Source organism: Amia ocellicauda, chromosome 6 (genome assembly GCF_036373705.1).
Source record: "Amia ocellicauda isolate fAmiCal2 chromosome 6, fAmiCal2.hap1, whole genome shotgun sequence".
NCBI classification, from domain to species: Eukaryota; Metazoa; Chordata; class Actinopteri; order Amiiformes; family Amiidae; genus Amia; species Amia ocellicauda.
In genome coordinates, this window is record NC_089855.1 from 11,616,580 (window position 1) to 11,677,756 (window position 61,177).

Genomic DNA, 61,177 nt, shown 5'->3' on the forward strand with positions numbered 1-61,177 from the left:
GTTGTTGATTTGGGGCTGTTAGAAGCAAAGCTCGTGTATAAAAGCAGAATGTTTTTTGTTTTTATTAATAGTCATATGACCATGTGGAAGTTAATAGATTATAATACACAAAGAGGTGATAGAAGGTTTGGATTTACTTTAAACTGATTAATTTATTGAAGACGTGTAATAATTCCTCTTTTGCAAGTTTGTAAATTCAAATTCCATTTTAATCTATCCGTGACCCACGCGTGAGTGCAGAGGAGTACAGATCAAGACTCTTCTGATTCCATTACCTTCTTGTCCACTTATACAATGGAGTTTTGTCTAGCCATGGAGTCCCATCAAATTAACTTTTATATAAAAGAGAAGCCTTAAATAACATTGTTAAAAAGACTGTTGCACTGAGAGTATTTTCACTGTATACTAATGAATCCAATATCCACACTGAGAGAATCAGAAACACTATTTGTCTCTTTGATTGTTCTTTTCATAACAATTCTTATAGGAGATTACCAATAAACAAACATATTTAAACTCCACCTACTATAAGAAGAGTTAAGGAAAGCCTGCCATTGGTGATTTGGTTTGTTAATATTAATAGGTAGCAGATGCTTTTATTTCAGTCATATTGAGAGCAACTGAATACAAAGTGGACAGACATTGGTGATTTAAACATCTAAAATCCAGTTGAAGTATTCTTGATCTTTTTATGTGCTCTTCTATAAGGGAAGTGACTCATTTAATCAAGGATGGAATCTTACTGATGTGCCAGTGACAGGACTATCACAATATAAAGACACATTGGATGGCTGTTCTTCAGATCAAACTCTGTGTTTTGTTTAGTATCCAAATTTGAGCCTGGCCCAGCATTAGGTGCTGGTGATAGCCCTGTGCTAAAGAGCATATTGGTCCACTAAGCCTTCCAGTGGCATTTACTGTATTGCACAGCTCTCTACCTAAAAGTACAAATAGCTCCACATGGCAGTCTGATATTGTGCCAGGAAATTGTGCAGGGCTGTGCCAAGGAGCGTTGTCAGGTTCCTCTCCACTGCTGCGAGTGTGCTGCTGGAACTAACTTCAAACTGGTTAATTACCATAATGCCAGCCAGGCATGAGAAGTGCGGCCAAAAGACACTTCCATAGCTTAAAAACCTTGCTGAATTCTCAATAAATTAATAATAAAAAAATAAATGAATGGATAGATGGATGAATGAATGAATGAATGAATGAATTAATTAATGGATTAATTAATGAGTGGATTAATAAATAAGTAAATAAATACAAAACCATTCATATTTCCAATTTTTGCCAAGTAAAATCAATTACAATTGAAAGGGATGGTTGTGAGGAAAGCACTATTGTGCTTGAACAGAAAAAATTACACCTTTGTGTTAATTAGAGCACATTGGTGTGGCTGTCAAAGCTTTATAACTACACCAGTAGTGATCCTGTCATCATTGTGAGAATGGCTGTCACCGAGTCAACCATTATTCCACTCGCTCACAGCCACAGTATCAAAGGGTCGGTCAAAGACTGGCAGGGACGTACTGTACGCAGCTGTCTTCCAGGTAGACAGACCTGCAGTAGCCATTTTGAACAGCTGGCTCCAGGGTTTCTGATGAGCACACACTGGCTGGGTATCACAATGGGGGAAGCCGTTATCTTCACAGAAGTGTCGTGATGGGGGTGGAATGAGGAATGCACTGTGGAAGAGTAACCGCAATCACACAGAAATAGGACCAACTGAACGCTCTGTGCTGCTGTGTTAAAGATCTCATAGCCTGAAGCCACGCTGTTCATTGGGTAACATCCAGGACTTTATTACAAGACCAGCGCCACTCTGTCTCTTTTTTTGGCAGAGCTTTGTCATTTATTAATACAAGTTTACTCAATTTATGCAAACACTTCCCATGAATTCTAAACTGCTCCTCCAAGTACAACAGGACTATAGTGATCCTGGCTATAAACCAGCACACACAAACAGGGCCCTCTAAAAAAAAAAAGAATTGTTTGAGTTGCTTTAATGGCCCATTTTTAATAATTATTATATTTCTTAGAAGACCCCCTTATCCAGGGCAACTTACAATATATCACATTATTTTTACATACAATTACCCATTTATCCAGCTTGTTTTTTTGACCAGAGCAATCTAGGTTAAGCACTTTCCTCAAGGGTACAACAGCAGGGGGTTTGAACCCACAACCCTTTGCTCCAGAGTCCAAAAAGGTCGATGGAAAAAAGATGCGGGATTCCACAAGTCTACACTGCAAACAGTTACATTGTTATGATTTGTTGAAGTCCTACCCTCCTTCAAAAGAACACAGACCTATAACTACTATGTAAATACAACAAAATACAGCACACACACAGATATCTTATATGCAGTTGCATGGTTAGTGTTTTATGAAACCGGAATGCAAAATTATCTTTGCTAAATCAATGACAGAGACAATTCATTATAAGTGTAGTTTTGTGGCTGAAGTCACCAATATAGAAACTGGAAGTAGGCATCTTGATAAAAGGGGTAGCTGACATCAAGGAATCAAACATGTAGGGTATGGTAAACAATGAATGCTGATGAATGGCTGAAACATACATTTATTAATGGCTGTAAGTATACATATACAAACATGTATAGCTCAAGACTGTGCCAATGCATGGTGAGGCAGTATATGATCGCTATTCTCTTAATCTTAATCTAAAACTGTGAAACAAATTCTTATGCTTTGCACAGGCTTAGCCATTCCTTGTCTCTCTGCAGCAGTGAACACTATTTTTAGCCTCTCTGAATGAGTTTTGATGAAAAAACGATTACAATATTGAAATTACGCTTACCTTTTTAGTAAGTGCTCGTGTGTTGTGGCCATATTTAGCTCTTTCTGTTATGCTATAAACATCACAGTAGGCATTATTGTAGATTTCTTTTTAAATCCAGTAATCCATCTCTACTACAATGGTCTGATTATCAAGTAATCTGCCCAGAATTTTGCAATAAATTCCAGCTTTTATAGACTTTTCTGGGACAGGTAAAAGCTAATGCCATAGAAATTGATTATTTGTGGTGCTCTTATCACAGCTTAATACACCTAATTGCTTTCTCTCTGTAGGTTTGGTTTCGGCCTGCTTGACGCTGGACGATTGATTAAGGAGGCCCTTAACTGGACAAATGCAGGCCCTCAGAGACGCTGTGAGTTTGATTACAGCTCTAATCTGAATGAATTGAGTCTGAAATAATATAAAAATGTACAGAAAGTAGGCAAAACTGCTAATGTATTCAAGAAAACATTTGTTCCATTTTTAAAGAGGCTTGGGATTTTACCACTCTCGGATGCTGATGTTTCATTTGTTAGGATTATTTGTACAAGATAAAAGATAATACTTCCAAACGTATTTCATTAAGAAAGTATGACAGCATCCAATCTAACATATTTTAAGACATTTTAATCTTCTCTCCGCATCTATGTAAAAGTGAGTGTGGTTTTTCTTCTCCTCTATCACTGCTTTACTAATATCTTGGCACCTTTGAACATCAATGGTTGCTTTTTGAAAATTCACTATAGAGACATCGATGAAGATGTTCTATAATTATTGTTTTTTAAATTAATTTCATTGCAGATGTCTTATATTTGAAACAAAATTAAATGAAAACATGTTCACTTCCAAAATCATGTTAGTTGTAAGGATGATGAACTGTAGCCAAAAAATGATCAAAGTACCATGGATTGTCTATCTAAGTGTGTGGATATCATGTTTGCTAAATCCAGAACAGCTCACTTTCACAGCACACGACTGCATTAGAAAAGTGCCAGAAAGTTGCATAGTGCAAAATTGACATAGCGGAAAAAAAAACACAATGACTGCGCAGTGTTTCCTGTATGACTGGAGAGGGAGTGTGTTGCATTATAAATCACTGTGCTGTGATTTATTCATTAAATGTTTAATTATTTTTTACTAGATAAACATTTCCTCCTTCAAGTGATGTAAAATAAAGGAAGTGTTCCACCCATTCATTATTCAATGGCAGTAAAAAAGATGAAATTTCAGATCTGCTTTACAATTAATCTGTTCACACTGTTCAGTAACTGATCATGAACTGATAAATCCAACATATACCCTTCCTAGTTCTTCCCTTGAAGTAAAAAATCACATTGATCTACCATTACACTTATGAGACAACATCCTCATCAATGTCTGTAGCATATTTTTCAAGAGAAGACAGTTGCCTGCTCAGAGATGCCAAGACATAACTAAGATATCGACACTTCGAGTTTGATGATTAGCTTCTGTATTTCCTCTGGGTTATTAATGCACACTATCCATGTATATGCATGTCTATGATCCTGGATGTAAGAATTTGTGACTGAATCCTGCCTGTTCCTCCCAGGAACTCAACATAGGCTGAACATCATCAATTATTTATTCCTAAAACAGCTTACGACTTTAAATGTTATGCTTCACGTCTAATTACTGATAAATAATTATTTAATTAATCTGCTGTTTCTGTGAACAAAGACAATTTGTAAACTCCCAGCCCCCCAGAATATTGAAACAACTACAAAGACTAGAGAAATGTCAAATTGAATTGGAAGTTTACTGCCTCGCAAGTAAGTAAAAAGAAGTCAACATAACTTGAACACAAAGCTTAATAGTTAAAAAGTAGTAGTTTAGAAGTAGTAGTAGCAGCAGTAGCAGTATTGCTAACATTAGAGATAATTGATTGCAACAGCTTAATTTCATATATTTAGTAGGTTACTTAGCTTATTATGAAGGTACCAAGTGTATGATTTGGATGAGCTGAGTTGTGCTGATAAATTGTGCTCCTGCATCAGATCAAGCAGAATAAAACTATTTAAAATTCAGTTAGGGGCACTTTGTCTTGTTCACTGAGGTGGCAGCATGGGTAGAGCGGAGTGGGGAGACTCACATTTTCAGTTCAAGATTTCAGGTTTTAATATTGATACATGGGCAACAGAAATCAATTCTCCATGTTAATCACCTGGCAACTTTTCAAAAATCAAGCATTGAAGTTGCAAGGATAAAGAGCAGAGATAAAACTGTGATGTGGAAGAATGCAACGTGAAAATCTTAAATTATAGAGCACCTGACTAATTTAATAATAATATTGATTTGAAGGTTTTTAGAGATGGATGTTCAGAGTGTTTAGTCTTAGCTTTTACCTGATTAAAAATCCTCTGACTGAAGCACTCATTTCACATCTTGATTGTTTTGTGTTATTCATTACGTGTTCTGGTTATTCTTATATTGAACGTCACTCATACAAATCCTTTCTAAAAAAATGTCTACAGGGAACTATTTTAAACTGCACTTATTTGATAATTCAGAAATAAGGCACAAACTGTGGTTGTTTCAGACATTATAATATTCAATGTGTCTGCTATATCTAAATATATACACTTTTGCTAGTGTATATAGTGTTATTCAATGGAATTCTGTTTTCGGGCAGAACAGCTATGACCATGACGTATGTTGTGAAAAAAAAGTCAATATCATCAGACAGATGATTCTTTCGGGGTGTGGTAGAAATTATAACAAATCTACTGTCTACAAAGGCAGAGATACCTAAAAACTATTTTTTCCCACCCAAACAATGTAATTAGGAAATGTTGTTTTCTTCACGACAAAATATTGACAGAAATCACTTTTTTTCTCCCTCTTCCTGAGGCAAGCCAAGTAAATGCTGAAGTGAACTTTCTTTCTGATCGTCCAAACAGTCCTGTCAGAGCTGGATCCTAGCAGTACCAAAAGCAAGGTTGCATTTAGCCGCCAAAGAAATATATAAATAAGTGATGTATATAAAAGGACTGGAATGAAAAGGAAGGGGCGAGTACCTTGGGATATGAGATCAGAAATTCTCACAAGTGACCATGGGGTGCTAAATAATTAATCAGCAGCAGCACAGTGGCAGTTTGAAATGTAAATGTGATGGATGAAGGTGTGATGCTGTCATCAGCAGAAAGTGATGTGACTGGAATGGGTAACGCAGTGTCCCTGAAGGCTGGAAAAGGCCTGGACACAAAAGTAGAGAAAGAGCCAGAAGACAGCCACCTCTTATTATAGCCTTGACCTGCAACTCGCTTTCAAGTCCATGAAGAGATAAAAAAAATGTTAGGGAGATTCTAAGACAGAGAAAAAATGTAAAGGAGTTCCTGGGCAAGGCTGCAGGCTACATACTTTAGAAGACCATCCTTTTACTAGTCCTTCTTTCTTTTTCTTCTCATATGTTGTCTTTTTCTTTTTCTATTTCTAATTCATGCATCACAACTCCCCCCCTTCCTTCCATCTCAATTCTCAAGGGCCATCCCTAAAAGAGGCTCTGTGACACTGAACCTGACAACAGATGCATGCAGAGACACAACAGAGGAGATTGACACTTTGGAGCATGTGCAGGTGAGGGCGGGGGGGGGGGAGACAGGCAGAGGAGTGCGCTGAACACAACAGCATTGCTGAACCTTGCATCTCTCATAGAAACCTGTTAAGCAGCTATGAATTGTCTTGATTACCAACCACCCTTTGTTACTAAAATAGAAATATGTATCCTGTAAACATGCAAATGCATTTAGAATTTAGAACTGAATCTCAAAAAAACAAAAAATTAAACCGTACATTCATTGTTCTCTCTTTATACTTAAATAAAACATCAAAATAAACTTGACTCTAGTCTCCTAGCCACCTGCAGTTAATGTGCATTCAACACGCAATATCAGTTTTCTCATAACTTCAGGAATATTTATTCAGAGTTGCCTTCATAACACACAGTCCGATGCTGTTTTAGACACACACAATCATTTCACAGTTCAAGGGATTGTAGTATAACTATTCTAGGATACAACACAAATAAGTCACTAAACTGTATTTAAAAATATATAATAATAATAATAATAATAATAATAATAATAATAATAATAATAATAATAATAATAATTGTACATAGAATGTAAGCAAGCAGCCAAGAGACGCATAGAAACTACCCAGCTTGCGTCTGTTTTGTGTATTGTATTGCTGAACAATGTGGTCCTCAGGAAAGTCAGAGCTGAATTCATTACAAGAATAATTGTATTATAACTGGTGTTAAATACATCTAATCTAATTTCAAAACAATATTTCAGTTGCATTTTATGTAATTTCCAAGCAAGTAGACACAACAGCAAAGCTAAGATATGGAATAATACCATAATTGCTAGAGTGTTGCTCTACGCCCAGTTTTAAATACAACAGGATATGTATGGGAGCTTATAATATTCAGCCTGCTTTTGAAGAATGTGTATGTATGGGCATGCACAAAGAATAGCACAATGTATGTTAAAAGGTGAAGGAGAATTGACAAAGTACTTGTGAGCAGATGTATCACAAATAGTGCTATGTATTGTTTATGTGCTTAAGACTTAATTTCTCTCTTTTCATTTAAAGTTCTGTCCTGAGTTACTGTAAATCAACACACCTGTAGTCAATTCCTAAACCATAAGTGTCCAGATTTAATCATCTTTGAAGGACAGCAGGCCCCTGTTCTGCGTGTGAAAAATAAAGACCTGCTTCTGTAAGCACAATAATGTCGACAATTTTCGAGCTCTGAGACGTCCAAACATCAAGAATGGACCTGCAGGGCTGTTTCGAATGCTTTTTATTACAATCTTTTATCTACTCCTAATTTTAAAAAGAAGCAAAACACCTTGGGCCAGCCTTGTCAAGGACACCAAAGTGCAGTTTTAAGCAACTGTGGTTAAAGGAAAATCAAATCTGTTGATGTTACAAAAGTGCCAACACTCAAGAAAAGCAAGTATTTGAGTTCATATATAACCAGCTTGCTTTTCCTTTTTTAGGTAAAAGGCTTGCAAAAGGTGCTTACCACACAGGAAAATAAACAATTAGTAGAATTGTGTCCCACACAGGTGGTAATAATACCCACATCTCAATAGCAGAGGATGGTGTTGCAGCTCTCTGTTAGATCCCTTAGATCTTGAACAGCTTGATAAAGGTGAAAAAACTAGGTAACAAAATATAAAAATATATATATACACCTTCTGTTGTAAACCTGAGCAACAACATGAACAGTTAATTGATTAGTGTGTTACATTTCCTTGCGTGTGTGATGATATATGACATGTATGAAGCACATGTAATTTCTCATTTATATTTATTTAGTGCAATGACACCTTCTATTAACTGCACATACAGTTAATAGATTACTTTACATAACTTCATTCAATGTTTTTTTTAAATGTAGTGATTGATCCTGAATACTGAACACAGTGCTCCCCAAATATATTCATAATAATTAAATATTATATATAGATCTACATTCCTCTTCCAAAATGGGTGTGAAATAACAAAATAGCAAAAAATGTGATTCTGTACTGTACATGTTAATATTATTACAAGCTTTAATCTGATTTGCTAAACAATATGAATAATCTACATTAATGAGCTTAATACATGTATATTTGAATTGGTGTCTAATTTGAATTTAAATAGTAGTCCTTGCTCCTTGTATTTGAGTAAAACATGGGAAGTGTGATATTTATAATGTTCTTTAATCACTTTTTTTAAGATTCAGTAAATTGAAAGTGTAAAACAAATGTATAAGTGTGTCACACACACACAATCATGACTCTTCCACCTAAATCAAAGTTAAAAACAAGGATTTTCAGTTTTCTCAATATCATGAAAGTATTCCTTAACATCCAAATTACCAGTGAAAGAAAGGTAATTCTAATATAGAATAAAATATTCTGTATCTATTTTCTGAACTGTGAAACTACATTTGCAGTGCTGAATGGATAAAAACACAACTGTATTACATTAGTAGCTTACCAAACCACTTCAAAGCTTAACAATAGCTTCAACCTCAACCCTAGCCAAAACCAACATTTCAAACTATTTTGGATTTTTTCCTTTTTGTTATTACATTTTTCTTTCTTAACAATCCATATATTCCTTCCATAAATATATGGTTAATAATTCACCTAACACCTAATAATTTGTAATAGTCTGTACTGTGAAGGCAGAGATTTATAATTATAACCCATTGCATTACTTCAATAGGTTACTTGCCCCATTTTAAACCCTAACAGGAACATAGTCCAATATTATTGTATCCATGATCCACTGAATCCAACATTGGTTTCCAGCTGTATCTCTTATTTTCTCTACGATGTGTCAGTTGTCTGGACTAAGTGCTAAATTCAGTCCACATTATGCCTGGTTACAGTTAAAGAGATTTATGATTTTTTGTGGCCAAGGCTCAGACCACAACACAACAAGTCCCTCATTCAGACATACAGCCAACATCCACTGCTGATTGGAAATCCTGCTTATTTACCAATCTGTGAAAACTGTTTACAAGTAATTAAGTAATCAAGTCCTTCCTTAAGTGTGCAGGTGTGGTGTAAAGTATCTGCATATTCGGTTCTATTTCTGTAATGTCTCTCCTAGGATTTGAGAAGGATCTAGTAGATCTTGTGTTATGGGTAAGGCTTCCATTACCAATTGGGATGGTGCCATTCGCTACCAGCTGAATTTGGAGAGGGCACTGTAGTACACAGACACATTTAGGGACACAGTACCGAATCCTACAGAGGCCTCTGCCAACTCTCTGTAGATAGAGGGAATACTCCGTGACTGGATAGCAACTGTCAGCACCAAACTGGCCAAAAGCTGCTCAAAATACATTCTGTCTTTCTGCCAGCTTCTTCTAAGCAAGGGTATAGCCAATGCTGCCCTTAAGAGATATTTGGAACTTTGTAAACATGATGTTCCTTTAAAGGGGGATCATATTCTAAATACCTTAATTAAGGCAATGAAGGCTCATTGCTGCTCTCAAGAAATTAATTTGGCCCCTACTGAGTTTCTGGCCCATTTCAATTTGACAACAGTTGGCGATTGAATCTGTTAATCATATCAATTCCATCCACAGGAAAACCGAGTCTTTCTTTGATGATAGAAGTCTGATGTTCAAGTGTGCATAAGCTTTGCCCTCTCTCCTTAGAGTCTCCTTTCATCTTCATTTTTCTTTCCAAATTGTACTGTGTATTTCCACACTGTTTCGTATAGGTTTGTGTTCCCAACCCAGATCTTTAGCCATTGATTATGTAACAACATTTATAAAATCTGAAGGATTGGGTCTGTTGGATCCAGGAATCTTATGAAAGCTGGTTCTTGTAAGTAATCGAGAAAGGAACCTCTTAAGAAAGTTACTTTGTTCTGGTGGTGATTATAGAGGGAATGGCTGTCTATGAGATATCATTTGGATTGTTTGGATTAGCGTGTACACCTGCACTGTCTACAATCTGTAACCTACACATTCAGCATCCCCTGGTGCCAGAGAAAGTGTTGTGGCGAAATCCAATTGAAAGGTTCTAAAGTTTGAGCTGCCAGAAATACCCCTCTCTTAATTGGGTTTAAAGCTTGCTTCTTGCTCTAATCCACTTTAAAGCTTTTCAGACCTCTTTACTGTGTTAGAGATGTGCCACTTTCTATTCAAATACAGGCTGTACTCGTGTCAGTATGCTTTGTGTTCAGCTGGGAATATTTTTGTGAAATCCTTTTAAGATTGGTAACTTTAAATGTTGTGAGCTGCAAAATATATATATATGGTTTACTGACAAAACTAGCATATATTTATTACAACATGGTGCCTCTGGAGCAGTGGAGCCCAAGACCAGCAGTTACCAAATACATCAGTGTGAGGAATCATCGAGTGGTTTGTCGCACCAAAGGTAAATTTCAACAGTATTTCCATGGTATATTTCAAGCAGCAACCAAGAAAACCCTCAACATTTGACCTATTTTACGAAAGATACATTTTGCGATATGAATAGTATGATACAACATAAATTCCAGAACTGCCCATATCTGAATTAAGAACGACCCAAATCAAATACAGAACTGCCCGTTACGAGTCAAAACCTGTGAAAATAGTCTCATTCTTCAATGTGCACAAATTCAATGGGCCGGTAGGTGGGGCCATACTTTTTGGAAAACCCTTAACTCTGAATGTGTCGAGTCATTAGAAAGTTAATGCCTGTTTGTTAAAGGAACAAGACATATTTTGACGTGTTAGACATAGTGCAGGTGAAAGTGCAGTAAACTGTTGAGCCTTTTACCTATACTGGCTTGGGCCAGGCCAAATTTCAGCACAGTTTGACTTTGAAGACTCGAGCGTTATTGATGTGAAGATTGGTGTTCTCATAAACCAGAAGGTACAGTGATCTGCTGAACAGAGTAATGATCTGTCTTTTCATGAGCATGAAAAAAAAAAACATTAGCAAACATTCAAAACAGGTGTATATATTTGAAAGTGGCAACATCAATTATGAGAGACCGGTTTCAGAATACTTTTTTGTTTTAATTCCTGGATGATCAGTGTGCCATTGGTATTCCTCAACTAGTAATGCCCAGGATATTAGGCATCAGTCGAGATTGCCAGCAAGTGTCTGGCAGTAATGAGAGCCACACACAGATGTACTTTCCAGACCAGTGAGTTATCCCCTGTAATGTCATGTGTAAAGTCCTTCTTGAAATCAGTTCCATACATTCACTGACTATACAAATTTTGGTTGATGAACCAATATAATAAATTACCTTTATTTTCTTCTTCATTAGATTTTCATTTTATTTTTATTAAAACAAACAAACAAAAATATATATATATATATATATATATATATATATATATATATATATATATATATATATATATATATATATAAATAATAAATGCATGGTACAGTTGCCAGGAAAACTGCATAGAATACTTCCAATTCTAGGTGTAATTATGGTAGCAACACTGAAAAATCTAAGATTTCCCAGCAGAAACTGAGCTCTCTTTTCCCACTTTTTTGCACATAAGATTACTACAGTATATTTCAGTATATACATATTTTAAGAAATACTAAATGTCTCCATAGGGAAGACCTTCTGGGGTACAACTGGAAATGTATTTTCTAAATAAAAATATTTTAACAGACATGCAGATTTGTTATTCTTTTCCGAATACTATGCTTTTTCTTTCTCTCGAGTTTGTGAGGTAGAAAAATGGGTTTGGCAGGGAGTTAATTTTTTTTTCCCACAGTCAACATATTTTGACAGAAGAATGAGAACAAAGACTGAAGACACAGGCTTTCTACTCCAGGCGTGCAGCAGCAGCAGCAGCCCCACTGACAACTGTGTAAGGCCTTGAAGTTATATTCTCTCCCGAAGGCCATCCCTTGGACTCTCCTCAACAGGCCAGATCTCCAAGAGAATCTCACGATGAAGAAAGGCTTCTGCAGAGCCCACACACTTATGTTCAGCTCCTTCCCTACTATATCATATATGTGTGTGCCTTAAACCATCCAGACTGCCGCACTTGTTGTATTGCAGCTCCTGTGTGGTCATATTGTGCAAGTTATCCCTTTAAAAAATACCTTAAATGACATTACATTATTGGTGAATTTGTAGGAAGGTTTTATTTTAAAACTGTCCACACCATAATTCTTAAAAGGTTGTTTATTTTATGTTGCATCCCCTTTGATTTTTTCACTAATCCATTTTTGTAAAGAATACAAAGCAAATGACCATACTTGACATGCAATTCATGTTGCTTTAACAAAATATGATGAAATCTAAATGTTATATGAGATGTTGACGGATAAAGGAGTAGTGCATTTATATTGGGTTGCTTTATAATGTAAGATGAATGATCCTGTGGAAATGACTGAAGTGTAGGGTGATAACACAAAGTACATGCAAGGTAGGACTGAAGGAAGAAAGCTGCATTTATAGAAGACATTTGGAAAATAAGATTCAAAAGTACAATTAAGACCAGTTACTATGATAACATTGCCATTGGTTTTGTATTAAGTATTTATAGCTCTGATTTCATTACATTTACACTGTTACATTTTTAAATGACGTAAATATTATTAAATATTTAATATATGATGGTTAAATTGCTCTAGAGTGTTGATCATGCAAAAAGTATAAAAGGAATTTTGCCTTGTATTCATGATAATTAATATTTATTATATCAGCAATAAAGTATTCAGTAATGTACTTTGTATCGTTTTACATTATGGTCAATAAATGCTGACCAAAATTCAGCCTCTTTGTTCTGAACAAAATACTGCTCTGACCAATACAAACCACAGTTTTGGAAAATACCTGTTTCCAATTTCATTCCATTCCAGTATACACAAATAATTTGCAGGGGGTTGATATAATAATTATTATTATTATTATTATTATTATTATTATTATTATGATCATGGTCATCATGCTGTACATACTGTATATATATATACAGTTTGTTAAGCAAACCATATTACAGTCAGGTTTCCTCTTATGGATATATATATACAATTATGTTCATATTTTGTGCTCAAATATTTGTATTTGTTTCCCAGGTGACAGACAGCTTGTCCAGTGCATGCAGAGGGGCTCTCAGTATTTACCTCACCTCTCCATTCGGGACCTCGTCACAGCTGCTTTCCAGTCGATCATCTGACCTGAGCCAGGAGGGGCTGTCAGACTGGACCTTCATGACGGTGCATTCCTGGGGGGAGCACTCTGGGGGGGTCTGGCAGCTTACTGTAAGTGACAATAGCCTATGACATTACTGTCAGAGATGTACCTGAGCTGTTTTCCTTCTTTATCCTGTAAGTGCATTTTATTTCTTTGCTTTCTTTGTAGGTCTACGACAATGCATGTCTAGGTGATGTGAAAATCACATATCTCATCATAAATGGTTACTGTGGAAAGATACAAACTTCCAACCTCCTTCATCATACCAGAGCTTTAAAATGTATGAAGACTTGTGCCATGATGCCTTCCATACTGTGTGTTGTACTACAAGCAAGTCTTGTACATTTTCTTTCCTTTTGCATTGCCGTTCTTCTACATTTAATTCAACAGAAAGGGGATAAACAGGTTTTCTCTGAGGGGAATACCCAGCATCAGGTTGTGTTGCAGGCCTCTTGTTTTAGGTTAACATAATGTTTCAGGTATTAAGTGCAATGCGCTCCATTGGTTTGTGACAACTGACAAGTACTTTTCAATTCCCCAAATAAAATGTAAAAAATAGTATCGACTTTATACAGTAAGTAGATACTGTAGGCTAAATAAATCATCTGTGCAGAATATGAATTACACTTGTGAAACCTTAGCTACAACAGTAATCGTTTGTTTTTCGATAACAAGCCAGAGTGAGCCCTAAACACTGTGTAAGGTGTCATACTAAGATTTCCTTTAACTGAGATAGTACATCTCAAATTAATATGACATTGAATGAAGGACTGGCTTCTAAAGTAAACCTTTTCAAGTAACCCTTGTGATATCTACCATAAGATATTCCTCAAATGAAAACAAAAATCTGAGACACTGTAAACAGCAGAGTAAGATTTATTTCCATCACGTTTCTTTGGCTTATGAAAAATTAATACACCAGGACTGTTGTGGAAGCATTATAAAATAGTGGACGAAAAATATATTCTGCTTTGCATCCAGGTAGTCTTAAAAAGTTGTCAGTTTTTACACTATAATATATGGTAATTCTAACCTGTGCAGAATATTTACCAACCATTGCAATTTAAACATATTCCTTATATACACTCTTGATGTGTTGTTCTTAATAATTCTTGTAATTATTTTTTAAAACATAGATATACATAGGATTCATTAAGTTTTTCCTTTCCTAGGTGAAATCCGAACCTGGTCCAGCATGTGAAACAGCTGAGACTGACAATTTGACTGGCTATATCACCAGATTCGGGCTCAAGCTCCTGGGGACATTTGAATCAGAGCAGTTTAAAAGGGAAGATGGTGATACAATAATTGAATGATTATTTTTTAAGTTTAATTTGTTCATCTCCTTAATTAAAAGAGACATGGAGGCAATAAATTAATGTGCTTTTTTATTAAATCGAAATGAATTCAAGCATAGAATACAGCCATAATGGATTAGCAGTGAACATGGCCTATATCTTTGTCCGTCCAGTCCTGGGGAAATTGGCTTACTCTCTTTATTGCACAGATACTGCCTGAGATATAGTGTGATGAACTGCTGAATGAAAAGGTAGTAGCCCCTGCAGCTCACCGAGTGGAGAAAGATAACTGCATCATGATTCGCATGGTGGGGAACAGGTCTTATAAAATGAAAAGACCAGTATATTAAAGTTGTCTGTGTCTATATACATTTTTGGAGCATGTTGAGAGCAGAGCATGCCTAAGTGAATTTTAGTTATCTTCCAAGTCGAGAATGCTACCCAAAAGGGGTGGGACACTGTCGTTTCAATGGGAACTCAGTGAACGCAATTGTCTAACAAAGGTTCCTCTATTTGCATCTTGATCGTCTTTTAGGCAGACCCCTCCCCTACTGCCTGCTTGATCTGCTGACACTCTTAGACGCTTAGCCTATTTTTTGCGTTCACTCTTCACTCTGGATTTGTGAGCAAAAATCCTTTTCTCATTACGTATATACTGTATATACTGTGTTTATTCCAAATAACTGCAAGAAGCCCCGGCATCAATTGGAGAACGGTGATTGTATTAAACATTCATAAATAAAAAGATATCGCAGACTCATGCAGGGTAAGAAGAGCCTAGAAACATTGCTTAATTGTAGAAGTAGGCTAATAGGCCATGCTTTTATTATTATTATTATTTTTTCCCATTATTATTTTTTTTTAATAATTTGCTTCCAAAGATGCAAACAAATCACATTCAATGTATGGTGAATGATACACTGGACAAGATACCGGTAATTCTGTTATCAGTCTAAGATTCGATCTACTGTGAACTCTGACTAAATAAACAAAAAACACTTCAACAAAACTGTTGCAATACACTTTAAACCAAACCATCAGCATTATACTTAATTAATGCATTGTTTATGTCACAACTGACAATTAGTTCAATCACTACAATTACAGCAATACAAATATACAGCTATATACACTCACCTAAAGGATTATTAGGAACACCTGTTCAATTTCTCATTAATGCAATTATCTAACCAACCAATCACATGGCAGTTGCTTCAATGCATTTAGGGGTGTGGTCCTGGTCAAGACAATCTCCTGAACTCCAAACTGAATGTCTGAATGGGAAAGAAAGGTGATTTAAGCAATTTTGAGCGTGGCATGGTTGTTGGTGCCAGACGGGCCAGTCTGAGTATTTCACAATCTGCTCAGTTACTGGGATTTTCACGCACAACCATTTCTAGGGTTTACAAAGAATGGTGTGAAAAGAGAAAAACATCCAGTATGCGGCAGCCCTGTGGGCGAAAATGCCTTGTTGATGCTAGAGGTCAGAGGAGAATGGGCCGACTGATTCAAGCTGATAGAAGAGCAACTTTGACTGAAATAACCACTCGTTACAACCGAGGTATGCAGCAAAGCATTTGTGAAGCCACAACACGTACAACCTTGAGGCGGATGGGCTACAACAGCAGAAGACCGCACCGGGTACCACTCATCTCCACTACAAATAGGAAAAAGAGGCTACAATTTGCACAAGCTCACCAAAATTGGACAGTTGAAGACTGGAAAAATGTTGCCTGGTCTGATGAGTCTCGATTTCTGTTGAGACATTCAGATGGTAGAGTCAGAATTTGGCGTAAACAGAATGAGAACATGGATCCATCATGCCTTGTTACCACTGTGCAGGCTGGTGGTGGTGGTGTAATGGTGTGGGGGATGTTTTCTTGGCACACTTCAGGCCCCTTAGTGCCAATTGGGCATCGTTTAAATGCCACGGCCTACCTGAGCATTGTTTCTGACCATGTCCATCCCTTTATGACCACCATGTACCCATCCTCTAATGGCTACTTCCAGCAGGATAATGCACCATGTCACAAAGGTCGAATCATTTCAAATTGGTTTCTTGAACATGACAATGAGTTCACTGTACTAAACTGGCCCCCACAGTCACCAGATCTCAACCCAATAGAGCATCCTTGGGATGTGGTGGAACGGGAGCTTCGTGCCCTGGATGTGCATCCCACAAATCTCCATCAACTGCAAGATGCTATCCTATCAATATGGGCCAACATTTCTAAAGAATGCTTTCAGCACCTTGTTGAATCAATGCCACGTAGAATTAAGGCAGTTCTGAAGGCGAAAGGGGGTCAAACACAGTATTAGTATGGTGTTCCTAATAATCTTTTAGGTGAGTGTATGTGTGTGTATATATATATATATATATATATATATATATATATATATATACTCAGCCAAAAAAGAAACGTCCCTTTTTCAGGACACTGTATTTTAAAGATAATTTTGTAAAAATACAAATACCTTTACAGATCTTTATTGTAAAGGGTTTAAACAATGTTTTCCATGCTTGTTCAATGAACCATAAACAATTAATGAACATGCACCTGTGGAACGGTCGTTAAGACACTAACAGCTTACAGACGGTAGGCAATTAAAGTCACAGTTATAAAAAGTTAGGACACTAAAGAGACCTTTCTACTGACTCTGAAAAACACTCAAAGAAAGATGCCCAGGGTCCCTGCTCATCTGCGTGAACGTGCCTTAGGCATGCTGCAAGGAGGCATGAAGACTGCAGATGTGGCCAGGTTAATAAACTGCAATGTCCGTACTGTGAGACACCTACGACAGCACTACAGAGAGACAGGAAGGACAGCTGGTCGTCCTCGCAGTGGCTGACCATGTGTAACAACACCTGCACAGGATCGGTACATCCGAATATCACACCTGCGGGACAGGTACAGGATGGCAACAACAACTGCCCGAGTTACACCAGGAACGTACAATCCCTCCATCAGTGCTCAGACTGTCCGCAATAGGCTGAGAGAGGCTGGACTGAGGGCTTGTAGGCCTGTTGTAAGGCAGGTCCTTACCAGACATCACCGGCAACAACGTCGCCTATGGGCACAAACCCACCTTCGCTGGACGTGATTTCCTGCAAGACGGGAATGCCAGTGTTCTGCCATGGCCAGCGAAGAGCCCGGATCTCAATCCCACTGAGCACGTCTGGGACCTGTTGGATTGGAGGGTGAGGGCTAGGGCCATTCCCCCCAGAAATGTCTGGAAACTTGTAAGTGCCTTGGTGGAAGAGTGGGGTAACATCTCACAGCAAGAACTAGCAAATCTGGTGCAGTCCATGAGGAGGAGATGCACTGCAGTAGTTAATGCAGCTGGTGGCCACACCTGATACTGACTGTTATATTTGATTTTGACCCCCCCCTTTGTTCAGGGACACATTATTCCATTTCTGTGATGTCATATGTCTGTGAAACTTGTTCAGTTTATGTCTTGTTGAATCTTTTTATGTTCATACAAATATTTACACATTAAGTTTGCTGTAAATAAAAGCAGTTCAAAGTAAGAGGATGTTTATTTTTTTGCTGAGTATATATATATATATATATATATATATAGTTAAAGTGAGAAATAAATTAATAAAAACACACGTGATGGTGTTTTTTTTTATTAATATACGGTTTATATATTTACTGAAAACAAGAAAGATGCATAACCCAATGTTTATTAGAGACTGGCTTTTGTTTACACGATTATGCAAATCAACCCGGCTGCTATCTGAGACCCGGCGAGTATTGGAAGTTTTACAGTATATATATATATATATATATATATATACAGTGAGGGAAAAAAGTATTTGATCTCCTGCTGATTTTGTACGTTTGCCCACTGTCAAAAAAATGATCAGTCTATAATTTTAATGGTAGGTGTATTTTAACAGTGAGAGACAGAATAACAGCAAATAAATCCAGAAATACGCATTTCAAAAGAGTTATACATTGATTTGCATGTTAATGAGGGAAATAAGTATTTGATCCCCTATCAATCAGCAAGATTTCTGGCTCCCAGGTGTCTTTTATACAGGTAACGAGCTGAGATTAGGAGCACTCTCTTAAAGGGAATGCTCCTAATCTCAGCTCGTTACCTGTATAAAAGACACCTGTCCACAGAAGCAATCCATCAATCAGATTCCAAACTCTCCACCATGGCCAAGACCAAAGAGCTGTCCAAGGATGTCAGGGACAAGATTGTAGACCTACACAAGGCTGGAATGGGCTACAAGACCATCATCAAGCAGCTTGGCGAGAAGGTGACAACAGTTGGTGCGATTATTCGCAAAATGGAAGAAACACAAAATAACTGTCAGTCTCCCTCGGTCTGGGGCTCCATGCAAGATCTCACCTCGTGGAGTTTCAATGATCATGAGAACGGTGAGGAATCAGCCCAGAACTACACGGGAGGCAGCTGGGACCATAGTCACCAAGAAAACAATTGGTAACACACTACGCCGTGAAGCACTGAAATCCTGCAGCGCCCGCAAGGCCCCCCTGCTCAAGAAAGCACATGTATAGGCCCGTGTGAAGTTTGCCAATGAACATCTGAATGATTCAGAGGAGAACTGGGTGAAAGTGTTGTGGTCAGATGAGACCAAAATCGAGCTCTTTGGCATCAACTCAACTCACCGTGTTTGGAGGAGGAGGAATGACCCCAAGAACACCATCCCCACAGTCAAACATGGAGGTGGGAACATTATGCTTTGGGGGTGTTTTTCTGCTAAGGGGACAGGACAACTGCACCGCATCAAAGGGACGATGGACGGGGCCATGTACCGTCAAATCTTGGCTGAGAACCTCCTTCCCTCAGCCAGGGCATTGAAAATGGGTCGTGGATGGGTATTCCAGCATGACAATAACCCAAAACACACAGCCAAGGCAACAAAGGAGTGGCTCAACAAGAAGCACATTAAGGTCCTGGAGTGGCCTAGCCAGTCTCCAGACCTTAATCCCATAGAAAATCTGTGGAGGGAGCTGAAGGTTCGAGTTGCCAAACGTCAGCCTCGAAACCTTAATGACTTGGAGAGGATCTGCAAAAAGGAGTGGGACAAAATCCCAATCCCAATTACCATTGTTGTCTTTCATTTTCTCTCTTGTTCTTCTCACTTGCTACACCAGCACAATACACTCTCCAACACCAGGCCATCGAACACCAGGAAGCCAGTTTCTACCCAGTTTTATAAAGGGTCAGGGGAGGCACAGCGCAGTTTAGGCTCCCCACTGTGGCGTAGCATATGATATTCAGCCTCTGCATGAAATAAAACTCCTAGGTACCGGCACTGGTGTCTTTTTTACTTTGGCACGGCCCCAAGTCAAGTTTACAGCAGTGTGCTTCAGTACTGATACCACTTGGTACCGCAGTGCACCTGAGAGTGCATCTCGATGCACTTCAGTGCACAAAGCACTCTGTTTTAGAAGAAACCTATAGGCAGCTTTGTTAGACAATTGCATTCAGAGTTCCCACAGAAATGACAATGTCCCGCCCCCTTTGGGTAGTATTCTCTGTTTCAGATAGCCAGGGGTTACATTGACAACCTATCGTTCTTAGCCATTGAAAACATGCACAACTATAAAATGTTTTGTTGGATTTGAAGAGGAGGGGGGTACATTTTCCTGCATAATGTATTTGAGACTTGTAGTGGTTGAGTTTGATAAGTGCTTATAATGATAAAACTGCATATTAGACTGAGCAGTCCATGTCTACAAAAAAGTTTGTCACAGAAAATACTTTTAAGACCTTAACTATTAAACCTGTTTTCCCTGGTCCTTGATACCACTGAGATAAAACATCCTTTAGGTTTTTCATTTTGGTGGCACTTGAACTGGCTACTCTACACAGCAAGTGAAAATAGTACCTCATTGCCAGTCAGAACTAGAGTCTCAACTCGAGTCAGCCCACAGCTTGAGAGCCACTTAAGCTGCCAGTTAACCTGAGCTGATTTTAAAAAAATAAAAAAGTTGTTTTTCTTTGGAAGAGCAGGGCTTTCATCTCTGCTTTACTGGATGTGAAACAAAATCAGATGGCAGACATGCAGAATCGCCCCCAGTCTCCATTCATCCCATAGTGTGTGGGCACTGTCCTAGTTGGATGTCAGGTGTGGGTATTCAGAATTGATGTCACTGTGAATTTATACCATATATACTTTATACATTAAGTTATAACTCAGTATCAGTGTGTTGACTAAGTCATTAAAATTATTTGTATTTTCCAGTCCAGTCCAATTTTTAACATGTTGTGTATCCAATTTTCCATTCCTTGCATTGTGTATATATCTGCTGATTTTCTTTTAACGTTATTTAACAGACTTCTTTCCTTCAGCTGTAAAGTCTTTTGACTTTTCCTATTTTTTATTGGTGAACAGTAGACAGTTACTTGAGAATGTATGCTCTGTAGAAAAGAGTCTATGTTGTGTTTTTTAGCCTGAGACGTCCTAAAATGCAGTGAACACTGTGGTGTGAAAAATGCCTCCCCCTAACTGCTTGTGGAAGTACAACCCATGCCAGGAAAAGGGAGAACAGATGAAGAGCACATTTGTTTCCCAATCACCTTTGCTCAGAAAGTCAAGTTATACGTACAGTTGACAGCTACATGGTGCTGCTTTCCCCAGCCTGAACTGTGCTGTAAAAGCGAGCGCTGAGCTTCTCCTGACAGAGTATTTACCAAGCCGCTACCACTCGCACCGCAGAGTGCTTAAGAGTTATTCCTGGAGACAGGAAACACGTGTTGATGGAAGCAGGATAGACACAATACTGCTTCCTAAAACAGATCGACTTTTTGTGCTGTCTGAAGTAAATGTAGTTTGCAGTAGGAGACTGACAGAATCCCTCTGCTGCCTCAGGCATCTAGCAGGCCTGTAAGCTGTTTAATGTGCAGTCAGTCTGAGATTGCTTTTGAAAGGCTTGTGAACGGAGCGCCGAGCACAGAGTCGGATTGACTGCAGCCTTGAAGGATGCGCTGACTGGTTTCATCAGAAGAGTACTGTCAGGTTGTGGGTGAACTCAAAACGCAAGCCTAAGTTGAAGGTCCCTTAATATGATTGTTCTTGCTGGGCTTATTGTTTTTACCAAATGGGTTATAGATAAATCCCTGACGAAAAGAAAAATGTTCTAAAAAATTGCTTTAAACCTTTCTTAGGGAGCAGTCCTGAGTCACCTTTCAAAGGCCATGTGTCATTGAATATGCTGCTAGTTTAGATATTTTCCTATGAAGGAACAAACGTACTCACAATAGAGTTACATCACTATTCACTAAATATTGTATAGTGGGACTTAAGGGAAGACTTCTTCTCATCAGCAATGAATCTGTGATTATAACTGGTATTACAACCGTAGGATTTTGAAAAAATACTCATAGATTTTGTGTCATACGTCTTTGCAAAATAATATACCTTTAAATCAGTACAAACAAAACAAACAAACAAAAGAAAAATAAATATTTTCTTTCATCTCAGTATCTCATTTAATGCAAACAGTCTCACTAAGAGATCATTACAGCAATCCTCGGGGAAAACAAAAGATTTCCCTAATGTATATCAAGGAAAACTTCAGGTAATTAGTGGGCCAACAGTGATATGTTTTTTTTCTTTTTACACTTACTATACTATTCTTCTTTCTGGTCAGGAAAGGTCAGAATATGTTCTTCAAGTAAATCATCTATAGCTTCAAACAGTCTATTTTCAAAACTCAAAAATTTGAGCAGATTTCAAAAGGTATTAGCTTAAAAGAATTATATATATATATATATATATATATATATATATAGAGAGAGAGAGAGAGAGAGAGAGAGAGAGAGAGAGAATGGTGATAAACATAATTTCTGCACACATTTGTATTTCAGTATTAAATGTGCTTGCATGTCTTCTTATAAAAGCCTTCAGTCTTGTAAACTAGAATCTATGGTTTGTTTTGTTTTATTTTATTTTAATTACAACACTTATTTATTTTGTTCTGGGTCATGTAAATAATAATAATAATATAGTAGGATAATTTAATGAAGAACATTAATTGGTTCACAAGATTCCCTGTACTTATTTTTAGTTTTTAATGCTGCTGTTGTGACTGATTTCTTGTTGTTGTTGTTGTTGTTGTTGTTGTTGCTTGATTGTTTTAACATGTTTGTAGGTCCAGATCATATTGCTGCAAAATAAGCAAACGTGCTTACCCTCCTCCAACTCCTTTGACACGCAAACACACACACAAACCCCGCAGACACACACAGGACCCACACTCCCTCCATCGGCGGTCCTGATTGATGGCACTGGGATGCATTAGCACTTTCCTCCCTCTTTGTATTGAAGCTAATGCAGTTGAGGGATTGGTTACTTCATCTAATGGCAATAGCTTTCCAAGAGACAGCCCAGGAATCAATAATTAGTTTGTCCTCTTCTTGTTCTTGTTGGAACGGTGTTCAATTTACACCAATTAAAGAAAGCTACATTCGTGTATAGAAAAAATAATTTTAAAACCCAGCCCCTAGAGAGAGAGAGAGAGAGAGAGAGAGAGAGAGAGAGAGAGAGAGAGAGTATAAAATGAAATACCACTAAAAAATAACATTTACAATCTGTGGCTTTATTACTAATCCACCACTTTTAGTGCTTCATCATTAATCTTAGAATCATGCCTGCTTTATTTGTTGTTACTGTGGTGCTATCCTTCAGTTACATTTCAACTGCCAGTGCCGAGAAATAATAACAAGTGTGTCTTAATCTAGGTTTGCATAGGAATGGTTTTGTTGGTTCGGGGACAGTAAACAATTATTTGAAATATCATACCAATTATTAAAGTAAATGCCTAATTCTAAAAGATTATGAATTATAGTGTGTGATTATTTCATTATTTTGTAGCTCTCTTTTTAAACCTAACAAATACATAACTGCCGCATTAATCGGCAGTTTAAAATCAAAACAGCAATTTTTAGATCAAATATTTATCTGTGCAGAAGTGTGATATGTTGTCTACATCCTAAATCAGTTGTTACTACAGCAGACCACATTAAAATATAAAATCACCATCAGCAGCAGCACTTTATAATACATCTCAGATTAATGTATAATAGGGACTGTGCAGCTCCTCTTGCTTTTTTCCAACATTGTATTGTCATCTAATTATACCACTTGACCACTCACCTGACTGGTCAGCAAGATCTTGAGAAGATATGATCTTTTCACTCTGCTTTTGTGCATAGTGCAGCTGTACAAAAGGTCTTTTTGTGCTGTTTAGATTAATAAATACACATTATTTCCCCTTGAGGCAAGCCAATTACATAGGTATAGCCAATTAGATTTTCCCTAACTGGTACCTTGATGTAGCTGGGACTTACCTTTAAATTTCTGCGTAAGAAACAAGAAGCCCAGCTGACATTTCACATTTCCTTGCAAACATAATCTTCCAATTTGTACTGTTGTTAAAGACTGTTGCTCTTTTGTTTTTTCATATTATACGGTGTATCTTTCTAATTTGAAAAAGATTAGGCTACTAAATACTTTGTGATATTCAATTTATCATCGTTATTCCTGTCAGGCTACTATATCCGGTTCTGGGAAAGCTATAAAAGTCACACAGAAAATATTGTTGTCCCTGAATAGATTCTTAATTTTCGAATCCATGAAGAGGCTGTAAATGAATGAACAGTATGTTAAAACAGTATACTGGTGTGATTCACTTCCATTGCAGAATTAGAGTATAATATTTTTTTTTTCCTTGAAACCTGGTATTAAACTGGAAATGTATGCTGTGTATATTGCAAAAGAGTTGAAATGAGAGAATGCAATGTTGATGCCTTTACAGTTGAGCAGTTGAAAGAAGACATTGCTGATGCTGAGGGCAAGAAAACATCACATGTCATCCACAAGGAAGAAAAAGAGGAAAAGGTGGCTAAAGCTTCATTTCGCAAACTTTTGAAGATCATGGATGAAAGCCAAATTCCCCTGATTCATCCAAAGAGTGAGGTAATGATATATAGCTAGACTAAGATGGCTGGGCAAGAACTTGGCACAAGGGGATGAAAAAAGACAGTTTCTTTCTAGAGATTTGTTATGCCTAATGATAAAGTCAGGGACATTTGCCAGGAGCTATACCACCTTGAAGCCTGCACCTGTCAGATCTCGAAATCTAAACAAACCCGGGTCTAGTTGGTACTTGGATGAAAGACATGAATGAGATAGGAGTGTGGGACCTGTATTTGGGACTGTTTCTCCTGCACCAGAAATTTCCCTATAATGGTGTTAGTGGGCTCTGTAGAAAAGCATTATGCAAAAGCAAGGCTGTTAATTATGGGCTGAAGACCAAATTCCAAAACTGAATAAAATCTAAAGTGCCTCTAACTTAAGGTTATAATGAGTATAATTTCCAGTAAGTGTTGCAATACCACATATATAAACCAATTAGAGGACCGTTAATGCATCACAGCCTGATAAACAAAAGGGGTGTCTTTAATAGTTTTTCATCAATTCCTGCTTTGATCAACTACAAACTTAACACAAGCCATGTTTTAGGTCTTAATTCAGATGGGTTTCTTGCTGCCACTCCACAATCTAATTTACATAAATGTTTTACTTTGTGGCTCAGATTAGGAGCCAGAGGCAGTAAGAAAAAATACCATGAAAAATAAATAAGAGTAATAGTGATGAGTCTCGCCTTTAGTTTTAGGGAGGTAATACATTTTTTGTTTGTTTGTTTTTCTTTAACTAATTGTACCTAGTGTTTAACTGTGTAATTGATGTAGCTTTGACACAATAGTTTAAGTTAAAAATGGTAACAGAGATTGGACAAAGGTGAAATATGCACTGAATGCTTTTTCAAAAAGTGCTCCCTGAGCGGCTCAACAGCCAGTCCAGGTTAAACCCTATAGTCCATACGTCACTGAATCAAATCTGAGCTATGATGTATTTTGGATGGCCCATAGAGCAACAGACAATTGACTGAATGCTGCTTGGTTTGTCTTGACTTCTTGTTGGCCAGGCCTTTCTGCACTTGTAGAAAATCAGTGACCCCCAGGGCATTCTGGGAGTCTGAGCCTGCAGAGCTCTGTTAGTGCTCCTTATGATGCTATATCTCTGCTGTTTGCAGCATGGACTCCCGGTAGAAGAAAGGCAGATGGCTTGATGGTGCATGTTTGGACAGATGCATGTGACTGTTTTCATCTCTCATGTGTAAGAACTAGTGTAGTATAATAGCAGTGGAGCCCAGTTGATTTGAAGCTTTCTGTTTGACACAGTTCTGCCTAAAACCTCAAAATGATTCAGTGTCAGATTGAAAATCTACCTTTTTTATTTTCCTACCATAACGTCTTTTGCATTTCAAGAATTCAACAGCTGATAGCAGCTCAAATCTCTGCTGAGATACTGGAATTCCCTCAAGGATGAGTGTGTGAAGAAATTGATTCATTGAAGAACATTAGCAGATAATATATACATAATTAAATGGCTAAAGTAAAGGCATTGTGCTTTAAAATAATTGCATTTAAAACAGGAAGAAAAAAATAACTGATTATTTTCTGCATTGGTTATTTATAAAAAAAAATATCACCTTCTGTAGACATTATATTCGCATTTCAACAAATGCTCTTTAAGTATTATCCTTAAATGTTTGTCTATGTGTTTTTCCTATCCTTTATCTGGCAGTGTGCTTGTTTGAAATAATGCTTTTTTAGCATAAGTATGTTTTTTTCAGAAAAGGTAAAGCTTAAATTAGAGACAAAAAATTGCATTACAAAGATTTAAATAACTATACTTACTTTTACTTATAGTTTACCTTAAGTATATCTGAAAGCATTTTCAGAAAGATTTAATGTTAAATATAGTGTTGCATAATGGAGCAAAATGATCTTGAGATTTTTCCTGAAGATGTATTATGATTTTAGCATCTTTAAAGTAGTTTTAAGTGAATGCATGTTTTCATTTGCAGGTCTGCATTAGAGCAATTTACTACTAACACTATAGTTAAGGTTTACTTCATGCAGCTGCTCTCGAGTAGGTTTTACTGAGGAAGATCTTTTTAACAATGACACAAAATTATTTTTATTTATAGCAATCAGACACAAGTTCCTTAAGTGGTATTTAAAATGTGCAAAATTAGCTTATTGTTCAGTTATGTGTTCTCTCGTATAGAGTAAATGAAGTAATTGTTTTTAATGATCATTATTTATATATTTTCTACTACCCACCACTATTTTGCTCTCACTTCCTGAGAAACCCGGCAAAGAACTTACTTATTTCCTTTCCATCGGTGTTGGCTGTTTCCACTTGCAGTGTGGAATGAAGAGAGTTAAACCTCCAGCTTCTTCGAGCTGCTCTCAGTTCCAGCGCTCCTGTCTAGTTAGATGTGTTCTTCTGGCGTGTCAGCATTCCATCAGGGTGCTCACATTGCCTGCGACAGCACCGCTATTTCAAGTTCAGTTTTGAGATAAATTGGAGGGAACGTTCCCACCTGTGCACATGGAAGCCTCCGCAGTGCTGAAGTTCAGGAAACCTGGCACCATCAAAGGAGCACCTAGTAAAAATGCAATCTGCCTCACCTCTCTGAGGATTTTAAGAGTTTTTTCTAGGTCATAGCTCATCAGATTTACCATCTACACTTCGGCAAGTATCTTACACACACCAATGGGGTTAGAAAAACAACCTATGAATACAGTATAATGATACTGACCTAGAAAACCTAAATATCTATGTTCTAACTCTTGATTAATTATTTTGCAATCAAATGGATCACATGTCAGTTAGGCCACTGTATTGTTCAACTCTTATTGTTCAACTTATTAACATGTATTAACTTGTATAATCACTTTGATCATGTTGTGTAAAATGGAGTATCCATTCTTAATCAAATTATTGGATTACTATTAAACTAATAACCAGATGTGTAAAACAGGCCAAATGCTATGATCTAGTTGCTTAGTGTCTCCTGGGTGTGGTCTGGTTAGCTGATTGATTGACCTGGGAATGCAGTTGAATGCTGTGTTCTCATTGGCTGGTCAAACCACCAACCAGAGAGCACCAAAGAGGTAGTAATCCAGGCCTTGCAGTCAGTTAAGGGTAGGGATTCACCTTTGTTTTTTTAATGTCCTTTGTGAAGTCAGTTAGATACTACTGTTTACAATATTTTGTATTGTAGCCATCAATATATATTTCAGTGACTTGAGCGACTGATCTTGATATCAAGATTAAGCGCTAACTTTTCGGAAGCATTTGATGCTGCATTATATGTTTAAAGGAGACGTGAGAACTTGGAGGGGAAAAAAAGCTGGCACATCAACTTTATAATAATCCAGGCAGAGCTGGCTAAGCTTGATCAAGCACCTCAACATCACGCAGAGATGACATGGCTTGAGATGCATATTCTAGAAACAGAAGAAACACAATGAGGGCATTATAAAAATGCAAATACTTCAATAATTCACAGTGTGTGGAGTTACAAGCCTTAGGTACAACTACAGTGGAATAACTAATAATGTATGTTACAAAATATGTCTGAAATTGAAATAATAATCAGTTGGAGCTAACAAGAAGGGTACCAGATTTTTATTTTACCTATTTTATTTTATTTAAAGTATTAAGTCATATACATTTTAGACATTTGGAAGGGGAGCAAATCATCACTGGATATACATTTATTGATTCCTGTGATATTTTGTAACTAATGTTTTGAAAATGAATGTATTATTGATATGTATTTAAAGTTCTAAGTCAAGTGGTTTGCCATTATTATAGCATCAATCATGTTTGAAACCGAAATGATTCACAGTTGGACTTGAACATTACTAGATGACGTAAAACAGTTTTCAGTTTCAGGGAGGGAAATCCAAACATGAACACAATCAATGTATATATCCTCATATAAACAAGTGACATTAAATAACTGATCTCAGAGACACTGAAATACTGAGACATAAGTGCTAGGAAACCTGAGACCACCACTGCCCCCTGGTCTCCATAAATGTCTTGATTGATATATTTTTGTCTAGCTTTAACAAATACAAAATCTTGAGATCTGTAATGATTTAAAATACACACAACTCCTGTCATAAATGTGTTTACAGTGCTGGTAATGCACACAGTATTCAAGGTTAAGTTAAAAACTCTCTAATTCAAACATTCTGCCTTAGTCCTAATCTCTAACCAAAACATGAATGTGTCTCCATCAGCACTTTTCTAATAAATAATCCTTTCACCATTTATATGATATGTAAGCAGAATACTGTTAATTTCATAATGCATAAGAGGGCATTCCCACATGATCACATTTAGTAGCCATAATGGCAGTTCTCAGAAGATGACATTTTGTGAAACATTTTACAGTAGATTTTTTTTTTTTTAAAGCCATCGGCTAATTGATTATTTAATCAGAGTGATGATATTGTCCATTTCTATTTATCTGAACCCTCAGAGCTGTGTAGCTTGGATCTCTTTCCTTAGTTCTATCTACATATCTTTTGCTTTTTCCCTAGCCCCTGGCTTCCCATTCAAATAATCCCATCACCCCACCCACTTGAAAGCTAACCTCCTATCACAACCCAAATCAAAACCATAAGCAATCACCCATGGTCATGGGTAGCATAGCATGATATCATTTTACAGTATATTTGTTTGTAGTCAGAATAATGGTGACATATGGACAATTACTGAAATACAGTGTAGGCAGCAAGAAAGAACATGAACTTGATTCATATTACATGTATTGACCTTCTCAAAAGAAAATACAAGTTACAGTTGTAATCACACATGACATATTGTTGGGTATCTGTAACACATGATGTTGGTCTCTGTAATCTCTTCCTGATTTGCTGTTTCAATTCAGTCCCAAAGTGTTCAAGTGATTGAAGTCAGGACACTGAGAAGGCAATGATCCACTGTGTTAAACCCCCAGCTTTGTGACATGGCATTACTGTGTTTTTAGATATGGGTCCTCAGCTAAAAATCCCATGAGTGCTGGTAGGACCCTGTTGTTTATAATATTACAGTATGTAGTGGTGCAAATACAGAAAACCTGTACATAAAACATGACCTCCAACGCCATCCATTACCACCGGGTCATGTCACATTACTTTTGGCAATAAAAACTATATACATGTTCCTCAGATTGTTCTCATTTTAATTGTAAATGTCATGGTGTTGCATATCAGATTCAGGAGAAAAGTCATTTATTTTATGAATACCATTATTAATGTCTCATAATCCTAAAACCAGTAACCTCCGTTATATAAAAAACAATATTTTATTATATTTAAATGGATTCTTAGTCCTTCCATAACAGGATAACATTTTGTGGTGTTAAATATAGTGCAATACATACTACACTATGTGTGCACTATCAAATGTCACTGAGGTTTGAAAAATGCACCTGTAATGCTAACATTAACACTGAAGCACTAGCATACTGTGCACAAGAATAAATATACAGCATCTGTTGGTAGGAGACAATGGGATATGCAGTGGACACCAGGCTAAACAACAGACAGATGTTGATATTGTTATACATGAGAGAGATGTGGGTCTCACCCTCTACCTCCCCCAAATACCTGGTTTACTGCACAGGACAGTGACTGCACCGGTTTACAGGTTGTGTCAACGCATATGTGAAAACCCATTGACAGGACAGGCCGGGAGGACTGTCAGTGTTGGCCAGAGCTGGGTTCTGGGTCCGAGCCAGTAGTGCAGATGGAAGTAAACATCACCAATTAACTCCTGTTGCTTGGCCTGCCATCCACACGAAGACTAGATCCCCCACCAAGCCAGATTAGGCTTCCGTGCACCTTTGGCTGCGTTCACCCCTCGGCCTGCAGTCTGAGAGCGAAGGAACAGCACAAGGTTAGCCATGGGGTCGACACACTCACTGCATCGTTGATCTCATTTCCAGCACTGCCCACTGATACCCCTTCCTTCAGGAGTGACTAGACACTGACCACTAATAATAGGATGCTTAATTCAAGCAGTGTGCTCTATAACAAATAGCCTGCCCATGGTCATCCTTTTATCTGAGTGTATTATTACTCAGGGGAAGGGGGAGTGCAGTTTAAGTTTGAGTGAAAGATGTATAGAGAAAACAAGACGATCGTGGAAGGACTTTTACAGCTATTTTTTATTTCTCTGCTACCTTAACTTGTGATTCAAATAATGCCTTTGTATAGTATGCCAAGTGTAAGTCACAAATATACCCAAACCCTCAGTGTACTGAGAAGCCATTCTCCTCTGCTTCTCCTGTATTTTGTTGTAACCCAATGCAGTGAGAATATGCCACAGCTGAAAAAATAGAAGCCCTTACAACTGCCTAAATTAATACAGTTCTGTAACCTCTGAGATGGTTTATCTCTATTGTCTTGCACGTTATGGTAATTTCTCAGTATTTATGCTAGGATTACAGAAGAAGTTTTGAAACCTCTGAGACACTTGAAGCCAAATATATTTAGTTATCAGTTCTATATTTTTTTTCTTTTTTGGACAAAGCTTGCATTTATGCTATAATCTTTTTATTTTGTTTAATTTTAACTGAGTATGTCCTCTATCATGTCTTCTGCATGACTCTCTTTTATGCATAATTGTGTTTTGTTGTTGTTGTTGTTGATTGTTACACCTTGAAACTGGCTCTGTAAAGACACCTCAGTTCTGAATGTGCAAAATGGAAGCAAATTAGTGCTTTACGTTGCCTTAAAGACTGAGCAACACTATTAACCTGGCTTCATCAGTAACCTGTAACATATTTGGGTATTTGCAGATCAGTACACTTCCAGTTTACTGTTGATACATTTTACTATAGAATTTATTTATTTTATATTTACCCAAATTGTTTAAAAAAATGGAGGAGTAAATATGTGAATATATATTTGTCTTTGAATGGTTCATAAAATTAGTGACGTTACCCTAATTCCTTCAAATTTGCATTATGTGCGTAAGATCACGATAAGATCCCACAATATTCTTTGACAACAGATAAATCAAATCTGCTTCAACTATTCAGACATTCTCACTGTGCTCTTTAATGTCTATGAAGGTGGTTTTGTGATAAGAATTACCATGTCACCTTGGTTTATTCTAAAATAATCACCCTCCTTTCCTATACAAGATTTGAACCTAGACCTTCATGAATGAAAAACTCCACTGCAGGGACAGAGTTTAAACTTGATATCATATGAAACTGCAGCACATGAAATCAGACAGTTCGGATAGCCACTTTAATCGCAATGTAGTGCAGTTGATAAAGTGCAGTGGAATAAAATGGAAATCAAATGTGATGCCAGTTTGAGGGAAATGTAACTGAAGGTTACTTTTGTTAAAGAAAAAAGTTTGTTTCTGTTTTGTAAATGTGCTGAATACCCCCGATCATTCTCTTCTACATATATATTCATTACAGCAGCATTATGTATGAATCTGTACCTCCCTGCTGTGAAGACCATTAAAGATTATTGTAATTATGTGCAAATTGCAAATGTAATTAATATTTTAAAATATATTGCATGTTTTCTGGTGGAGGAAGCTAGGGGGCGAGGAGTGGGTGGGTGTTTCCTGGCTTCCTGTTGGACTGCCTGCTTTATATTTGTGTAGGATTTGCCTTTTTTGCACACTTATTTCTGTAAAATAAACCTGGTCTTATTACTGTACATTTTTACATTTAGGTCTTCACCAGATGAAGACTTTGTAATCCCTCTGAGTGCTGCTGAGAGATGAGAAAGGGGATATTGTTTCAAGTGATTATTCCAATGACCCTTCTGAAAGCTTTGCTACCCAGACTTCCCCTGAAAGTAGAGAAAAACACATGCCTGAAACTATAACTGAATTATATAAGTATATTTACCATTTAATCATTTAATTTTGGTGTAGTCTCTAAAGCATATATATATATATATATATATATATATATATATATATATATATATATATGTGTGTGTGTGTTTTGTATGGATCCACTGCTGGATGAAGGCCTGCCCAAGATGTTTCCACTTGTTTTGAATCAATAGCTTCTCTTTTCCATGTCATGCCTGCAAAGTTTGTTATTTCATCTTCCCAACTTTTATGTAGTCTTCTTCTAGGTCTTTTTGCATCTTTACAGTTCCACTCAATAGCTTCCACTGTCTTTCTTGCAATGTATCTGGCCCATTGCCATTTAAATATTTTCACTCTTTTAATAAGTCACATATTTTTGTTTGTTTTCAGATCCATTCATTTATTTTTCTATCTATAAGCAAACATATTTCAGGTAGTCCACAGTTTCTGTAACATTTTAGTGTTCAGTGACCAGGGTTTAGAGCAATAAATATATATGGCTGGTGTATTTTGTATTTTTAAAGCACAAATTGAAATAAAGAAGATAACATTAGTTGTATTATCATGCACAACAATGTCTATATGAATGTAAATGTAAGCTTTAAAGTCTAATTCAGGAGCGTCAGTGTTGTTCTCTGTGTGGCAGAAAGATTTCAGACAAATATAGACTGGGGTCGAGTGCCAGTTTAAATCCACTGAAATAGGACAGTATCAACAGTGTGCAGTGTCCTAAGGTACAGATTATGCTGCTCTGCCAGTTTCTGCAAATAAATTCAAATCAATAATGTATATGATTTTCAGCACAAAATCTGAGTTTCAGTTCAATAAAACTCTTGCTCACACTCAGCTGGCCTGCAGACAGCTTTATTCACAAGCACTTTTTTAATTGCCAGGGGATGGGTAGCTAAGCAGAATCTACTTGTGTAACATATATTTTGAGGACTGTACAGTGTGCCAGTCTTAAAAGAGAACGGATGCATGAGGTTAAAAGGAGTAGCTCTGAAAATTAATTGAAAGTCCTGTGCATTGTTTGTATTAGTCACAGTTTGACTACTGAACGTGCACTTTGCTACATATCATTCTCTTCTAAATACGCCGCAAAGTATTGAAAGGTCCTATTTTATAACCAAACTCTGCATAAAAGGGAATTCATCTCTAGTAACTGGCAATACAAGGAGGGCTTCAGTGTTTATCTCCACACCCAGCCTTGCTGTTGTCAGCTCTGAATGGCTCATTTGTTGGAAGCTCTTCAGAGACAGTGTTTGCGACTGAACCCGGGAGCCCTGGATATTACTGTGAGAGTCGTGATCAAACTTGACAATTAACATTTGGGGCGGAAACTAAAATTGTTGAACGTTTACAGGTGGAACGTAAATGCTCTCAAAACGGGGAGATAATAAAAACAAATATATATATATATTTTTTTAAATCTGGTAATATACTTTTATCATACCTTTACTTTGCTATGATATGATACATTCTGTGATACTTCCAATGAGAAATAATAGGATATTTTGTCTTCAAATCACAACTTAAAAGGGCAGATTATATCATTTGCATTTTTGTATAATTTAATTCAATGCTTGTTGCATAGCCTAAAATATGGTTTCCGTACAGTTCTCTGTTGATCGTTAGTCTTACATTATTTGTTGTGATGATTAACCAACATAAATATTTTCTGAAGAGAATCTGACAGGATATGACACAGGGAACTTTTATCACTGTTTCCACAAGAAGCTTTCAAAGCTGAACCGGCAGGCACAGAGCAAAGGCATGAAATGATTGGGATGTATATTTACAGGCAAAAAGCTCCAGGAAGTGTTTGAGAAGATATTTTTGTTTGAATATCTGATGGTAAATAACAATATAAGCAGAAAGCAGGACAGACAATCCTAATCCTAAATACTTTGTTATTCAACACAATTAAATCACATGAAAGTGCAAATGGTATGACCTCGTCAATTAATAATTAATAGAGAAATGGCGTGTCTGACTAACAATAAGAGGCTCTTTAATCAGTATTTCATGTTGTGTTTCACTTAAGTGTGTAACTTCACTTTGAAATGATCATCCACTCACAGGTAAAGCAATTGCTTATGTCTTCCATGTGTTATGAAGATTTTATAGCACAATCACAGCCACGTTAGCACATTTTAAAATAAAATCTAAATTACAGAGAATTAGCCTTACCTACTTTATAAACTTTGTGATATTCTCTTTTGACTAATTAGCTTAGGGCAACACTTTGCAGAAATAAATAGTCGCATTGTGTTTAACACTTATCTAGTGCAATACCATTGGTTCTGCCCAACTCCCAAGAACTCTCAAGACATCTCTGAAGTTGCCTATTGGCACCAGCCTGATTATTTTTGTTGTTGTTATTGTTGTTGCTCTTTCAAAGTGTTTTTCTCCAAATTAAATCACTTGAAAAGTTTTAAATCTGTAAAATGTGATATTGGCAGTCTAAGACAGTCTCTAAAGGTTCAACTTGTACTGTACGGAAACCAACCTTCTGTGTTCTTTCAAAGTGAATAACTAATTATCGTGTCCATGAACAACTTTCTGCAAATGTTTAACATCAACTTTATTAAAGTGGCTGATCATCAGATATAATTAAAGAAAGGTATTGAGTAAATACTAATAGTCAAAAATATTCACACCCTTCATTTAAAACAATTGTATCTGGTAATTAGTTTAATTCAATAAATATTGTTCATTAAGCTATACTGAGCTTTCAATTATATATTTTCAGGGTTGGCTGAACACATATTCAGCCTAGAGAAAACTGTAAACATCCCAGCTGACTGAACTGAGATAAGGCAATGGCTGTGTAAACTTTTGACTGCCACTCTGTAGAATCAGAAGTCAGATTTTCAGATGTCACAAAGACAAATAAATGTGACATTTTGTTCTTTATACGAAAGGTAGATGTAAAAATGTGTGTATATATATATATTACAAAATGCACTTTCTCTTTCTGGTATATAGTAGGCTATATCTTGTACAGTGTGTACACTATGTTCAAAATTGGCATTTCAAAACTATACAGGGAACATAGAGTAAAAAATGAAATAATAAGAAAGACATACAACTATAAAGATCTGTGTGTTGCCAACAGATTTGACCTTTCATTATAGAATGTAAAATTACCAATTTATACCAACTAATACTACATACAAATCCCACTTGAATATTTCAGTTCTCAAGCAGAGAATTATTTTGTGTTTGTTTTGTTTTTACAGTATTTATTTCCCCGTAAGTCCAGGGCTGTATTCATTATACAGTAGCATGCTGGGAACTGCACAGGATGGCTAATGCTTTTCCTGATATGCTAATTATTTCATAATACAGACAATGTTTTTGTGGTTGTTTTTGTTTTGGGTTGGTTTATTGCTGATTTTCTTTCATGGAGAAAATGCCCAGTGATATTGGCTATGGGATTTCCATATTTATCTTTTGGTGATAAAAGGTCTTGAAACAATTACGGCAGTGAAATGTGGAAGTCACTTAAGCTGCTAAAGTGCTTAAATGTATTCTTAGAAAGATCAGTATGTGGAGTTGTCCATAACTATCACAAAAAGTGGGAAATGGAATATGGAGAGTTTACAACTGCAAGCTTCAACTTATCTTTTATTTATACAGTTGTTACAGTGTATTTAAGGTGGATGTACATTTGTTTTACAACAGGCTACACATTATTTAGAATGAATCTGTTCTCTTTTCCTTAATACTGGACTGCAAAAATTCAAGTCAAAGCAGACTATGCCTTTGAAATATCTTTAATTTCCTGCTTTCTACCTGCACAGCTCAAATCTCGCTCACAAAGAACAAGATTTGGTAATAAAAGACAACAGCAAATCCAGAAGCCATTCGCATAATGAACTGTTACTATGAGAAACAAAAATACAAAATGGACTACTTTTTTCATTTTAACAACTGAATTTGCATATCTTTATAGTCTACCCAAGAAAACAGCCTGCAGCATCAATACTCAAGCAGTAATGCACTTTTCTCCTCAGAAACACAGAAGAAGGATAAGCTGTGTGTTGTGTCCATTCTCCTTCTGCTGCAATACCTCATTTTAAAATATGCTTCTGGGATTGTGGGGAGCTGTGTACGGGCTATTCCTGTAAGGGAAGAAATAGAATTTAATCTACAAGCAATGCACCTTTACCAAAAATACAAACTTACTGGATCCACGATACTCTCCTTTGAATTCACTCCACCATTTTGTCACATTACCTCCACTGGAATGTAAAGCCTGGTGGTGAAAAAGAAACAAAAACATAATTTTTTCAGTTAACCTTTGCTTTAGAAAAACAATCCTCTTGCTGATTTTGCTATCATAACATTGCATTTCACCACTGAATTAATTTTATTATGGAAATGTTATATTCTTACTCTGTATTGACATATGTTCACCTTGATTATTTAAAATATTATATTATTTAAAAACCCTCACTGGTAATGTATTATTATTTTCCACCTTCCTGCACACAACTAATATAAAATACATATGAAACACACAATAATATTATTATTATTATTATTAATAATAATAATAATAATAATAATAATAATAATAATAATAATAATAAATAACTTTTTGGAATCAGTGTTCATTGTATCTTATGAACTTATATCAGCTCATAAAACTTTCTCATTAAAAACAAATTTGACATGTTTGTGTTTCGCATCAGTACGTAACAAATTGCTTGTTAAACTATCATTGGAAATATGAGGTCATTTGGTTCCCATACCTTGTGTAAATCAACATATTATGTATAAAAAAATGATAATCTGTAGGACAGGGATAAAACAAAAACAACAACAACACATTGAAATACTAAGTATATCTGAAACTGTTATATTAACTTGATATGAGGGCCTTAGAGAAGACCATGCTTGTCGCAATTTGAATATCTAAATACCATTTAAGTAAAAGGGGTAAACATGTTAGGTTGGTCAGGTGCATAAAATCCATCTTCCTTACTTATTTCTTTGTATTGAAATATGATCACCGTGATTTACTGTGCATTTCAGTGCGGGGAAAGATGGATCAGAAATTCAGAAGCTGAGTGTATATCTTATCTAGAATACATTGTCCTCCAATAGCCGTTCAGCACGCACGACTCATGGGGCACAAGCAGATTTCAAGGTTTGCCAAGAATGCAGAAGTTCATTAGTATCTGATATTTAAACTGCACGGGAATTACTCTAACTTTGGGTTGGACCTCTGTGAGCTATGATAACATATTTTCCCAACAGTGTCACCCTACCATCAATTATAAAATAGATTTCCAGCATAAGCAAAGTTTCTACCTACTGCAGATTTAATTGGGTGGTGATATATTAATGTAAGAAAATCTATTAACTAAAATCTCTCTCTTTCCCTCTCTCTCTCTCAATATATATATAGGCTATAGTAAACGGGCTTTCAGGCTCAACCTCTTAAAACCTTATTGCTCAGTGTTACACTATCTATAAATGTATTGAGTTATGCCAGAAGATGTCTGTGAAAAATAGGAAAGAAATCATACATGGAAACATTAATTTAGTCTTTAGGTATTTTCCTTTCATTGCAGTTTCTTTTTCTTTTTTATAGAAGGGCAAACAGCCTACAACTTTCTGAAAATGTATCTTCTGTTCATGTTTTGCTTTATTATCCTGGTTTAAGAGGAACTTTTCCTCTCCAAGTGATACACATGGTAAAGCTCCCATTACTTTTCCTATATTTTCAAGACCATCCAAAAGAGGAATTAATTGTTAAGTGTTCAGTTAAGAGTATGTCTTTACTGTAAACTATTTTTAACATCACAAATTTCTGTAACATCAGAAACTCCATCTTCCCTGTGAAGGAACAAAGTTTGTTTTTGTATGAAACTGAAACAGCTCTGCTCTATTTATGAATGCTTTGAAAATTATATTTATTGTCAAATTCAATAAGATGCTATTTATTCTAAGATTTTCTAATTATTGTGCAGCAACACGCATATCTGCCCAACAAAAAGGATATATATATAATGGAGATCTGTTTGATAGACATAATTATATTTATGGACTAAAAGGAATACATGTCTTTAATTGCTCAATGTCTGATATAAAAAATATCTGAATTGATTATTATTAGTTTATTTTACTATGTTGATTTATGGATTGCAGATTTGTATTATTTTCTTGTCTCATACATGTTTAGGAGGTTATCTCCATTTAAATTTTGGAATCTAGGAAAAGGACAATACTGGACTGGTGACAATCAAAAAAATGTACTTTCACTACTTACATAACTTAGATCAAAACATACAGGGAATGAAAAATCATAATGTTTATTTGTGTTACAAAATTTGTATATTCAATGTAAATTTGCAAATTTGGCAAACACATAGTTAGACAGAAGGAGATCTAGATAAATCGATAGGTAGACAGATAGATGGATGGATACATCAGGAGAGAGAAATTATTTAAATTATATTACTGAATGTGATATTTTAAACCGCTTGTCATCAAAATGATTAATCAAATTGTTGCTGTTCTTCTCTGTCTAGAAAGGTACAAATGCCTTTAACCACTGCCATATACTCCCCTCTTAGCAGCCTGAATGATTAAGAGGTTTTCTGTATAGAAACACATGCATTATATATTTTGCTATTGTATCTGAAATATCCAAATGTCAGTTCTGGATCTTTCCCCTTTTCAAGAGCACCATTTGACAAAAAGGCAGATTTTCAGTCAACGGTGAGTAATCACAACAAAGCAGGCATTTGGTGCATTTCAGCATGCAGACATCAAAAAGCCAGAGTAACAATGTTTATCTAAAGTAAATTAACAGAAAGCTTGCTAGAAGCAGAGTCTAGATGAAGCAAATGCACACACACATTCTCTGAAAGAATTAGACATATATAAGACTCTAACAATTGTAAGTTGCCCTGGATAAGGGTGTCTACTAAGAAATAATAATAATAATAATAATAATAATAATAATAATAATAATAATAATATAAGCTACCACCAAACAGGGAGGAAAACATAAATAGTCTATGCTTGATTAACTGATACAGATTTCTCAACTTCAGATATGATCACACTCAACAATATATACAAAAGCTGGAGAGCAGTTAAGAATTGCTGTTCTCACAAATTCATATCTTATTAAAAGTAATAATATAGAGATACTGTGCCATGCCATGAATGCTTAAAATCATTTGAACTATAACATTAAACAGTATCTGCATGCTCTATCATACCAAGGTTCTCAATTTAAATACAGATTTCAAACTATTGTTTTTATCAAAATGTATTGATTTTGCTTTTTGATTTTCTGAGCTATCCTGTAATGCATTTGCTCTTGCACCATATTTAAGATGTTGTTTTGGGTTCTAAACAAAGACAACACACTCTCAGCATATTGTACCAAGTTCAAATGAGATTGCACCTGTTTCTTCAGTGATCCCTGCATTAAAGCACATATGTGGCTGGTTCACAGACCTCGATTAGCACTAGACTAGGACTACTACCTAAAATAATATAGTGTAGTCCATGACAAGTGGTAACACAAGTCTGTGAAACCAGCGCATTTTTACATCAATATCTTTTCAATGTATAATTATGAAAATATTTGTTATAAAGCAGGTTCAAGCCATGCCTTAATATCCCTAAACTCAGAATAATGGTGGCTACAAAAGGATCTTATATTTACAAGAAATAACACAATTATTTATCTTTGATTGGAAGTGAAACACCAGTACGACATTTGTGCTATAGAATAATATAATAAACAGTTTGCCATTTTCTTTCCATTTGAACTCATGAATATCAAATAGCATAACTTGCTATACAAAAGCACATGAGGAAAAATACAGCTCCATTATTTTAGTTGCATTACCTGTAATAGGCAACGTATTGTGTTCAGTATTTATTGTTCGGGCACAGCCTGTTTCATAGTAAACATCAATGGATTTATAGCATTGGCAGGTTGTTCATTGCATTATTCTTTTTAAACTGCAAGCAATTGTATGGTGTAAGTTGTAAATTCCTTTTTCTCTCCTCCATCCTAGTGCATCGTTTGCTTTGTTTAAATCAAACAGACTGAAGGAAATAATTGCACCTAATTGGATTTCTTATTTCAGTGAGAGATGCAGCTTCCCGGGCCTTCATTTTATAAACTGAGCAATGTTCACACTGCCAGTAACTTGGAAGAGTCAACATGGATTGGTTGGGATTCTTTTGTGTGTCACTTCCAGCAGAAGTTAAAACACACATGGTTTAGGACACTGTGTAAGATGATAATGTTTCAGAAGAGGTTGTAAATGTTGATATTTTTTATTGGAATAAGGGGAGGTTACTTAAAGTGTTCAGTTTCCCCCACAATCCAATTTTATTAGGATTTAGTCTGATTTGTGCAAGGAATCCCTAGGGAAATAAATACTTTGATTAATGTAATCCTGGGCTGGGATGTGCCACATGCCCCTCTCCCAGGAGAACAGCCCTGTTTGACAAACAACAACAGAGCAGCTACTATTGCAGTCTGCACCCAGCTTTTTATCACAATGGATACATTTTACCAAACTGGTCAGCCTCTGTGCTGTTTTGTTTTTCTCCCCGTTTGTTTTTGTTTTGTGTTGCTTCTTGTTTATCAAGGAGGAAGACATACTGAACTCGCTCATTTTCACATTTGCATTTGTGCCTGCCTTAAAACTACTCTTGAAAAGAACACAATAAAACCTCTTTATATTTGGAACTTGCACAAACTTGTATCCTACATACATGCATACATTATCCATATACTTTAAACATGTAATCTGTAGAGAGAGATGTGTCACATCTTATTTAATATTCCTCTAAATAATCAATTTGACGAGAGCACTGCAGTACTTAGACTTGCTGCAAGTCCACTTTACATCACTCCACTTTTCAAAGACCCTTGGAAAGTGTCACAAGAATTTGCCAGTAGAGCAAATGTTCAGAGTATATGAATTATTAAGTTCATTAAATTTTCCAGAATTTGTAAGTAGTTTATTCATGTAAATTACAATTCACTACATAGCCATGCTTATCTCATATATGTATATATGACTCATATAAATACATGAATGGTTTCAATAAACAAACAATATAAAATAAGCTTCTGCATACAAATAACATAATTTAACTTGTAATGATAATACATATAGATTTTTTCTATAAACATATATGCCTGCTAGATCTATCCATTACCATGAAGAATGTTTTCTAAAGTATTTATTTTAAACTATACAATTATTGAAAATACATTCTGTAACCAATAAAGGACACCAATTGTTGCTGATTCTAAAATCAGACACTTTAAAACGTACACATAGAAATGTTAAATAAAGAAGTCTTTAGTTTGAGATAAAGAATTGAACTTCTGTAAAGTTTTGATACAAATGCTGGTGCTAATGGATAATGTTCAACAACACATTCCAAGTATTAAGAATTTGTTTTATATGCATTCATAGCTATGTTTTGCGTATAGTTTATGTATTCACCAAGTTATATTATACATTCCATACACACTATCAAAATATGCAATCTTAATTATGTTAACAACATACCTATCAAATACTTCGCTGTAATTAATCGGGTACATTACCCTTAAACGGTACCAAGTTATGAGCCTTTCTAAATCAATTTCATTAAGTTAGCCACGGATATATCGAGAACACGTGTTATTAACATGTTAGGTGATTTGCATATGCTTGGACCAAGTGCACAGAATAAATAAGCCATTCTGTGAGTGTAATTAAAACTTATGTAGCAGTAATTGCATAAAAAGTAATAAGCTGCGTTCATGTGGGTATTTATTTAAAAGCTGTATTTATGTAAACCAGAATCACAAAGCACAAATAGGCCCATTTGTGTTATTATTTTGTACGGACCAAGAAAATATGGTATTTATGCGTTTTTAAAGTTCGAGATGGCCGTTTTGATTGTGTGTAACATTTAAAGAATGTAAATATGGCAATTCAAATATGAAAGTGAAAATGGTGATAAAGTCTGTGGACACTCAATGCCCCTAAAAGGTTTTGTTAACTCCACACCGTTATCATCATCCCGTGTAATGACGTGACCAAATGGCGAGAAGCTCCCAATGACTTGTATTTCTTCTTCCTAATAAACCCTGTCAAAAGCTTTTTTTTTCGATTTCTGTGTTTAATAGGATGACAACTGAAATACCATTAATATACAGGGGTTAGCAGTCTGTAGGATATGTGTGTTTGTGTGTGTACCTATGTGTGCATTTTTAATTCTCATTTGGCATAAATTAGCTACAAAAGCTTTTACATTGTATGTCCTGCTTCTTCTACAATTGAGATAAAATAGTATTTTTTTTCTTTTTACAAAAACAGCATAAATTAAATAATTAAATAAACAAATAAATAAATATTTAAATAAATGAACCAATAAATAAATAAGTGTGTGTGGCGTGAGTGGCCAGTTTCACATCGGCTGTGCTGAGGAGGAGCCATTGGGGGGACACTGGTGACAGAGTTCATTTAAAAGCCTTTGGCAATAAAAGGAAAATACGTTTTTAATTCGAAGGACAATTAATTAATTAATTAATTAATTAATTAATTAATTAATATATCGGGGGGAGGGGTGCTATCTGGTGCGTTACAAAAAGCAATAGTGTCATTGTTTTTGTTTTTTGTAAAAATCCGTAAAACTTGGCAATGTTCTTGTTGCTATTATTTTTATTACTGTTATTAGTATTACTACCCTGTGTTAAAAGCCCGTAAGTAGCTGTGGAAAAGGGCAATATCTGACGATAGATAGATAGATGTAAGCTCATTTTAGTATTGTAAAGGAAACAGTAGCTTAACCGTCCATTATACAAATACATAGTGAAGGAAGGTGTGTTAACACAAAACAATCCGTTTTTCAAAGTGGTCTGAGGGTTTCACAGTTATTTAACAAAACCAAAAGAAAAGAGAAAGTCTTCTTCAATGTTGACCATTATCAAGTACCTCAATTTACTATCCGCTTGGTTGTCGGAGCTAAAGTATTAAACTCTAATCATGTTTATTCAAACACTCATATTAGGAACCGGACGGTTTATTTATTTTTAATGTTTTCATAAAATCACGTCGAATATGATATGATTTAAATAAATAATAGGTTAGGCCTTTTATAAAAACATTGAGCAAAAATAATTTTAAAAAATGTAAGATATGACTATTTTTCATCTTTCATGTAGGCTATATATTTAATGCATGTAAATACATTTCACATTACATTTCAACGGCTCGTCAGGGGCGGCGTTGCGTATTGATCCGAAAAGCAACTGAAGTTTGTTAAAGGCCTACTGTGTGTGTATGTATATCATTCAATTGGCGGTCAAACGAGACATTTTTTTTATTAACTCCAATGCTACAAATATTTGGTATCAAAATAGTGTAAAATGAGTCTCTATGTATTAAGCAAACTGAACTATCTCTCTCTCTGCATATATATGTGTGTGTGTGTGTGTGTGTGTGTGTGTGTGTGTATATATGACATATCAATATAACTTTCACTGTTCAGCTGTCGACCTATGTTTCGTTTTCGTGTTTCATTGTTAATAAATAAGTTTTTAATCAGTTGTAAATAAATATTATTATTATTATTATTATTATTATTATTATTATTATTATTATTATTATTTGGACACACATTAATCCACGTGCAAGGTTTAAACCAACCTCTTTTTACTACACTGCCGAACATTGTATTTTGAGAGCTGGGAAATGTGCCTTTAGGTCCAACATGTTGAACATATATACTTTACATACAGTATTTTGAAAGTACAAGTTGGAAATTCACCCACATTCTGCCTACAAAATAGTAGTATATCGGTTTAAATGGAGGAAAACAAACAACACCAGGTTTCAGTAACTGCAGTGATCACTTACCAAAGTTGCGGGCACGAGTCAGCGCGCCCCCTGCTGGTCTATAAATGTTCCCTTTTCTTCTTCTTTTTTTTGTTTTTTTTTGTTTCTTACTGCAATTTTGCTTGTAATATTTTGAATTCCATAAAACATATATATATATATATATATATATATATATATATATATATATAGAGAGAGAGAGAGAATAGATACAGATATTATATATATATATATATATATATATATATATATATATATATATATATATATATATATTTGAATTAAGAGCCATCGAGATTACTTTAAAAAATGTATTTTAAATATCCGCGTTAATATAAAGATACTTTTGGTGAGATGACAGAAGGCCTGGGTCGTTAGTTTGGCTTCCTGAGAGATCATCTTGGCTAAACTGGGAGCCCTTTTATCTCAAGTCCAGTGCACAAACATATAGCTTAATGTGACCAGTGTTCCTCTTTTATTCGGCTCACCATGGCAACCGGAACGCCGGCTCAGAAATGCCCCATCAAGGAAACAAATGATCTTCAGGGAGCAGCTCTATGTGGCATCTGTTCCACTGAGGGCAGACAGAGTTAACCCGTGAGAAAACACAGAAAGTGAACAAATTCAAAATCAACTACAAAGTGTCCGGTGAGTCAGTAAAACTTCACTGAGTGCCCTGCGTAAGTTAAATACACACATACTTGCACATGTACGTGTAGGCCACTATAACTATAAAATGCATTTTGTTCGATAATCCAATAGAGCTTCACTGTACTAGGCTCTGAACTAGTAATCTATGAATTAATTACCTATTCTAAATTGACGCAAAATTGATTTCCTGAAGCGGCCCCTTCTGATAGTCAATTAATAATTTAGTTTTCTTTTTGATTAATTCATTTTTAGTTTTTATTCGGTCTGCTAATACGATTATATAGCAGTATTTGTTTCTGTTGAAATATAAGTCGGCTTGTTGTGTTATTATTACCAAACTATCAAAATAACTTACAACACAGCAAAGCGAGAATCAATATATGTTAACGACTCCACTTGTGCGCGACTCCTCCGGAGAATAAAAACCGAGGGGTGTCCTGGTTAGTTTTGATTGATTGTGCTTCTCCAGTGGACATTCAGTACAAGAGCTGCTCTGCTTAACCGTCTGTTCACTATTTATAAACCCGAGGCTGTAAATGAAAGCCTACACAAAGAATGTATTGATCTTGGTTTTGCATATATATATATATATATATATATATATATATATATATATATATATATATATATATGAACTAAGATCATGTATAAAGTAAATGTATATGCTACATGTGCTAGAGATAGAATGAATATATATATATATATATATATATATATATATATATATATATATATATATATATATATATATATATATATATACGCCTTGGTGCTTAAAGTAATGTTTTTTTTAATCTCCATCTACCATTTTAAACACCAATCTCCTATCAGGGCATTAAAGACAGAATAATGTGTGCACTTACCAGGTGTAAATCCAGGAATACACAGAAAAATCAAGCTTGTGATTGATATTTTGATGAAATGAATGTAGGGATTTCTCTCCTCTGCCACGATAGGATCCTTCCTAAGATTTTCCTTTGCACTGACTCGACTGAGCACCGCTCTCCTCCGCTCGTCTATTATTTTCACTAAAATATATGAAAATTTATGCAAATGAAAATCAGCACTAACTGTTCGTCTCTTGTTATACTTGAGGATTTTTTTTCTTTCTTTTTTTTTTGCCTACCAAACTAATGAACTCCACAGCAGGGAATAGGGGGACAAAAACATAACCAAACAACAACAAAAAAAGGGCAAAACTTGAAAACGTGAACATTTTTCTGTTTCGTGTTTTGTTTTTCTTTTAAGTGTTTGCAGAAGAGTGACTCCTGCACGGCTCTCCGCGCGGCGCGGCGCGGCCACATGAGACGCCCTTTGGACGCGGCGTGTGAAACGCGCGCCGGTCATTCCGCGGCATCCGCGCTGAGTTAATGACGCCGCCCGCGCAATGTAAACAGAAGCACGAGCCTGATCCAAGACGTGGGCTCCTGGCACTGACTGTTCACGCGTCTGCACCTGGATATCCACGGGCTTTGTATTCAATAAATGTGTGTTGGATCTTCAATTCAAGAAAAAAAGACCGATTTATGGGGATACAATCTTTAGGGTCTGGTTAGCTACATTCCCCCACACCTGTGAATGTAGGATTCTTACCTGACACCTAAACTGACAATATCACACTGGCGTGCAAACAAAAGCTGGAATGAGTCCCGGATAAACTGCTGTGCCTTACGGTAGTCTTCATGCCACGCCACGCAGATATTAAACATTTGAGATTGGACTGCACAAGTGCATGTATCATAGTTGGTACTCACTTACACTTCTGGAACCCCCCCCCCCCCCCCAAAAAAAAAAAAGAAAAAAATGTCTGTCACAGGCTCTCAATATATATGCACATATATATGTGTGTGTGCATATATATATATATATATATATATATATATATATATATATATATATATATATATATATATACTGCGTGTGTGTGTGTGATATTTCTTTGTCAAGGGGTTGACATTCGTGGATGCAAGAACTGGGTTGTTTCCTTGCAAATCCCCGAAGGACTGCTCAATTTGCCCTTGTTTTGGTTGCCACTTTCTCTTTTTTCGTGGTTCACTGAGGTTGCCTATGTGCTGCATTTCCGCTTGGAAGCATCTCTCAAACCCCTCCATCCTGAGTTAACTCCTGAAAGGCCGCAACCTTTTTGCAACTCATTTTCATTTGGGAGGGGAATATGTTCTTTCTACGCAGGAGCATAAGAACTCTACACATAAAACAAGTGAAATCCTTGGCTCATTTTAAAATTAAACAGCCTGTATTTTACCTCGACATCGTATTAGGTAAACAATATTCACTCCTTTGCATTACACTCACATTGTGTACACTTGATATACGTGTGTGCATACATGCAAACAAATATGAACATGTAAAAGTTCCCATACATATATTCAAACGCTAAATGGATTATTATTAACAACAATATGATTTTATTCGTATGATGTATGATAATGCTAGAGCGAGGCTCTGTTGGTGATGACTGATTGTAACAGTAGTGCGCGTCTACAATGTATCCAGTCCAGACCCAAATCCCCTGGCAAGGGTGGCACACTGTCCCCCGATAGCCCATCAAGAGTTAAAGGATCAGGGCGCTTTCCCGAGCTCCGCCGAGCGCTTTATTATTTATTTCTTTTTTGCCTAAATTAAAAAGCAGCCAATCGGAACGGCCGGAAGGGGGGGCCGCGCGCCTCGAGCCAGGCGCTCGAGACCTGCCAGTCGCGCGGCGGGGGCCAATCACGCGCCGCCTCGCGCTCCCCGCTTCCCCGCGCGGGGGGACGGTGTGCGCGCGCTCGGCAAAGGGTAAACAGTCGTGCGTCCCCGAGCTCTGAGGGAGGGAGGGACAGAGAGAGCTGTCAGAGAGAGAGAGAGAGAGAGAGGGAGAGAGAGAGAGAGAGAGAGAGAGAGAGAGAAAGCTTGCCACCATCGCCGTGCACTGTAATACAGGATCCTACTTCAGCTGGAGTTAGCGGTTTGCAGGTTTAAATACATCAAAACAGAACAAAGAGAAAGCGGCTACTGCAACATAAAAGAAAAAAAGAAAAGGAAAACAACAAGGACAAAAATCTCAGCAGCTAATTTACAAAAGAGCCCAGGAACATTTTGCCGACTGTTTTTTTTTTTTTTTTTTGTCTTCTCTCTATTCAACAAAAAGGAACTAAACAGGATTGCATTTTTTTAGGGAAAAGTGCAAAAGCTGCAGCACCACTAGAAGTTTGCAATGGGCAAAACTTTTTGTTGATTTTGCCTATTTTAAAGAAAAGTTAAAGTTTTGTAAAGGACTACACAGGGTTTCAAAGGGCTTTTTAATTGCTTTTAAAACAAGGTGGATTTTTAAAGTTTTTTTATTTTATTATTATTATTATTATTATTATTATTATTATTATTATTATTGTCATAGCCTGTATATACAAATATTGACATGATATTTATCAACGTGTGTATATATTAATGTGCACAACAAATAAGTGTATTCCTTTTTTCATTTCCTTTTTTTTTTTCACCTAAATCAATGCTATAAAACAAAACGCTACCCGGAGTTTTAAAGTTGAAATCTAAATTTATGTCCTAGAATATCGTCTGCTGGAGAAGGAGAGAAAAGTTACAGACAGAAGAGGGAGGGGGGAATAGACGGACTCTTCAGTGGGGTTAAAGGAATGGCCACGGCGGCTTCCAACCCTTACCTGCCCAGCAACAGTATCCTCTCATCGGGTTCAATTGTGCATTCTGATTCGGGAGGGGGTGGCATGCAACCTGGCAGTGCCGCCGTTACCTCGGTGTCTGCCGGGTACAGAGGAGACCCCTCGGCTAAGATGGTACAGAGCGACTTCATGCAGGGAGCTATGGCGGCAAGCAACGGGGGCCATATGTTGAGCCATGCCCACCAGTGGGTAACAACTCTGCCTCACGCCGCCGCTGCTGCTGCTGCGGCCGCCGTGGCAGCAGCAGAAGCCGGATCGCCTTGGTCGTCCAGCCCCGTCGGGATGACGGGAAGCCCACAACAGCAGCAGCAGGACGTCAAAAACAATTCGGGCAGAGACGATCTGCACACGGGGACTGCGCTGCACCACAGGCCCCCTCACCTGGGTCCCCACCAGAGTCACCCAGGGGCTTGGGGGGGGACCACCGCTTCTCACATCCCTTCAATAGCCGGGGGACAGCAGCAGCAGTCTCTCATATACTCGCAGCCCGGAGGGTTCACGGTGAACGGGATGCTAAGCCCGCCGCCAGGGAGTCAGAGTCTGGTGCACCCCGGTTTGGTGCGAGGGGACACGCCGGAGCTCGACCACGGGAGCCATCATCACCATCATCACCACCAGCATCAGCACCACCAGCAGCACCACGGCGGGGTGAACAGCCACGACCCTCACTCGGACGAGGACACGCCGACGTCGGACGACCTGGAGCAGTTCGCCAAACAGTTCAAGCAGCGGCGCATCAAACTGGGCTTCACCCAGGCAGACGTGGGCTTGGCCCTGGGCACCCTCTACGGCAACGTCTTCTCCCAAACCACCATCTGCCGGTTTGAGGCTCTGCAGCTGAGCTTCAAGAACATGTGCAAACTCAAGCCCCTGCTCAATAAATGGCTGGAGGAAGCCGACTCGTCCACCGGGAGCCCGACCAGCATCGACAAGATAGCGGCGCAGGGCAGGAAGCGAAAGAAGCGCACCTCCATCGAGGTCAGCGTCAAGGGGGCATTGGAGAGTCACTTCTTGAAGTGCCCCAAACCCTCGGCCCAGGAGATAACCTCTCTAGCGGACAGTTTGCAGCTGGAGAAAGAAGTGGTCAGAGTTTGGTTTTGCAACCGGAGGCAGAAAGAGAAAAGGATGACCCCCCCGGGAGTGCAGCAGACGCCGGACGAGGTGTACTCTCAGGTCGGCAATGTGAGTGCAGACACGCCGCCCCCCCACCATGGACTGCAGACATAGAGAGCATACATATGTTTTATATATATTAATCAGATAGGACACAAGACTATCAACAAGATAGGAAGACATTTTATACTGTGATTGTGAGAGGGAATATAAATAAGACTGCAGATGTGTTTTATATTTTTTAAACAAGACAACCCCCCTCCCCAACCCCACCCCAAACGCAACGATAAACTGCAACCAGGGCCTCAAATGTATTAACCTAAAAGGTTCTGTCTGCTCTTTCTTTCAGGGACATTTTTTAGTAGATTACTTAAAAGATGCAAGTTTAACTGGGCCGAATCAGCCGAGTGACCAGAGGGTGACAACTACAAGTTCATTCCACCAGGTAATCTTAGCGCACTAACAACATCAACACAAAACCCCATTCAAGTGTAAGAAATGATATCTTTCTAGCTATCTATATTTTTTCTGTATTTGGTATGTTTGAGACAACAGAAGCAGGCATTAAAGCAAGCACTAAACAAAAATGGACTGTAAAAGTGAAGGAGTCCAACAGAAACAAAAATGTGACAACAACACAATGAAGAGGAGTTGGGATCCACAAAGCTGCAAACGTGTTTTAAGAAGAGGACTGCATGGTTTAATATAAAGGAGAAAAAAGGGATTGGGGTTGTTAGACACTTTCTTAAGACTTTGGCCCTATTGATCTCAAAGATCACATCTTTTGAAGATTGTATTTTATTTTGTGGACCGTTCCCCGTAAATGGATTTTTTAAAAACAAAACAAAAAAGACTGATCTGCAGCTGCACTTACCTGAAATCCTCCTCTGCGAAACCCGGTGCCAAGTGGGACTGAATGGGTGCTGTGGATGTAACTAAATAATGCTGCCATTTCCCAGCAGTGTTTTTTTGGTAGGTTTTAATAAACAGACTTTCAAAGCTGGCAATATAGATTCATTAGATCAGATTCTGATCTTAAATATTTACTTTATATTTTTCATCAAAATGACTTGTTTTAATATTTTATTCAGAATAACTATGGACTGTTACAAACGGTAATTTATTTTTTCCCCAGATCTTGTATAACGTGTTTTTTTCTTTGGTTTGTTTATTTCGTTGTCCTTTTTTTTTTTTTTTTATTATTATTATTTTCAAACGAGCACAAATCAAAAGAAACTGATGCTATGGACAGTTGTTAGGTAATAAGGGTATATTTTGATGTGATAATTTGATTGTAATTTAATTTGAGTAGTATTCCGTAAGAGATGATTGAGAAAATAAATTTGTTAGAATGAAATGCCGTGGTTGTGTGTGGTGCATATGATAGTGCAGATTTATATTTTAAATACAGAATTACACTAAAATTTATATTTTTATTGCAATTCTTATTAAAACGCTAAATATATAATGAAAACTTGTGTTTTCAATCATGCTATGTCAATTGTGTACCATATATATGTATATATATATATATATATATATATATATATATATATATATATATATATATATAAGATGGGAAGTGTTCATTTCTATAACATTTTTCTAGAAAATGACCGTTTAAAATTTCTGTACATTATTGAATTTTTGAGAACAAGAAAATATTTTTTAAGGCGAAAAAATGATATGCATCATGAACAGCGTCTTCTATAAAGTCAGAGCAGCATCGCAGAGCCTGGATGCAAACATTGCTCTCATTCATGAGTGATTAGTTATTTTTTAATTAAACAATAGCATTAGAGCGATGTTTAATCTCGGAGTTTTGCAATTAAATTGCTCCGTTAAAAACAAGCATGTAAATAAATACGTACATACAAACATAGGCTAAAGGGTTTATTGGTTATGTGGGCGACATAATAATACGAATGAAACAATACAGCTCTATCACAATTTACTCCTTTTTTTCTATTCACATATTCCTCCTAAACATTGTGTTATGTTATGTCAATGAGAAATGTTTCATTTTGAGGGAGGTTGGTGTATAGCAAGCTTGATAATAAAAAAGGAAAGAAAATACAAGTACAGTAAGGTCGATTCTTCCATGTTCTTACTTCCAAATCACATCATATATTTTAGTGATGTTGTATATTGTGATCGGTCAATAAATCGCTCACCATGGGTAGTCTGGCCATGCGAAAGAGACCATGCAAGATATTGTTTCAATCTCACTGAATAGGACCCGTGTTTATTTATGTGCAGTGCACGGTTTCGGTACAGTGAAAGGTGTAAAATGTGTCCTATAACAGACTGAATGTGTGTGATGTCTACAAACATCAATTGTACGTTTGTACGTGTCCATGGATGTGTTTCAAAAGAATCGGCTAAGGTTATATTTTTGGATACGTGTAGAAATCGCCGCTGTAGTATTCTGATATCTGGATTTCTGTCCATGGCAGTGTTAACACTGTTAGGTAAATAAACATCTCCGTCTCTTAAATGTAGCAAAGTGGGAAAATTAAAAATAAAACAATAATGTATTATTATTAGCCTATTGTAGGCCTACAAGTAGACCTTTCTGCAGTGGACAGTCTGTGTGTATGTGGTTCATTTGATATCCATGTGCTATTGTGTTGTGGTTGTCAAGTCCTTGGATACAGTGTGGTGCAGGAGACTTGCAGGCCTTAATAATAATAATAATAATAATAATAATAATAATAATAATAATAATAATAATAATAATAATAATACAATACTCCTAGTCCGTACATTCACAGGCTGTGCGCGCGCTCCGGGATTTCGAAACCGACAGCTAATACCTAATCTGATACTTCATCTGTACACAATTCAAAGTCACCTTTCATCTCTGCACATTTCTCTACCTTATTTTTTCTTTTAGTTCTAACTCCATGCTGTTGGGGTTTGTTCTTCATTCCAGATGTTTTGTAATCATCAATTGGAAAAAATAATAATGTGAAAGATCATATATTTGACATGTTTACATACATTCATTGTTATTGTAAACATTGAGCGTAAAGACAGCAACCACATGCCTCTTACAGTATATTAAGCGTTTAGCTGGTTTTCTTTGGATGCAATTGCAAGTTTTAATGTGTTGATGGCATCTGGGAACTTGAAATTATTGATTAATTCGTTTATTCGTTTAAAAACCTTAGGCATGATAACGAATGGCTATTGTGTGAAGAATACTATTATTTAGGCTAATTTAAATTATGGTAAAACAAAATAATAATGGAATTAAAAAACGCGCATTGGAAATGTACCCAGATTGCAGCAAGTAATTCCTACTGTAGCTCGGGGATTTCAAAATGTTAGGAAACTAATGATTTTAACGATAGCCTCATAGGCCAGCATTTGTATCTGCACATGCGTGTGCATAATTGTATGTATTTACTTAGTACATACTTAGTACATGCATATATATATATACACATGTACATATCTATATACATTATTAATACCCTGGATATATATATATATATATATATATATATATATATATATATATATATATATGTGTGTGTGTGTGTGTGTGTGTGTGTGTGTGTGTGTGTGCAAATGTATATTCCTGGGTTGACCTCAACCCCCAGCACCCTGCAAAATAAATTGAAAAATAAATAAAACAAGAATTTTAATGATTGTGCAACTCGGATAACTTACCTTACTTTTAGATAAATGGTGATAAGAATGACAGTAAATTGCGTGACGTCAGTGCACAGCCTTTTGCCAAGCGTTCACTGTGAAACAGGAGTAGTAGCATATTGCCCCCCCCCCCCCCCCCACACACACACACACACACACACACACACCACACACACACATATATATATATATATATATATATATAGCCAGGGTATTAATAATGTTAGGAACGTATATATCATTTAACGATATAATTATAGTTACTCTGCATATTTTACTATTACATAATAAAATATTGTATTTAAATGCTTGTTGTTCGCATGGATTAATGAAAAGTGCCTTTTGAACAAATTATCCTTCAAGGAACAACCAGTTCGGAACAATTCGCATTACAGGTTTTATGTGAGCGCTAAATTAATTAATGCACTAGATGATATAGTGTAATAGTATTGCTGCGGGGGGGAAGGTGGAGTTAAATGTGCATTCTTGTTGGGAATATTTTTGTCTGGTCCATAGGTATGTGGTATTGTTCAATAATATAATTAGACATGGATTTGACGTTCGTTTATCTGTGACTGCTTCTGTACACTCACAGTTTGGTATTGGGTATTTGTTTTGGTAGTGTTGACTCTGAATGTGGTGCATATCTCAGTTAAAGGCAGGTGGCTCCCACAGTTGTGAGTTTCTGAGGGTCCTGGCTGCTGCATATCCTACAACTTTGTCTCATGGTGACTATTCAGCAAAACGCACAATCCCTCTCCCAAAGATTTAAATTTCGCGGATGATTTACCATACACTGGTTGCTTAGCAACTGAACCCAAGCAGTGCTACAGGAATATGCCATCTTTTTGTGCTCATTAATAAAAATGCCAATCTGACACACAGCCTGACTTTGGATCATTCTGCCTTCTGAAATCCCAAACGAGAAATAGAGCAGTTTGTATAATTAACATTCAAGGTATAGGTTTGTTTGTTTGTTTATTTTTTTATTTATTTTACATTCGCAACACATATTCGGTTTTAAACTTCTATACATTGTTCACAAGTAGCTTTTGCTGTTATAACCGTTAATAATTAATAATTACTGCTACTATTAGTATAGCCGTTTCTGCTATTCAAACAATGTCATCTATTGCAGTTGTCAAGAAGTTTCAAAATATTAACCTTTGGTGTACTGGGTAAATACAAACATGCAACCCAGAAAGGAATAACAAGCATTTTTATTTTATTTGTCCATATATTATAATGTATATAGGCCTCGTTTGCGCATTAGAAGGAATCCAAATATCTCTAGCTACTTTTAAAATAATCTGTGAAAATACATAGTCTATATCGAAATATTTTGTTTTCGTCAAAAATTAAATGAAAATCGTAAAATTAACAATTTAAAAATTAATATAATGATCAAAAATATGTAAAATCAAATGAAAACACATGCATGCTAGTTTTTGGTACTCTGCGCTAGATCAGTGAAGTCCAGTAGATGGACTTGATCAGGTTGTTACTCTGTGTAATGGTAAAGTGTATTTGCCACTGTCTTTCCATGATTGTTAATACGGATCATTAAGTTAAGAAGTGGGACTGATAATGAACTCTAAGGACAACATATAACAAAAGCTACATTTTAGCTAAGTGCAATACAGGATATCCGAATACATTTTTTCAACGATTTGAGTCTGTATGTTGGTAGAACAAAAAGTGAGTGAGAAGTGGGTTCAAAACCTTTGCAAAGTAAGTATTTTTTCTGTTAATGAATAGGACGATGAAACGTAGATATTAGGTTGTGCCTTTGATAATACATATTGATTAAAAAAAAAAACTTTTCTGACCACTGCTTGCTTCCCATGCATGTCTAGCTGAGCAAAGAAACATTTGTGTTTCTTCTTTTAAATTAATGTCTACGTAAGGTTAAGGTATATGTATGTGTATGAAGAGTTTCCTTAAAACCATATATCCGAAGTTCAGTCACTAATTATAATAAGTTGCTATATCATCTATAAAAGTCCTGCTTTCCATTACAATGAAGGTTGAGATACAGTTGCATCACGGACTCGGGACTTGTCAGGTGCCATTGCGAGTTTTGGAGGAGGCTTACCAAAGCCCCTTTTTCATGTCAGAAATGTGATGGCGTATTTAATTTCCAAGATCAGGAGACACTAAAACAGTCCGGTGGCCTGCAGTCAACTGTCTCTCTCGTAAAGCATCACATTTAAAAGAAGGCTCACATGTGGGATTTAATCTCTCCCTACCCATACTGAATATAGATATGCCATATACCAATATATATATATATATATATATATATATATATATATATATATATATGTATACCAATACTGAACCCGTAGATAAATCTCCCAGGTCTCTCAACTGACACGGAGACAATGGCCTTTAAACGTAATTTTACACTTAAGCTGATCAATAATCAATCCAATGATCAGCGGTTTATGATGTTATCCGTGACAACCGACACTTTTATTTCAGTAACTGTGTCACAGTATGTGCAGATGTGTATTTAATAGAAACTATGGAAGATGTAATTAGTTTATAGGCACACTTTAAAAAAATATTTCTGCGATTTCAAAAAGCAATACTCTACAATGTAATATGCTATAATTGTATTTATGTGATATGTGATATTGGTGATTCAGGAAACTCAGTGTCCTAAGGATAAACGAGGTCCACACAACGAGTTTTCAGGGACCTGTGAAGTTATTTTGGCTTACATGTAAATATTTAGTTTTTCCTGATAGAAAATCAGAACTAAGTATTATTTGTTCCCAGATAATATATATGTATATATATGAGGGATGAAAGTTTTCCAACTCATAGGTTCTGTCCGTGAACTGTGTTGAGGACCCCTATAATTTATAGAGGACTCACATCCATAAATTGGTCTCTCGTTTACACTAAAATAAATTAAATTTAAAATACTGCGTCTGGTAAAGAAATCGCCTTGGTCAGCTCTGGTTCCTTAAAGTATAATAAACGGAAATCAAATAATTCAAAGTATTGATGTGATAGTTGTTGTGAAAGGCTATTAAAAAAAAAAAAACAATCTGGTGAATTAAACGCAGACTTTATCACCCTGCCATTGCTTAATCACATTAATTCAAGAAAAGTGTCGTTTTACATTCATTTTAAATTCATATTTCGATTTTTAAACCTAATCTACCACAATAGGAAACCGTTATGTGTTTGAGTCATTGCTGAATTGACCCAAAATTATACACATTTTGCTCACTTATACTATATGTTAATGTAGATCTATACTGCACTAAAAAAAAAAAAAAAAACTTCGTCAGTCAAAAAACTGGTGTTGTCCCTGTTTGATCCCAAATTATATTATGTCCAACTAATTAATGTACTTATTATGGTTATGACGCGTACATTATTATTTCTGACATGGATATACAATGTATGTCTTCAAACCACACCTTGCTGATGTGTTGATAGCCTATCATCTACAGATTTTCATGTTGTAGTATAGTATACACATAGGCGAAACGTACACAGCTGAAAAACAATACAAATGTGCCTTCAACGCGCCGTGTTACTTATCTGTAGTTTAGCTATCAGTACTTTAGATGGGCTATCAAGCGTGCAAATTAAAAGTGTATTATCTGGTTTATTTAAATCTCACATATCAATAAATGACGTACCGGTGCCGTTGATGTCCACTTTTTTCCTGTTCTCTCTTTTCTCTTTTTGTTTTGGTAAGACTTGTATCCCATTTGAATTGTTCTTGGGTTTCTCACAGTGGGGAAACTCTGTCTCCCACTTCCTAAAGTCCCCGCACAGCCAACGCGTGCAGTGCAGATTTAATTAATTAGACCAATTAGGAGTAAGTAACGGCTCTTAAAACAACGCCAAGTCGTCCTACATAGAAGAACTATAATGCAACGGTTAAACTGGAAAAATATATCTACAATTGAAACTATTGAAACCATATATTTATGTATTTCCTTGTGCAGAAAATAACACCTCGTTTGTTTGAAATATTTATGAGTTTTAGGCAAACAATAGGCCTAAACAATCATTGTACCTTCCAATCCAACAATACCCTTACTTACTTACTTACTTACTTAATTCATTAAGTTGTTTGTTTATATAATTATTATTCTTTCCTTCTGTCTGTCTTATTTTGGTTCTTTCTTTACTCAATCTCAATTATTTTATTTCTTTGTCTGCTATGTAGGCCTGTGTCTATGTTTTTTAGGCCAATGCTAGACATTTTAATCTGGCGTTTAATACGTGGAAACATTATGTTTTTCAGAGGCTGGAGACGTTCATTGTGAGATAACATAGTCATTGATCAAATGGACTCTTTTTATATAGATATATACTTATATGCGATTTGTTTGTGTATTTAACGTTGCAAATATACTGATTTCTCCTGATAGTGGCGTTAGGGGCCTGCATAGGCTATAGAGACATCTGTTCAATAGGAAAATCACATGAAAGACATATCGCAACAGTACTACAGTATCATATGCTGTCATTTAAATATAAAATCGAAATACAGATATTTATGCCACAACATATGCAACAATTGTTTATCATATATAGTCAATTTAAATACATCAATTTCCAATAATATAATCAGAGACGTTAGAGGCAAAGAATGATTTGTATTTAATTTTCAAACTATATTAAATATAATATTTCAGGGTATAATAATCATAATTCATAATCCTGACATCAATAATAATAATAATAATAATAATAATAATAATAATAATAATAATAATAATGAGAATATAATATACCAGTTTCAATACACGAGTTTTACTGTTCACACAATAAGTCATAAAAATTAAAAAGTTGAAAGAAATGTGAGAAAAGCTTAGTCATACTTCATCAGCATCCGTTTTTGAAAAGTAAACTACTAGTTAACTTACCTTTAAACTTCTTAACTTACTTTTTTTGTTTATACGAGACTAAGAAAAAATATATATGCACAGATTTATTCATTAATAAAACAAGGATTACTTTTATGTTTTAATCAATATAAAATTTAATTCTCTGTGTTTAAGTCTTGTGATCTATTTATGTTGCGTAACAGATAACTCATGGAAATTGATATATTGTGTACTACAACAGTTGGATACCTACTACTAAACTACACAAGTGGAAGCTGATACTTTGACCTTGGTGCCGAAAGAAGCCGATACCTTTACACAACTCAGAGGCCTACAACTGAATAAAGTGACACAACGATTGCTTCTCGGGTGTATCTTCCATGTGTGATGGGTAGTATGGACCAGACTGCCTCTCTCCATCAGATGTGCACTACTGTACAACCAGCACAGATAAGTACACACACACACGCACACACACATATATGTTGGCGTATAACACGTGTTGATAGATAGGTCTTAGTAAAGTAAACGACATGTGTCCTCTTCAGTTAAATATCTACAGAATTGGGCTATTATCTTTCAAAGAGTAGCCTAATCTCTGATCTTATTTTATTTACATATGTGGGAGGGGGGTAAGGGTAGGAGAAAGATTTATACTTTACAATTATATTACTTTATTTCGATTCTAAAATTATTTCGTATTGTTGCAGAATATGAGCGTGTTAAGAAAAAATGTATAAAACGTGGTAAACTACACATACATACTCAATCAAATAAGAGTATAGATCCATTTCTTTTTCCATAGGGAAACGTTTTCAGCATTTTAAAAGCTTTTTTTCTGGTGTATTTTGTTTTTTCTTTCCTATGCTTTCAATAATGAAGACTTGTGCGGCAGTATGACTTACCGTATGTGAACCCCTTGTTTATCTAGGGTTAGTTTACATTGTCTTCATACCTGGAGTAAAACCTTGCCATTTTCGGTACAGAGCAACGCCACCACCATCACACATGTTACACCTCAAGTTCACCTAAGTAGCAAGGCAGTAGCAGTGCGCCCTGGACGTCTCCCTTTCTTTGGGGATATGTTTTTTCCTTGGAGAACATGCAATAATAAAACAAAATGAACTGAATCCCTTCGCAATGGACCCCTTTCTCGGGAAAAACGCTTTGTGTGTATTGCAAGTGCATGGGCACTGTTCAGAAATAACAACAGACATGCAGCCTCATCTACCCCACCACAGCTATGCGCTGATGTATGGACTTCACAGACGTCAGAAGAAATACACTTTTCCATATGCATGTGCAATTCTGCATTTCTTAAAGGAGACTCACCGGACGCCTTCAGGTTGGTAGACCATTCCTGCACTACCGAGATTTGATATATATATGAAAAAAATAATAATTAATAAGACTTTGGAATCTGGTCGAAGAGGGATATCAATCATCCTTAACAATGTGTCCTTTTTCTCAGTTGGAGAACTATTCCCTGGAGACAAGGGCATTTCCTTCTTATTAAAAAGGAAAGGATGTGGCAGTTAAGAGATCTCTGCTTCACAAATGTGCCAATTATCAATTATTATTATTATTATTATTATTATTATTATTATTATTATTAGTAGTAGTAGTAGTAGTAGTAGTAGTAGTAGTAGTAGTTATTATACTACTATTATACTATACTATGATTATTATTATTATTATTATTATTATTATTATTAGTAGTAGTAGTAGTAGTAGTAGTAGTAGTAGTAGTAGTAGTTATTGGTAGTAGTACTACTAGTAGTATAATGCATTGGCCTTGTTAAAAAAGTTTAGCCCTCCAATGATAATGTATTTTAATGTCAATTGAATCATTTAACATTTGCTTTTAATTTAATTTATCCATATCCATAGGATGAACCTAATAACTTTATCTACGGCTTCTTAAACCTTATACTGAGTTAGTCTTATACATTTATTCTTAATTGTGACATCCAGCAAAGATGGTCTCCATCTAATAGCAATACAAATGTTGTATAAAAATATAATCCCTTCTTTTTGATTATAATTCATACTACAGAAAGGCACCAATTATGAAAGATTATCCCTTTACTTCAAATCATATGCAATTTGTACCTCGTCACATATTAGGAGAAAAGTAAAAATGTATATTGTTTAAATATAGTTCGTGTCAATTTTTATATTTATATAGTATCTTATAAACGTATCAATTGTAAAACAATATCAGTAGACGGCCTATTAAGGCTTTCCATGAGGTTTTAGCGCCACCTGCTGGACCCTATTTTGTTGTAAATACAATTATAACTGCAAATAAAAACTCTACTGTCATTAAGATTTTATTTAATTATTCATTCATTTTGAGGAAAACAATCATAAACATTCAGAGACACACTATATGTTTTGTTTTTCTATATCGCTTTGTAAGTTCTGATATGTATTCTATTATTAATACTACTGTTATTATTATTATTATTATTATTATTAGTATTATTATTATTATTATTATTATTTTAAGTATAATAATTTACTTGGTTCCTGTTCCGTTTATATATAGACACTAATAATTATAATCCCACGAGATATTGCTGTTTCCCCATGGAAAACTACTGAAACCAAAAATAAATTTAAAAAATTGAGTTTCACTTAAAATATATATATATTTATATATATATATAAATCGACTTCTTAAGACCACATTAAGTATTGTTTTAATATTGATTACACAAATCTATATGTTCT

At 36.1% G+C, this 61,177-nt stretch overlaps 1 protein-coding gene and 1 long non-coding RNA gene across 3 annotated transcripts; one reads left to right on the forward strand and one right to left on the reverse strand.

Moving 5' to 3' along the window:
* Positions 1-36,182: 36,182 nt before the first annotated feature.
* LOC136750950 (uncharacterized) lies at positions 36,183-46,397 on the reverse strand. The gene is made up of 3 exons (XR_010816975.1): positions 45,975-46,397; positions 44,949-45,034; positions 36,183-36,833 (listed from the first exon to the last, which is right to left on the reverse strand). It is a non-coding gene; the product is annotated as an uncharacterized LOC136750950 (long non-coding RNA).
* A 1,518-nt stretch (positions 46,398-47,915) lies between these two features.
* Positions 47,916-51,998, forward strand: LOC136750951 (POU domain, class 3, transcription factor 3-B). Of its 2 annotated transcripts, XM_066706138.1 has the most exons (3): positions 47,916-48,430; positions 48,677-49,988; positions 50,269-51,998. In XM_066706138.1, exons 2-3 carry the CDS (start codon positions 48,762-48,764, stop codon positions 50,380-50,382), a joined length of 1,341 nt encoding a protein of 446 aa, XP_066562235.1. In that variant the 5' UTR covers positions 47,916-48,430; positions 48,677-48,761; the 3' UTR covers positions 50,383-51,998. The 2 variants fall into 2 exon arrangements, with proteins under 2 accessions (XP_066562235.1, XP_066562234.1); XM_066706137.1 differs by lacking the exon at positions 47,916-48,430 and having other exon boundaries at positions 48,446-49,988.
* Positions 51,999-61,177: the final 9,179 nt, after the last annotated feature.

Excerpts from the sequence above, each read along its gene's own strand:
- LOC136750951 (XM_066706138.1), top strand. The coding sequence starts at position 48,762 with ATGGCCACGGCGGCTTCCAACCCTTACCTGCCCAGCAACAGTATCCTC. Across the intron at positions 49,989-50,268 it reads TGTACTCTCAGGTCGGCAAT|GGACATTTTTTAGTAGATTA; the intron begins GTGAGTGCAGAC and ends TCTTTCTTTCAG.